General features: G+C 32.6%; 4 protein-coding genes, 3 long non-coding RNA genes and 1 pseudogene across 7 annotated transcripts; 3 read left to right on the top strand and 5 right to left on the bottom strand.

Moving 5' to 3' along the window:
• Positions 1 to 16,921: 16,921 nt before the first annotated feature.
• LOC107926128 (uncharacterized) lies at positions 16,922 to 18,065 on the top strand. Its single transcript, XM_016856929.2, has 2 exons — positions 16,922 to 17,428; positions 17,726 to 18,065. Exons 1-2 carry the CDS (start codon positions 17,262 to 17,264, stop codon positions 17,874 to 17,876), a joined length of 318 nt encoding a protein of 105 aa, XP_016712418.1. The 5' UTR covers positions 16,922 to 17,261; the 3' UTR covers positions 17,877 to 18,065.
• Positions 18,066 to 22,215: 4,150 nt separating this feature from the next.
• Positions 22,216 to 25,323, bottom strand: LOC107926139 (malate dehydrogenase, mitochondrial-like; annotated as a pseudogene).
• A 1,953-nt stretch (positions 25,324 to 27,276) lies between these two features.
• On the bottom strand, positions 27,277 to 28,919 carry LOC107926325 (zinc finger protein CONSTANS-LIKE 5). The gene is made up of 2 exons (XM_016857159.2): positions 27,952 to 28,919; positions 27,277 to 27,863 (listed from the first exon to the last, which is right to left on the bottom strand). The coding sequence occupies exons 1-2, from the start codon at positions 28,573 to 28,575 to the stop codon at positions 27,543 to 27,545; spliced, it is 945 nt and encodes a 314-aa protein (XP_016712648.2). The 5' UTR covers positions 28,576 to 28,919; the 3' UTR covers positions 27,277 to 27,542.
• Positions 28,920 to 36,355: 7,436 nt separating this feature from the next.
• Positions 36,356 to 39,670, bottom strand: LOC107926261 (probable 1-deoxy-D-xylulose-5-phosphate synthase 2, chloroplastic). Its single transcript, XM_041075609.1, has 10 exons — positions 39,445 to 39,670; positions 39,179 to 39,370; positions 38,929 to 39,093; positions 38,682 to 38,832; positions 38,289 to 38,560; positions 37,926 to 38,199; positions 37,530 to 37,837; positions 37,169 to 37,450; positions 36,802 to 37,089; positions 36,356 to 36,683 (listed from the first exon to the last, which is right to left on the bottom strand). Exons 1-10 carry the CDS (start codon positions 39,520 to 39,522, stop codon positions 36,546 to 36,548), a joined length of 2,148 nt encoding a protein of 715 aa, XP_040931543.1. The 5' UTR covers positions 39,523 to 39,670; the 3' UTR covers positions 36,356 to 36,545.
• A 2,826-nt stretch (positions 39,671 to 42,496) lies between these two features.
• Positions 42,497 to 45,478, bottom strand: LOC107926263 (xyloglucan endotransglucosylase/hydrolase protein 22). The gene is made up of 3 exons (XM_016857062.2): positions 43,382 to 45,478; positions 43,115 to 43,308; positions 42,497 to 43,018 (listed from the first exon to the last, which is right to left on the bottom strand). Exons 1-3 carry the CDS (start codon positions 43,637 to 43,639, stop codon positions 42,628 to 42,630), a joined length of 843 nt encoding a protein of 280 aa, XP_016712551.2. The 5' UTR covers positions 43,640 to 45,478; the 3' UTR covers positions 42,497 to 42,627.
• A 1,594-nt stretch (positions 45,479 to 47,072) lies between these two features.
• Positions 47,073 to 47,975, top strand: LOC107926264 (uncharacterized). Its single transcript, XR_001692180.2, has 2 exons — positions 47,073 to 47,270; positions 47,636 to 47,975. It is a non-coding gene; the product is annotated as an uncharacterized lncRNA (long non-coding RNA).
• Positions 47,976 to 53,209: 5,234 nt separating this feature from the next.
• Positions 53,210 to 54,094, bottom strand: LOC121204880 (uncharacterized). The gene is made up of 2 exons (XR_005900030.1): positions 54,044 to 54,094; positions 53,210 to 53,657 (listed from the first exon to the last, which is right to left on the bottom strand). It is a non-coding gene; the product is annotated as an uncharacterized lncRNA (long non-coding RNA).
• A 5,750-nt stretch (positions 54,095 to 59,844) lies between these two features.
• LOC107926265 (uncharacterized) lies at positions 59,845 to 60,735 on the top strand. The gene is made up of 2 exons (XR_001692181.2): positions 59,845 to 60,143; positions 60,432 to 60,735. It is a non-coding gene; the product is annotated as an uncharacterized lncRNA (long non-coding RNA).
• Positions 60,736 to 60,948: the final 213 nt, after the last annotated feature.

Raw genomic sequence — 60,948 nt, forward strand, 5'->3', positions numbered from 1 at the left:
ACGAGGGTGTTTGTGGGACGCATGCTAATAGTTTCACGATGGCTAGACAAATCATGAGGTTTGGATATTATTGGTCTACTTTGGAAGGGGATTGTATCAACTACGCCAAAAAATGCCATAAATGTCAGATTTATGGAAACAAGATTCATATACCACCTTCACCTCTACACGTTATGACTTCTCCATGACCTTTTTCTATGTGGGGCATGGATGTCATTGGGCCAATATCACCAAAAGCTTCAAATGGGAATCGCTTTATTTTTGTGGTCATTGATTACTTCACGAAGTGGGTAGAGGCTGCTTCTTATGCGAATGTTACTAAGTCGGTTGTAAGTCATTTCTTGAAGAAAGAGATTATTTGTCGATATGGGATGCCTGAAAAGATCATATTAGACAATGCACTGAACTTGAACAACAAACGATAGCAAAAGTTTGCAGTCAATTCAGGATTAAGCATCATAACTCTTCGCCGTATCGCCCAAAGATGAATGGGGCAGTGGAAGCTACTAACAAAAACATCAAGAAGATAGTGGGAAAAATGACTAAAACCTACAGAGACTAGCATATGAAGTTACCATTTGCACTCTTAGCTTACCGAATGTCTGTCAGAACCTCTACCAGGGTAACTCCTTTCTCGTTGGTTTATGGGATGGAAGCAGTGTTACCCATTGAAGTGGAAATACCGTCTCTTCGAGTCTTGTCAGAGATAAAGTTGAATGAAGCTGAATGGATACAATCGCGATATGATCAGTTGAACTTGATTGAGGAAAAGAGGCTAAAGGCCATTCGTCATGGTCAGATGTATCAGAAGCGAATGATGCGAGCTTACGACAAGAAAGTGTGACCAAGAGAATTCCATGATGGGGATCTTGTGCTGAAAAAGATCCTCCCTATTCAGAAGGACTTTAGAGGAAAATGGATGCCAAATTGGGAAGGGCCGTATGTCGTGAAGAAGGCCTTCTCTGGGGGTGCATTGATCTTAACGGAAATGGTTGGGAAGAGTTTGCCCAATCCAGTGAATTCAGGCTCAGTCAAAAAGTACTTTGTCTAAAGGAGAGAAGAATTCAGGGTGAAAACCCGCAAATGGCGCCTTGTGACCAAAGGGGTTTTGAGTTGAAAACCCGAAAGGGCAGCTCAAATTTTGAAGAGCACACGGTAATCTTGCTATATCTAATTCAACGAAGAGTGAAACGCGTTGCATATCGGGGCATCAACAAAGTACTTTAGATCTCTTAAACACATGTTGAATTCAAGAAAGTCTTCATGGAGCTGGCATATAAACACTCAAGCGGTGATATCTAGGGCATCTAACTTTTGTCCTGTTTGCTATCTTTAGATTTTTTTTCTTCGCAAATATTGGCTTTCAGATTAATTTCCTTTATATTTTTGACAATTTATTCAAATCTAATTATTCTCAAGATTAAATTCATCTTCCATTATTCTTAAAGTATGTTGCATTAAAATAATGATAGATAAACTAAATAATTTTCACAAATGAAGTTTTGCTCATTACTCTGGAAATTTCTAGATAATACAAGAAACTAAAACAGAACAATTGTTCGAAGAATTCACGTAAGTGAGGTTTGAAAGAACTCGAGGAAATTCTTTTTTTAGTCCAAAATGATGATTGGACAAATCAAACAATTTGATCCTAAGAGAGGATCATCTTATAGACATTTTTGGTGGGTCATAGCATTTGAAGAATGGTACAAACCCACAGGCTGAGTAGGAATGATACTTCGAGAGAAATAAGGATAAACTTCGACGAAAGAATGAGTGGTGACGTCTGGAATATGGGTCATATTCATAAACATTTTGCATTATAACAAGTTTAATTAGGAGCATTTGACTCGCTTTGATCATAGCATCCTAATCATTAGGCATGAACTCATACACATTATATAGGTTATGTCCTTCAAGGGACAATGAAAATTGATGCGCCTTAACCCCCTAAGCAGTAGGGTAACAGGCTAAAGCATAACAGATTTGACCTTAAACTATATATAGTCTAGAGTCCAACAATAATTGAAAAAAAAATTAGGAAAAATATTATGCTGATAAAAAATGAGTGACAAAAAAAGACAGAAAAGTTATCATTACGTTTATCATTATGTTATAAGAAAGAAATCCACTTGTTTAGTTCTTTAGTTCTTTAGTTCTTAAGGAGCACAAAAGAAAGGATAAAAGGGGAGGGGCCGATTGAGAAAAGAAAAGTAGAGAAAATTTACAAGATATGATCTATCTGTATCTAATGTATCAACTCCAAATATTGCAAATCAAAAGCGAAAGTCTTTATTTCGATTTGATATATGAGATGAATCCAGTATTTCGATTAGTTTAAGCCCCATTCGTGGTTTTATCAGATCCGAAAGCAGAATAGGAACGAAAAAGAAACAATAAAGAATAAAAAAGAAATCTTTTTTTATTCTTTCTTTCATAGATATAGAGAGATCTAATCCGTGTCATGATTTATGAGCTAATGGAATGTTTCATTTTTTTCGTAATAGAAAACAATGGGTTGAAATATCTATTGATATTCTACAAGAAGTATTTTATTGAAGGTTTAAGTTATTACTCAACAAATAAAAATTGAAATTATGAATGGGCGAGATCAATTCAGAAGCACTTTTTTTTTATTCTTCAGAATATAGCAGACAGAATTCCATTGGTATAATTTTGGACCTTCCAATCTATTTTTTCTCTATCTATTCTACAACCATACGAAGATAAATAATACTGATTCGGTCCTAAAATTTATTTGTGACCCACGAGGAGCCGTAGGTGTTTACGCTGAAGCAGATCCAAGATGATTTAATATATCTGTATTGTCAGAGAATAAATTGAAAAAATAGATTTGGCATCTCTATGTTCGACGGAGAGCAGATCAAAGACATAGCAGATCTAACCTTCGGATGTTTTCACATCGAAGTAGATCAAATATGATTTGGCATCCTTGTGTTTACAAGGAGCAAATCGAAGACATAGCAGATTTGGCTTTCACGTCTTTACGCTGAAGCAGATCTTAGATGATTTGGTATCTATGTACTGTCAGAGAACAAATCGAAGAAACAGATTTGGCATCTCCATATTCGACGGAGAGCAGATCGAAGACATAGCAGATCTGACCTTCATTGAAGCAGATCCAAGATGATTTGGCATCTCTGTATTAGACGGGGAGCAGATCGAAGATAAAGCAGATTGGACCTTCATTGAAGCAGATCCAAGATGATTTGGCATCTCCATATTCGACGGAGAGAAGATCAAAGACATAGCAGATTTGACCTTCATTGAAGCAGATCCAAGATGATTTGGCATCTCTGTATTAGACGGGGAGCAGATCGAAGACACAGCAGATCTGACCTTCATTAAAGCAGATCCAAGATGATTTGGCATCTCTGTATTAGACAGGGAGCAGATCAAAGACATAACAGATTGGACCTTCATTGAAGCAGATCCAAGATGATTTGGCATCTCTGTATTAGACGGGGAGCAGATCGAAGACATAGCAGATCCGACCTTCATGTGTTTACATCGAAGCAGATCTAAGATGACAGATTTGGCATCTCTGTATTAGACGGGGAGCAAATCAGAGATAACAGATTTGGCATCTCTGTATTAGACGGAGAGCAGATTGAAGAAGCAGATTTGGCGTCTCTGTATTAGACGGGGAGCAGATCGAAGATAACAGATTTGGCGTCTCTGTATTAGACGAGGAGCAGATCAAAGATAGCAGATATCGCCTTCCTGAGTTGCAGTGAAGCAGATTGAAGTCGTCAAGAGGCCATTTAAAGAAGATCAAGGATCAAGAACTCAAGACTCGGCGAGCCCGGACAAAATTGGTCCTTTTATAGTCTTTACTCTATTCCTGTTACACAGTAATGAGCAAAGAGGGGCAGCTGTAGACACTCAATTTTGCCTGGGCCCAGAAATAAGTCAAAAAACAAAAATAATAAACCCAAAAAAAAACGAAGTCCAAGTTCAGTCCAGAATTACAAATATAATTTGGCCCGATCGGAATGGCCCATTACTTGAAAAGATTTAAGGTCCATCTACAAGCTTGACTCATATGGAAATATAATCTTTAATGATATGTAATTTTAGATATGATATGCAATCTTAGATATGATACAATCTTAGATATGATACAATCTTAGATATGATTGCAATCTTAGATGATATGCAATCTTAGAAGATATGATTTTATAAATTTTTTTTTTAGATTTCAGAGCGCCCTTTGCGGGTTTTCACTCTGATCGCCCTTTCTTCAGGTAAAATACTTCTTGACCGAATCCGAGTTTACAGGATTGGGCAAGTTTCTATCGTCCATCTCGGCTAGAATCAATGCTCCTCCAGAGAAACCTTTCTTCACCACGTAAGGCCCTTCCCAATTAGGCATCCATTTCCCTCGAAAGTCCTTTTGTATGGGAAGGATCTTTTTCAAAACAAAGTTTCCTTCGTGGAATTCTCTAGGGTGAACCTTTTTGTCATAAACCCGCATCATTCGCTTTTGGTACGTCTGACCATGACGGATAGCTCTTAACCTCTTTTCCTCAATTAGATTCAATTGATCATATCGAGACTGGATCCACTCGACTTCTTCTAACTTTAACTCTGACAACACTCGAAGAGACGGGATCTCGACTTCGATTGGCAACACTGCTTCCATTCCGTAGACCAGGGAGAAAGGGATTGCCCCGGTTGAAGTTCTGACTGACGTTCGATAAGCAAAGAGGGCAAATGGTAACTTCTCATGCCAGTCTCTGTAGGTTTCGGTCATCTTCCCCACAATCTTCTTAATATTTTTATTGGCCACTTCCACTGCCCCATTCATCTTCGGGCGATACGGCGACGAGTTGTGATTTCTGATCTTGAATTGACTGTAGACTTCTGCTATCGTACTATTGTTCAAGTTTAATGCATTGTCAGATATAATCCTCTCCGGTATTCCATATCGACATATAATCTCCTTTTTCAGAAATTTGCTCACTGCCGACTTGGTTACACTAGCATACGAGGCGGCTTCTACCCACTTGGTGAAGCAGTCGATAACCACGAAGATGAACCGATGCCCATTGGAAGCTTTCGGTGATATCAGTCCAATCACATCCATGCCCCATATAGAGAATGGCCAAGGAGAAGCCATGACATGCAGCGGTGAAGGAGGCACATGAATTTTGTCTCCGTAGATTTGGCACTTATGACATCTCTTAGCGTAATTGATACAGTCTCCTTCCATGGTGGACCAATAGTACCCGAATCTCATAATTTGCCTGGCCATTGTAAAGCCGTTAGCATGTGTCCCACAGTCGCCTTCATGGACTTCTTCCCAGATTTTCTTAGCCTCTACAGCATCTACACATCTTAGTAGCACTTGATCCTTTCTTCTTTTGTATAATATATCTCCATCTAAGACATAGTCGATGGCTAGTCTTCTTAGCGTTCTTTTGTCATTCTCACTTGCCTGGTCCGGGTATGCACAATTCTTCACGTATTGCAATATATCATGATACCAATGGTGATTATCTCTTTCTTCAACTTCTTCAATATTATAACAGTGGGCCGAAATTTCATAAATGCTCATCCGGATGGGTTTGACATTTTCTTGTTTGTTTACCTTGATCATGGAGGCTAAAGTAGCCAAAGCATCAGCCATCCGATTTTTGTCTCGTAGAAGGTAGTGGAAGGTGATGTCATCAAACTCTTTAACCAATTCAAGGACCAGTTTTCGATAGTCGATCAACTTGGGGTCTCTGGTTTCCCATTCTCCCTTGAGTTGATAAATCACTAGCACGGAATCCCCATACACCTCTAGCACTCTAATCTTGCGTTCTATGGCTGCACGGATACCCATGATGCACGCTTCATATTCCGCCATATTGTTTGTACAATCAAAATCCAATTTACTAGTTAACGAATAATGATCTCTGTTTGGGGATACCAAGACGGCCCCGATTCCATTGCCCACAACATTTGATGCCCCATCGAAGTTCAATTTCCAAGTAAGTTCTTCCAGAGCACCTTCTTCAGCCGTAGCAATACACATTAGGTCTTCATTCGAAAAGTCGAAGTTCAGCGGCTCGTAGTCTTCGAAAGCTCTACTGGCCAGAAAATCTGCTATTGCACTTCCTTTTACTGCTTTCTGGTTCACATAGACTATGTCGAATTCAGAAAGCAGAATCTGCCATCAGGCCATCCTTCCATTCAAGGTTGTTGACTCCATTATGTACTTTAAAGGGTCCAATTCTGATATGAGCCAAGTGGTGTGATACAACATATACTGCCTCAGCCTTCGGGTTATCCAAATTAGGGCACAACACAACTTCTCTATCGGCGGGTACCTTGTCTTACATTCTGTGAACTTTTTACTAAGATAGTAAATGGCTTTTTCTTTCCTTCCCGACTCGTCATGCTGACCCAATACGCACCTCATAGAATTCTCAAATACTGCCAAGTACAGTATCAACGGCTTATCGGGATTAGGTGGCATCAGCACCGGGGCGTTGGATAAGTACTGTTTGACCTTGTCGAAATCCCTTTGGCATTCTTCATCCCATTCACCTGGGTTACGTTTCTTGAGGAGGCTAAAGACAGGGTCACATTTCTCGGTCAGTTGTGAAATGAACCGAGCAATGTAATTTAATCTTCCTAAAAAGCCTCTAACTTCTTTCTGAGTGCGCGGCGGGGATAGCTCTTGTATGACTTTAACTTTGTCTGGATCGAATCCGAGCAACTTTCCAGACTTAGCTCCAAAGGTACATTTGGCTGGGTTGAGTTTTAGCTGGAACTTCCTCAACCTCAAGAATAGTTTTCTCAGGACTTGTATGTGCTCCTTCTCTGTTCGGGACTTAGCTATCATGTCATCAACATAGACCTCGATTTTTTTATGCATCATGTCGTGAAAAAGGGTTACCATGGCTCTTTGATAAGTTGCCCCCGCATTCTTCAGTCCAAACGGCATCACCTTATAACAGAACGTGCCCCACATGGTTACAAACGTGGTTTTTTCCATATCTTCAGAATGCATCTTGATCTGGTTGTATCCCGAGAAACCATCCATGAACGAAAACAGTGAATGCTCCGTCGTATTGTCCACTAGGGTGTCCATATGAGGTAGTGCGAAATTGTCTTTTGGGCTGGCTTTATTCAAATCTCTGTAGTCCATACACATTCGCACTTTTCCATCTTTCTTAGGGACAGGGATGATGTTGGCTACCCAATCTGAGTATTTTACCACCTTCAGAAATCCAACGTCAAACTGCTTTCGGACCTCTTCCTTTATTTTTAGTAAGACATCGGGCCTCATTCTTCGGAGTTTTTGCTGAACTGGCTTATACTCTTCTTTTATGAGGAGTCGATGCACCACGATGTTAGTGTCCAACCCGGGCATATCTTGGTATGACCATGCGAAGACATCTTTGAATTCTTGAAGTAATTCAATGAGGTCTCGCTTCATCTCCGTAGTGATACATGTTCCGATCTTCACCTCTTGTCCTTCTCCTAAGCTCACAATTTCAACTAATTCATTGTGAGGTAAGATTTGTTTCTCGTCTTGTTCTACCACTCTCAGCAAATCAGGAGATAGGTTACAGCCCTGATCATCTTCAAAATCCTGAGAAGCATCCATACACACATCTTACTCGAAAGGAAATTCTGAGTCACTAGCAGTGTCACTCGTATCATTAATATCTGGGGACCTGTTATGAGGACGAAGGCAGATACAAAGAATCAAAAGAATTCGAAACGTTTATTTGCATGATATGATTATGAATGACGAATGAAAGAGTATTTAAAAGAATGTTTCAAGAATAAAAGGATTTGAAAGTAATCATTTGTATGGTTATGAATGAAATTGAAAGGACGAGATAACATCTGCTCAGAAATGATAATAACCGTGCATTTTATTGAAATATCGTTTTTAAACATCAGCCTATTTCACAAAGGATTCTTATTACTCCTAGGCTTAGAGCAATAAGTGTGTTTTGGACATTACTCTGTATTCGTTCTAAAAACTACAGGGATCTCTTCCGCAGTCCAGTTGTCCAGAACACTTCCAGGTGTGTAAGGGCCAATGTCCGATAAACTTTCTCTTCCGGTCTTCTCTTCGTACATGACGTTGATGTCCAAACTTTCTAGACTTTTTTCTATAGCTCCCATCATTGATGTGTCTCTTTCGGGATGGATGATTCCCCCGGACACAAATGTTTTCGATATATGGGGGAATATCATTGGTTCCCACTTGATTTCCTTCCCCGTTAATATAGCTCTCTTTCTTTCCTGCTTCTTTTCCAGCTCCCTTCTCCTTTGTTTCGCATCCGACTTAAATCCTAAGCCGAAGCGGTCTCTCTTGTCTTTCAGCATTAGTGTTTCAGTTCTTCCTTGTAGATGTCTCCCAAGTCCTTTTTCGGGTAGGGCCCTTTTTTCAAATGTCAGTTGGAGGCTCATCCTCGTGGTTTTGGACAATTTCGGCACCAGAATTTTACTTCCCTCGACGACGAACGTCGCGTTAACAAATTCCAAAGATCGAAATGAGCATTCGATTGCTTCGTCATCTGTCTCTAAATAGGGTGCATTATTGCTCAGAGTTGCAATAATATCTTCTTCAGCCTTAATCGTTATTAACCTTCCCTCCGACACCAGCTTCAATTTTTGATGCAACGAGGAAGGCACTGCCCCATCTGAATGTATCCAGGGCCTCCCCAATTAGCAATTATATGAGGTTTTGATGTCCATTACAAGGAAATCCACCTCATATGTGTTTGGCCCAAACTGAAGGGGTACCTCGATTCTGCCCATCACCTTTCTCTCCGTGCCATCGAATGCCTTCACGATGTTTTGGCACTCCTTCATGTGAGAGCTGTCTATAGGTAATCTGTTCAGCGTGGTCAATGACAAGACGGTCAGGGCAGATCCATTGTCAATTAGTACGCCTGGCAGCGTATACCCTTTACAGCGTGTGGTGATATGCAGAGCTTTAGTCGACCCCATGCCCCCGGGTGGTATCTCATCGTTATTAAAGAAGATATAGTTATCGGCACTGATGTTGTTAACCAAGCAGTCCAACTTGTTAACGGAGATATCATTGGGAACATACGTTTCATTCAAGACCTTCATTAGCGCGCTACAATGGGCTTCCGAGCTCAGAAGCAAGGCCAACACTGAAATGCGGGTTGGTTGTTTGTGTAGCTATTCCACCACACTGTATTCGCTATGCTTTAGGAATTTTAAAAACTCCTTGGCCTCCTCTTCGTTAACTGGCTCGTTAATAGGTTTGGTTGATTTTCCTTTCATTTCCTCGACCATCTAGGCTTTTCCTTTTGTGGGTTGTGCCTCCTCATTCGTCGTATCGTAACGTCTCCCGCTACGTGTATAGGATCCCTTGTCCTGATCCCCTCTTGAAGTGTCAATCGGGCTCTCCTTTCCCAGCGTCATCACACTGCAATCATAATTTCATGGGACCTTTTTGCTGTCTTTGTAAGGGAAGACTGCAGGTCTTTGGATTATGACCCTCGATGGCATTTGTACTCCAGCTTTATTATTTTTGGGTCTCGAAATGATCACCACGGGATAGTTAGGTGTTCGGTTTTGTGCCGTCGATTCTCCCTCTGATGCGCATATATCTCCCACTACGGAGTTTTTGGCTTCTTCATAAAATTCCATTTCTTTATTGTTCATCATGTTTTGTATTAGGGCCTTGAACTCCACGCAACCTTAGATTTCATGCCCCACTTCGTCGTGAAACTCACAGTAATTTCTCTCTTCTTCAGGTTCTTCCCTCGAATCCAACGCGATCAATCCTCTCTTGACCATCTCCATCCATACTCGCATCAACGGAGTCCTGACTTCTGTAACCTCATACTTGGTCTTCTTATTCAAGCCTTCACATATCCCATTCACTCCTTGGTCGGTATGATTGGGGAGCGGGTTTCCCGCTATATTGTATGTGGCTGGGTCGTCAAATCTCACGATCCCCATCTTAATGAGTCTTTCAACTAATTTTTTAAACGCTGCGCAGTTTTCGATAGAGTGTCCAGCGATTCCCACGTGGTACTCACATTGGGCGTTTACGTCATACCATTTGGGATACGGGGACTGCAGTGGCTTCAGGTAGAAAGGGGAGACCACATGAGCGTTGAACAGGTTCTGGTACAACTCCCTATACGTCATGGGTATAGGGGTGAATTATGGTCTTTCTGTATTCTCCCTTGCGTTGGATTCTTATTTTTCAGAGCTTTGCTGATTGGTGGTCACCGCCTTGGGTTGATTTACGGTGAATGACTTAGGCTGACCTTTGCTAGATGTGCTCGTGTTGTTCACTTCATTGTCTCTTTTCCTCGGGACCGACTTTTTGGTACTTTCTCCGGCTTCTATCTTGCCGCTCCTTACAGCATTTTCGATCATTTCTCCCGTCATTACTATATCAGAGAAGCTCTTGGTGGCGCTTCCCAATATATAAGTGATAAAATGAGCCTTCAAGGTATTAATAAAGAGTATCGTTGTCTCCTTTTCTAGAAGTGGTGGCTGAACTTGTATGGCCACCTCCCTCCATCTTTGTGCGTACTGCCTGAAGCTTTCATTTGATTTTTTTTCATATTCTGGAGAGTGATTCTGTCAGGGGTCATGTCTGTCACGTGATTGTATTGCTTCATAAAGGCCTAGGCCAGGTCCTTCCACTAGTTGATCTTAGAGCGACTTAATTGGTTGTACCACTTAGACGCCGCCCCGACCAGATCGTTGTTAACATATCCCGTCATTCACCTGCAGAACATAGTGATGTGGGCTTCAGGGTAGCTCGTTCCATTGTATTTCTCAAATTTGGGCATTTTGAATTTGGGGGGGAGGACTAAATCTGGGACCAAACTCAGGTCCTTAGCATCAATCCCTTGATGATGATCCGCGCTTTCCATGGCTTTGAATTTTTCCTCGAGCCATCTGCATCGTTCTTCCAATTATTTTTGCAAATCCATCCTCGCCTTTTCCTCTTCGACAATTTCATCCAAGTCGGGAACCGGCAGATAGTTCGGGTTGTTGACAAAGTTAGAGCCTGAGCCAGTTTGGAAATTTATCGATACCGAAGCTCCAGCCTAAACCTGCTGGGGCATGATCGTGACAGATGGTTTCGGTAAATTAATCTCGGGCTTATCGGTACATGCGTCGGAGTGAAGCCAGGGGGTATTGAGGATCCTCGTTAGTTTCTTTAACTTTGTCCATAGGGCCCTTTCCCTTATCCGTTCCTCCCAACAGTAGCTGGGATAACTGACTCATCATTTCCCTCTGGGACTCCATCATTTGCTCTTTCATCTCTCGCTGAATCTTAGCTAGTTGCTCTTGCATCTGAGACTGCATTTGTTCTTGTATTTCTTTTTGCATCTGCTCTAATTTCTCGAGTCTCTTATCCATTAATTTTTTCTTGTACCGTAGGGGTGTGTGGTTGGTTGGTTTTCGTTAGTTTCCAGGTTACTGAAATAATTTTTAATTAATTAATTAGAAAACTCTTATGGCCTTTTATGCATAATGATATGATGCAAATGCAAATGCATGAATGCAAAGAAGGCATCAATTTTTTGATTCAATTGCCCTTAGAAAGTTTTACTTGAAAATAAAATCTTTTACATAAAGTCGAGTTACAATTAAAATTTCGCTCTAACACATAAAGTCCTAATTTTTTTAAGCAACGAGGCCAGCTCTTGTCCGTGATCCGACTCCAACTCATATTTCACGCTCAGTGTGTCCGCCTGAACCGCTAAAGTTTGCAAGTAGTCGGCTACCTCCCGAATCTGGGTTATGGCTTCCCCTATAAGATAATCTCTATTTCTGACTTGGTCTTGCACATGGTGAAGCTGCTCTTTCCAACGATCCTCGTTTGCCTCGAAAAACTAAATCTGCATCTCACAATTCTACAGTGATGCCTCTAACTCTCCTATTCTTCCTTTCATTTCTTCTATCTTGCTCAAACATGCCCTCAGCTCTATTACGGTGTTACGATTTCGGTACTGATGCAGAGACTTCTCGAGTTCTGTTACTCTAGCCCTTAATTCACCTCGCTCGATTCTACTTTCCGATTGACTCTTCTCCAAATCTTCGTTTCGTGCCTGAGCTTCTCAGAATTTCCTTTCCCACCAGTCGGTATTGGCCTTTTCTTCCCGAATTTCATGGCGCCGTTGTTCGGAAGTCTTACTTAAGCCCGCAGTCCTCATAGATAGGCGTAGCTTCTTGTAGTCCGTCTTCAGGCTGTCTAGGTCTTCTTCGGCCTTGGTTTTTCCTTTTCTCCACTTCTCAGCCTCTGACCTCTGAACATCAGCGTCTAACCTTAAGTGCATCTTTTCTTTTTCCAATTGCTCGATCTTCTTCCCAAGCTCCAAACTCTTTTTCTCGAAATCTTGCTTTATAATTTCCAATTCTGATGGGGCGACTTGTAATTGTTCCCCGATAGGTTGAGCACTCTCTAAGTTTGGCCTAGGAATATTGTCATTAATCCTCTTCTTAAACCACTCGCTGTACTCGAGCGTTACCATGGAACCAACGGCTAACCTTTTCATCCAACAAGTTTACTTCCAAGCATCCGATAACTCCCGAACTCTCTTTTTATAATGAGCACCCTTAAAAGAGAATTCACTTTGAGCAAGTCCGTAGGTCATGGGTACAAACTGCCTCGACTTATATTGCCTCAAGACTATCAACGGAGTATACCCGGTAGCTCCCCAGATTCCTAACAGTGGCACCCAATCGAAGTTACCACTTCGGTGCATGATCTCGTGAGGGACCATCCAATAAGCTCTCCATTCAATATCCCCCTCCTTGAGGTTTTGAAGAATATTCATCCATTTTTCCTCCGAGATATCCTATCTCCTCTGTATAGCTGCTTCTTCCTTCAAAGGGGAATAACCTTCGGAAAAGACTCGGTAGGAAACCTTTTCTACCTTCCAAAAGTGCCCATGAAACCATACCATCAATAGTTGAGCACATCCAATAAATCGCCCCTCGCCCGTCTTCCGACATGAGCTCAAAGATCTGAAAGTTTCTGCCAATATCGTCGGTACTGGAGTGATTCCCTTCTCAAGGCAATCGAACAAGTCGATGACCGCCTCGTCCACGTGTCTCAAAGCCTTAGGAAAGATCACTAATCCGTAGATGCTTAAGGCAAATATATCAACCCTCTTTCTTTCGTCTGGATGAGTCAAGATCAAATCTCGCAAATTCTCCCAAGGGACACATTTGCTATCTCCTTTTTGCTGAATCTGAGCGGTGACCCAAGGCTCGCTCGTCCCAGAAATGCTCATCAGTTTCTTCACGAAAGCCTGACTACTAAAAACCCAGGCATAAATCTTCCGGACCTGAATCTTTGGACACCTAAGCAGCATAGTGTATTCCTCTATAGTAGGTACCAAATCCACTTCTCTAAAGGAGAAACACTTATACACGAAATTCCAAAACTGCACCAAGGCTCGGAACAAATGCTTATCCACTCTAATGTCTAGCAGGTAGGATATATCACCATAACTTTGGTAAAACAACTGCTTGATCCTTTCATCCCAACTAGCCCAAATGTCTCTCAACTCTTGCAGATTATTCTGTACTACATTGAGGCGAGTGAAATCTCGTAGCTCCGGTACATGCCCTTCTGCTAAGCTATCCCCTCTCTGAGATTGTAGCCTTTTCGACCAAGCTCAAACGGCCGTATTATCCTCGACTTTACTAAGAAATTCATTCTTCATGTCAAATTTTCTAACTTAGTAATTGAATGTAGATTAACGCCTCCTTTAGTATGCAATGTCATGCAAAAAAGACAATCAAAACAAAACATCGGTTAGTATCAAATAATAGTGATAGAATGCAAGCACATAAACGGTGATTATAACGCATATACAGGTAAGTACTAAGGCTCGACGCGGCTCCACCCAATGATAGCTCCTAAGGTTCACTATATGTGGTTTAGTTCTAGGAAAAGGGGCACCCGAACCAGCAGATTCCTCAATCCTCACCCATTATAGGCTCATATAGATCGAGTTCGGTTCGGGGGGATACATTTCCCTATGACCATGCGGAGATGAAAATCTTACGAAATCATAGGTACGGATGTACCCCGGAAGCAATCCACTAGCCCATGCGGAGGTGAAAACCTCACGAAAGCGTAGTTTCTTACTCCCACTTAGAAGGTGTGACCACGTGGCCATGCAATGAAATGCAGTGCCATTCTACAAGACCCGCACCAAAACAATCATACAATCAAATGCAATCGAAAGATAGATGATTTTTAAAATAAATTTTCGGTCTTTTAACAAAAGGACAGTAGATAATCGATTTTTATGGCTCGACTCTCAAGTTCAATCCCCAGTAGAGTTGCCAAGCTGTCGAAACCATCCCTTGAATTAAAATTTTTGAATTTCAAAATTTTTATTTTAATAAAAAAATAGGGGAATCGACTATTTGGGAAATAGAAATATGGAGTCGCCACCGATCTTTTGTTTTGGTGTAATCGGGTCACCTAAGGATTTGGTTATTTTAATAAAATGTTTTGGTTTACTAGAATAACGATTTTGGTCTACGAAAATATGAGAAAATGGGCTCGGGAGTCGGTTACGTATGAGGAAGGATTAGCACCCTCACTACGCCCAAAATTGGTACCAAATCGATTAAAAATTGTCCTTAGGTCTAAGATAAAAAATGTTTTTGAAATGTGGTTCTTATCAATAACGTTTAAACAACCGAGTGGGTTACCAAAATCTTCTTGTTTCGACGTCCGAAAGCCTACAATTTTGAAATTAATAAAAGGATGCCCAACTGTTTGGTCCAACGAAAAATCGAAACCCAACACAGTAGGGTACGATTCCTCGAATTTTCGAATATTGACCATTGCCTTACTTCATAAAATACGCGTGAAATTCCGAGGAGATATTCGATTATTTCGGGCAAATGAAAAAGCGCAACCCAGCACGATAGGGCTCGATTCTCAAAACGCCAAATATCAAATATCATCTTCGTTTTTAAGTATTTATATTTTTTTAAAACATGAGTAAGAATACACAAGAATATTCAATCGTTTTGAACAAACGAGAAATCACAACCCAGCACGATAGGGTATGATTCTCGAATTGTCAAACGCCGAATATTACTTTCGTTTTAAATAATTTTTTAAAATATATGAATGAATTTTTGAAGGGATACTCGATCATTTTAAGCAAACGTGAAATTGCAACGCAACACGTTAAGGCACTATTCCGCGAATTGCAAAATATCGAATTTCGCCTTCATTTTAAAGAATTATTTTAAAAGGCATGAGGGAAATCTTGAAGGGACATTCGATTATTTTGAGCAAACGCGAAATTGCCACCCAACACGTTAGGGCACTATTCCGCGGATTGCCAAATATCGGATTTCACCTTCGTTTTAAAGAAAATTGTTTTAAATGGATACTTATAAAACTAGCTTAAAACATATTAATGCATTTTGAAATGAGACGAAATTGATTATAAAGATTTGAATTTTATAAAACCACATTTCGAAAACCAAACGGAAGACAATGAGTGAGGTAATATGCATGTACGAGATGTGATCAACTAACGTACTAATAGTTAAAAAATAGCTAACTTAAAAACATAATCCGATCGCAATAATACATGGAGAATAGCTACTATGAAACAATGAATAAATGGATAATGCCACGATAACATACATGGGAAATAAAATGATTAACATTAGATATACGAAACAAAATGCAAATTAAAGAAGCAATATGGCATAAAACCATTCTAAAGTAACGACGAATAAAATGGTACTTAAAACGTGGGTTGACAAGTTTGCGCATATACAAGAACTAAGGCTAGATATATATATATAATATATATAATATATATATGTATATTTGAAATGGATGTTAAGGAATGAAAATTCGAATCAAGTTGCATGTAAAAACATTTTAATCACAAATGCGTTTAAAAGTTGACAAAGTACATGGTTGTCCAAATAATACATATAACATAGAAAATAATAGTGAAGACACATAATCAAGACATAACACACAAAATAAATTAATAAAACATATGTGCATGTAAGTTTATTGTAAAAAAAAAGACATGGAATTAATAATAAGATATACGAATTTTTTAAATAGCCCAAAAATTATACACACCCCTACATTAAAACATTTGAATGATAGGATACATAAAGAACCAAAGCGATGTAATATAAAGAAACATAAAAAAATAATAATAATAATTTTAATTGAAAGAGTTTTTAAAATTATTTCATATGTATGAAGATAAGGTTTGGTAAATCATAAGGAAAAGGTATTTTAACATAAAAGAAAATCTATTACAATGAGTATTAATACGTATGTATATATATGTAAATCTAAGAGTAAATATGTACAAATCTTCACTAAAATAATAACATGTTTAGATTTATTAATGTATATATCAGATATAAATGTCTATAAACATATACGTACATAAAGATAATTTAGGAGATGTGTTATATAGGATCGTATAATAAAATACAATAATAAGTTTAAGAAACATATGAGTAAAATAGCATAAGGCAAACAATGTATATATATATGAAGTAAAATTAACTCAAATATAAGGTAAAATATACGTACATAATGGCATGAAAGAAATGAACATTTGAAGTATATTAAATGTAATATTAACATTACGCAAAGAAAAAAAAGAAAATCACAATGAAAAGGGGTAACAATTACCAAAGACATTTAAAGAATGCAAATAACTGATTAGAAATAAAATGGATTATAAAACAATTAAGACTTAATTAAAAATGAACTAAAATAGAGGGGATAATTCGAAAATAAACAAAAATGATAATAGGGACCAGTATGCCAAGCGCGTAAATGCATAGGGGCTCAAACTGGAAATAATCCAGGCCCTACAGCACTGCGTTTAAGCGCAGATTCGATTGCAAGTGAACACAAATGATAGGGCGAATTTAAAAAAAACAAAAGAAATACAAAAGTAGTTGATTGAAATACAGCTCAAAAGAGGAGGGACTTATGTTGAAAATATTCCCTCACCGCAAAGACGCGCGGATCCCAGGGGCCGGGCATCGGGTCGGGTCAAATGGGCTTATACGGCGCCGTTTTGAGGCTGTGTGGACAAATCCTTAAACGACGTCGTTCTCACGCGCGTATAAAACCCCCCATTTCATCAGACTTTCAATGCTCCAAACCCTAACCCTTTTTTCATTAGCCGCTTACATGAGGAAAATAAAAAAGAAGGTCTAAACTTCTCCCTTCAATATTAGGCCGACCGATGGTTACTCGCGATTGTTCATCTGCCTCTCACTTCGACTCCCTAGAACGGTCGATCGAGGTTTTATTGAACCAAGGAGATTCATGGGTCTCGTTTACCAGCCCCAAATCGCCACTGTGTTTCGATGGTGGCGAAACAAGCGGAAACTCGAAGGCTTCGGAACGCAGGTAAGCTTCGTCACTTTTCTTTTTCTTGTTGATGATGAAGTAACAGAGGACTCGAGTAGATCAAAAAAAGAAAGGAAAAGCAGAGAGTTAAAAAGAGAGAAGGGAAAATCACCTTCTTTTCGTCTATTGCCTTTTTTCTTTGCTATTGCATATGTTTTCTCTATGTTTTCAAAAAGGGAACCCCTTTACAATCAGAATCAGTAGGCTTTATAGCCAAATGCTAATAAAAAATACAATGTTTTTTCTTTCTTTCTATTTGCTGTTGTGTCTGTTGTCATTTTGTCCATTTCTTCGCAGGCACAGGTGCGTGGAGCTCGGGTACGGGATAGTGTTGGCGTACGGAGGATGTGCTGGACGGTACGGAGGCCAGGGTTGGCGTGGACGGAGGCGCAAGCAGACAGCTAGGGCTCTGTCTAATTTTAGTGTTTTTGGGCCTATCGGGCCTTGAAGCTTTGGACTGTTTTGTAAATGGGCTAGGGTATTAATTTTAGTGGGCTGTTTGGGCTTGTAATAGGTCACTAACTAAATGGACTTTATTTTATTTTATTTATTTATTTTTGGGTTTCAAGGGGCCGGGCAAATTGGCCTATTTACAGTGATGTAATTGATCTGTACCGTTGGATTTGAGGAGGTTCAACTATAAATAAAGGCCTCTCCCTTCATTGTAAACACACAGGAGTTTTGGGAAACAATAAAAATTTTTGAGAGCTTTCACTCAAATTTCTCTCCCTCTTACGTTCTTATTTTCTACGGTTTGTTCTTATTTTATTCTTTATTCATCTTTGTTTTTCAACCCTTTTTATTTTGATTTAATCCATGTTTCCCTGATTTTTTTTATATATTTTAATTTTTTTAAATAATTTTAGTACCATATCAAATTCTTTCATTTTTTAATAATTTTTTTAGTATTACTCTTAGTAAATTATTTTTTTAAAATTTTATTCAAATCATTATTTTAAAAAAATATATTTTATTTAATTGTCATATTTTATCCAAAAGTTTTTCTAAAATGAGGCAATGTTTTTCGTATTTAGGAATTTGGGAAATAGTGCCCTAACATGCTGGGTTGCGATTTCCCGTTTGTCTAAATGCCTAAAGTATCCTTCTAAATACATTTTGTAAATCACGAGATGATTTCAGTTACGAGAGTTTAAGAATATCGTGTCCTATCATGCTGGATGTGATGTTTGTATTCTTTCGGAGCTAAGGAATCTCCATTTTTCAACTTAAATAATTCTGGTTTTAAAAAAAGGATCCTATTTTTAAATATTTTCAAATTTTTGACATTAAGACAGAAAACTATTCAATTTGGTACCAATTTTGGGCGTTGCGAGGGTGCTAATCCTTCCTCGTATGTAACCGACTCCCGAACCTGTTTTCTTAATTTTCGTAGACCAAAACGTTTTATAAGGTGATCCAATCACACCTAAAAAGGTTGGTGGCGACTCCCGTTTTCATTTTTCAAAAGTCGATCCCCATTTTTCAAACGCCCCTTTAAAAAATGGTTTCGACAAGTAAGATTTTCCATTTTAAGAGGCGGGTGCCTCTGCTAGCCTCCATTGGTACCACCTCTACCAATAGTGTAAGTTGAATAGTAAAATATTTAAGGCTTTATCGTGTTTCAATCGCAGCTCAAATGTTGTTAAGTCGGTGCAATTGCCTAATACAGCCCCAGCCTTGATGCTGGAAATCATTAGTTCTTTCTCAAATTTGATTCCTCTTGATGTATGGTACATCTCCTAGATCTCTCGACTGGCAAACATGGAGGCAAACAAATTAGCAAAAACTAGAATCAACAAACCTCAACCACTTTAATCTGCATTTTAATTATCGTATCATTTTAAGCTATCATTGATGTATGGTGGCTGATTGTCGTTGTGGTGTGGGATTGGTTCTATGTTCGACTTTTGCTGCTATGTGTTCTACTAATTTTGTTGGGGTTGGTGCGAATCAAGATACGGGTTGGAAGTGGCCTTTGCTGCTATAAGCTTGATTGGGTTCAGTTTTTGTGAAATGGTGTTTTCATGGCTATCATGAGCTTATCTTATGAAGATCCTATTGTTGCCATGAGGTTCCTATTGTTGTTGCTGCTGCTAGTTTTTTTGGGTATGTTACGTTGTCATATTCGATTTATTTGACTGAAATATAAGATTTATTTGATGGGATGTAAGGTTATTTAGAAGTATATAAATATTTTTCCTAAATTATCTTTGTTATAGAAATTTTAAAACAACTTTAGTTTCTTTAATATTTTTTTAATCTCATTCCATTAAATTATAATATTTTTATTTTTATTACAATTTATATATTAATAAGTAAATATATAATGTTGAAATAAAGTTATAAATCATAATTATAATAATTTATAAAAATTAATTACATCACCAACTAGTTCACTCTTAAAATAGCTTAGAAACACAAAATAATCATTTTAAGTAATATAATAATTAGTAATAAATAGATTGGTAAAACAATGTATAAAAGTAGAACCCCATTAAAAATTATTATTCTAATTAGACTTATATTTTATTTACATAAAAAGGGACAAAATTGATTGAAATAATAAAAGTAAAAGATAAAATCTGGCTAGAATGTAAGATTATTTAAAGAAGAGATGGTATTGAGATTATCCTCTATATTTCGAAATGTTGACATTATATAAGATTAACCGCATGTTTGAAATCCAAACATAATAATCACATTTTCGAAATATTGCATTACCACTTGAATGGCTTGGCTCACAAAAATGATAAATTGTACTGTTTTTTTAAATCATGAAATTGCAATGCAATACAATGGTTAATTTGGCTTTTGACCTTTCAAAATCTTTTAATTTAATTCTGACCTCTAGAAAATTCAAGGGGAAGTAAGGGTTTTGACTCAAAAGTGATAAAATTGTACTTAAACCCTTTCAATAATTATGAAATTATAACGTAATACAATGGTGAAAGTATAGTTTAGTCCTCCAAAAACTTTAAATTTAATTCTAACCTCCTTGGAAGAAAAAAATTCATTTTCCCCCTTAATATAATTACAACATAAAAACATCACACATTACACAAAATTGGAAATTAAAAATGGCTGATTCAGTTGTTTGGTTTAATTGAATAATGTTTTTTTAAAAAATCATAAAATATTAAAAAATATGAAAATAGAGATAATTGATTTATTCAGTTCATACTAGTTCATGAGTCAATAGGTCCAATTCATTATTCTGGACCGATATCCTAATGATTCTAGACCCAAGTCTAATTGGTAGGTTCGATTCTGAAATAGTAAGTTAATCTATACTATTATTTAAACTCATAACTAAGTTGGTGTCATGAGGCAATCGAGTACTAACTCGATTAGAAAAATTACAAAAAATATCATTTTGTATTTAAAATAAGTTATATTATTTCAAGGCACTATAATATTTTACTTAAAATATATATATTACGAGATTTGAACCAACATCAATTATATTAATAAAACCTTTGATTTACCACTCAACTAAATATTTATTTTAATCTTTTTATACATTTTAATTTTATTATGCACACGTTATTATCTCAATCAATTATATATATTAATTAACAGTTAATTGAGTTTATGTCAGTAATTAACTCGACACTAGCTCAAGATTGATGTATTCATTTAGTCTTCTTAATCTGATGTATTCATGTGTTTAAATTTCGTTTTAGAAATATATCATACATATTTCATATATTATTAATTAATTTCAAATCATATATTTTATTATTAAATTTATATTATTTATAAACACATATATTTTAAATATGTAATTGTTACACGTGTAATTTAATACGCATATTATGTGAATCTTAGTATGTAAATGGATTCCTTTTACACACAGTGTATTCTATTGGAAGAATTAGATACCGAAATTGGAATCCCAAAACAAAGGATTCGAATCCAAAATTAGTTAAACTGAAAACTTTTAAAGGTATCAACCGACTATTGGATTTATGAGTGTAATAAAAAATCAAAAGCTGAACTCCTGTATATTCTAATGGTTAAGATGTTTATTGTTTTAGGTGTGATTTAGGATAAGTTACACTCGGTTGCTTTGATGTTAAAACTTTGTCTTCCTCTTATAATTTACCAAAAAAAAATTAGAAATTTTATTCAGACATGACACGTAGAAAAAGAAGGTTGATTATATGACTAAATTAAGATGATAATAATATTTTATTATTATTATTATTTTAAATATTAATTTTTTAATTAAAATTAGAATAGTTAATTTCACCATACATCCCTAAATTATAATCTTCATTCTAAATTAGTCTCTAAACTTTAAAACATTCTAATTACACCATCAAACTATTCCCATCATGTCAGTAAGGTTATTCCATTGCTAAAATTATTAACTTAACCGTTAAATAAAATGTTAAATCTTATGTGACATAATTTAAAATGAATATTGTAAAAATCTTGGTTTTGAAAGTTTTCAGAGTTTTTACAAAAATTTTATCGCTCAGATTCTCTCTTTTTCGATTTTACTTATTTTTAGTTTTTTACTTGTAAAAGTTATGTAGATTATGTAATATAAGATTTGACATGTTATCTAATAGTTGAATTATCGGTTTTAATAATTGAAGGAGTTAATTTATATAACAACGATAGTTTTTTATATTAAAAACTACCCAAGCATGAGCATGAGCATGAGCATGAGCATGAGCCACCTTTGACGAATCCAATGAAAGAATAAGGATCCAAAGAAAGATTTCAACAGCAAACAATCATGCAGGATCAAACCAAATTCAGAAACATAGTCACGCGAGTTATGAAGAGCATCTATTAAATAAATCTTTATTTTTAGTTACATATTACAAAATTATTTTAATTAAATAAATCGGTTTAATTGACTGAACTAAATCTAATGATTAAAAAACGATCACACAACTCCGATTGCCAAAGCACTCTTATGAAGAAGAGCAACAACGCCAATGCAGTCTTGCAAAAATTTGGGAAGAAATTTGTAAATAATTTTTAAACTAACTCTGGTCGGCAAAGTTGATTCCCTTGTGGATCGATGCTTTGAGTTCCGGTTTAAGGCTTTCCAGTCCGTTCTTCTCATACTCTGAGAGAGAACTTAATCCCAAAACTTCGTCCACGCCGTTCTTTCTGAGCCTTACCTGCAACAATCATATATAAATGAGATTTCGGAGTGATGTGACAAAAAATGACCATTGCTCAATTCCCAGACGAAGAGGAATGCAAGTACCATTGCTCAATTCCGGGATGAAGAAGAACTTAAAAAGGTTATGCCTTTGGAAAGTTTACCTTAGATGCAAAGAAAGGAAGTTCAGTGACCGTTGACTGCACGAATGAACATTCGACGACATGAGGAACACCATTCAGTCCCTTAAGGCAAGCATCAGCAAAAATGGCTCCAGCATATCTGCATAAAGAAAACAAGACTACCTAGTCGAGCTAAAATGAAGTGACTAAAATCTTAGTTCTTCCATTTTATGACCATACAATTGAAAGGAAAACCTAATACCTACGCCATTGACAATGTTGCTGAACCCTTTCCAGCCTTAGCTTCCACAACTTCAGTGTCTCCATCTTGCATTCGTTTTGTGAGAACCTTGATATCCCCCTCAGACAAGTTGGCTTTTGGTGTGGCCTAAAAAGTAATAATAATAAAATGCAACTAGAAATTAGAAGACTACGATAAGTAAAAAATGGAAGGAGAACAATAGTGTTATGCACTAGATACATTTTGATGTTAAACAAAATCAATGATAAGAAGGGTAATGAGAAGAAGGAAGTACTTGAGAAAATAGTGGGAGAATGGTTATTCCAGCATGACCACCAACAACTGGGACATTGACATCTGCACGCAAATGAAAAAACTTAACAGAAAGTTCCTCCTATAATCCAAAGTTTCTTATGCTATGATGCACTTTGGACAAAAAGGATTTTCATAAAGGAGAAAAGAAATCTACTTAAAACACTTGATCTCTGGGCCACCTCAACTAAGAATTTCGCTTATTCATCAGAAACAACAGTTCTAAAAAAAAGTGTGATGGAAGAGAGGTGAACTAGTTATTTCCTTTGTTCTCCCCCTTTATAGCAGTATATTCCAGGCAATGAGGTTGTTATAAGAGGCCTTCGATAAGCATAGAATTGAACAAACCTCCAACGTTTGTTTTTGCCTTCTCAGTGTAGAAATTCTTAGCCCTAACTACATCAAGGGTAGTTACGCCAAACAGCTTTTTTCATCATATGTCCCTGCCTTCTTGAAAACCTCAGCTGCAATTGGAACGGTTGAATTGACTGGGTTGCTAATCATATTGACAAGTGCCTGTGCCATAAATTCAGTTCATCAAAGAAAAACTTGGCGAAAAGAAAACATTATACTTAGAAAAAGGTCACATCAGAATAAAAACAATTCTTTGAAGTTAAACAACATCTTTCGATTGTTGGAATTGTATGATAACCAGTTTAACTTATTAAACTTCTCCCATCACTTCCAAAGTGATCACATTTTGGTAAGGTAAATTTTAATAGTTGTATAAAAGAAATAGAGCAAAACTTATTAAACACTTAGAAGCATCAAGGATCCATAATAAAATGTTTTTTTCTTTCTCTGATTAACAGAAAAAGGATAGACACTCACAGTGGGGCAATACTTAGCAATAGCAGAACATAGACCCTTGACAATTCCTGCATTGATGTTGAAAAGATCATCACGACTCATACCAGGCTTTCTTGGCACCCCGGCAGGAATGATGACCAGATCACATCCCTCCAAAGCTTTCTCCAATTGCTCTTCACCAACATATCCGGCAACCTGAAGTAAAGCCAAGAAAAATATAAATAGGAATCACAGTATGAATGCAAATGAAAATCCAGAAGAAAGAGTGACCAGCAGGAAAACAGAGCAGATAAATTAAATCAAATTAATTGGTGAATGAGCTGAGATTAAAGACAAATTAGTAAAAAGATGGAAGCCATTACCAATTTGAGAAAGGAGTAAAAAGTAATCAGTACTCCATATATATATATAAAACATTTGAATATATGTATAGACTAATTAAATGAAACTAAGCCATACCAAGCTGAAATTCTTAGCACAGTCAAATAAATTTCTGAAGAGATTAAAACAAACATATAATCACATTGCAGTCAAATTTCTGATAAACAGGGAATTCAATCCAGAACTGTGAAATTGAAACTCTAACTCCTTAAATCCTATTAAGAAAAAAAGCAAAATCTAGTAACCGAGCCAAACCAAAAGACATACAAATACACATTATGCAAAAAATAAAGAAAAGTTACTTTTCAAAATAGAAAATCACTCAATTTCAATCAGGTGATTAATGCATTACATATAACATGTATAAAAGCATAATAGCAAAGCCAAATTTCAATAGAAAAAAAAATTAAATCACTGAATATAAACCGCCATCTCCGAAATATTAGATCATTTCAAAACTTTTCTTGAAAAAAATTACAAAAATGATCGCATTTATCAACAATTATTTTCTGTACCAAAACAATTACATCATAAGAATCAGATTAAAAAAAAAAGTAATGAAGAAAAACTATCTCGGAACAAACTTAAAACAGTGATTTCAAATTTTGAAATTCAATCTAAAAAATCACATTTTCATATAAGAAATGAGTTTTTGTTTTGGACCTCAGCTCGGGAATTGACGTGGCTGACATCGGCGGCAACGCCAGGGGTGTTTGCGATATCAGAGAGAGCAAGTTGAGAAACAAGGGGGTTAAGCTTCATGAGGAGAGCTAAGGGCTGACCGATCCCTCCGGCAGCGCCTAAGACGGCGAATTTCCGGGCGGGAACGGATTCATCATCGGCGTATGAGGTGCTTTCCGGCGGCCGATCGAGCTACGGATCGAAACATTTTTGCGGAGAGTGGGAGGAAAAACCACTTTTTACTGTTTCACGAGTTAAAAAATGAAAAAGGAAACTTCTTAGTCAAATAATTATTAATGTTTTGAACTAAAATTTAAAAAAAAAAATTATTTTTAACAGTGATTGTCCGCTTAACTCGGGTTTAAGTTATATTATTTTCGTTATTGATAGGTACTAATTTATTATATCTATCATTAAACTAGCTAAGTTTTTTAAGAAAATTTAAAATAAAATATTATGAATAATGCAGTAATTTAAATAAAAATATTTGAATAATTCAACAATATTTTTATAAATTTTTGAGATTGAGTGACCAAAACATAAATTCACTAATACTTTGTAAAATTAGGTGTAATTACTTTTTTTAATTTTTTTAATTTTTATTGGATTATGTTTTATTAGATAAAATTAATTTCTTTTTATTTGGGTTTAGTCTTTTTTTTTAAGTTTATAGTGTAAATTATCATCGTAAAGTTTATTTGGGTTTAGTTTGGAATTAGCCATTAAACTTTAAATTTCAATTAAATTTTCCATCAAATTTTTTTAAATAAAAATTTCTCATTAGATATGGATTTTAATTATTTGAAAACAAAATTCTTTAGTACAAAGCCCATTCTGAAATTTTCAAAAAAAAAGAATATTTGAAAACAAAATATAATGGAAAAAATTATTTCAAATATTTTATTTTAATAGTAAACATTAAGTTAATTTATAAAATTATTAAAAATTACAAATTAACTTCAAATTTTTATTTAATGGAAGGAAGACTTGATTTTTTAAAAATATAAAATATTACTTCATTTTATTTTTTATAAGTACAGTTTTTATTAATATTTGATATTATGTTAATTAATTATTAAATAAAATATTTTAACTTTTTATTAAATTTAACTTAAATTAATTTAAATTATATTTGAATAGTAAAATTTAATTAAAAAAAGCAAACTTTAATGTCAAAATTCAATTAAATAAAATTGAAGTGGTGAAATTCAATATAGAGTTGAAGCATAGTGGTAAATTTACCTTTAATTTAAAATTATAATGACAAATATCAACAAAATTAACATATTAACCCCAAAACAATTGGGTTATATTTTTTCAATTTTATTGGGTTTGGGTTTGTATAATTGGACTTGGTTAATTTAATATAAATTATATCATATATTTTTTTTAATAAAATTTAAAATTAATTATATTTAAAATAGTTTTAAAGTATCAATAGTAAGTCCTATAATGAGATTCAATAATCACTAATCGACAAATGAAATTGCAAAAATTGATTATACAACTAAGTCAACAACTTAAATCATTTTAGCCAAAATCGAGGTTGATCAAGTAAATTAAACCAGCTATAAAAAAAAATACTCTCTTTACTCAATCATGATTAAATGATAATTTATTTTGAAGATTGAATTTAAATATTTTAAAGTTTACGAACTTAATTACAGAAATTTTACGTGCTTAACTCTAAAAAAATTAAAAGATTTACTTGTAAATTTCACTCCAATCAAAAAATATTATTAAATTTTATCGTAAAATTGTTAAATTAACATGTTTACGAACAATTAAATTATCTTTTCAAAATTAAGGGCATAGTCAAAAGAGGCAGGCAAGAGCCTTGGTCACGATGAGAAAATTATTTTATAGTCCCTTTCCAAATATATAATATTTAATTTAGTGTTTTATAACCTTTGATTTAACGGAAATTTATAATTTTAATTCTTTTGAAATATTAATAATTTAATTTTAAAAAATTTAATAAAAAGTTTACCTTTTGACCCGGTCTCTAAACAAAATTTCTAGTTTGATCTACACTTCTGAAATAACGATTTACCAATATTTCTAAGGATTTACCAATATTTCTAAGGATTTATTGAAATTTTCGAAATCAAATTGAGATAAATTATTGAACTAAATTGAAGCATTTACTTACCATATATCTGGTTTTATTTAGAGATTGAAATAAACATTTTTATGATAACTAATATATCTCCCTTGCAGGAATCCTGCAAATCAACCATGGCAAACAAACGAAGAACTCCACCGATACACTGTTTTTTTTTGTTTTTTTTGTTTACATCAGAAACTTTAATGATTAATCAAAGAACTAAGCATCTATCTTCCTTGATTTTCAATGGCCATAAGGTTATTTCTACTTTGCTGGAAATTGGATTAAATAATTTAATACATTACAGAATTAAACCAAACATAAAACATCAACATTCAAAACGATGGAACGACACCATAGTCTGTTTCCGCCATGAAACCAGCAGGACCAACAGCAAAAGAAGACGAGTTATTGAACATGTGATCGACATCATCGTTGTGGGTTTCTGTTCTTTTAGCGAATCGACCTTTGATTCTTGGTCTTGATTCAGCGTAAGCCTTTCTTGAAGCGTATCGTATTGTCTTCTCGAATTTCCTGTTCTTTCTCTTCTCTTTGTACCTTAAAACCCTAGCTTCTCGATCGATTGAACCACCCACTTGTGTTGCGTGGTAATTCCCATCTGGAACTGTTCCTACTTCAAGCGACGATGATGAAACCTGAAATTTTTTATTTTTTAATTTCCGTTTAATTTATGAAAATTTTGCAGTAATTGAAGAAAATGGATTTCAATTTTAAAGTACTTACGCTATGACTGAGAGATGATTGAGTTTGATAGCTGAAAGTATCGAAACAATTTCCATCGTTGATCAGTGGAATGATTGGTTTTGGAGTTTGAACTGGAACAACGCTATCCATGGCGGCATCATGAAGATGTTGAGATGAATTCGGGTACCCGAAATCGATAAACGAATCCATTTCTGTGAAAAACGAATCCCCTTTGTTAGCTTCAATTTCTTGTTTACAATTAGTACCATTATGATCTGTCGTCGGCACAAGGAAGCTAAAAGGGGAAGATTTGACTATGGAATCAGCGGAGTCGTAGAAAGGTTCGATGGGTACACGTTCGTGACGGCGAGCCAGTGGGTTCGCTGAATGGATATCGGCGTCGCAAGTGACACAAAGAGCCGCCGCGTCGGCTTTACAAGTGACAGCCGCCGGAGCTTGTTCGCAAACTTCACACATAGACACCCTCCCGTGACCGGAATGGAAATTGGAATCACAATTCAAGCATAAAAAGACCCAATCAGTACGACAAAAGATAGCTGCCGCCGATGATTTACATCCGTCGCATGTCTTAGCCGCGACAGCCATGGCGGCGGCGCCCCAACCTCCTGGAATGATCGTGCCGCCGCTTATTTCGATTCCCATAATCGCGAATCAAATCAAAGCAATGGAAATAAAAAATATTATGCTTGGATCAAACGTGGAGGGTTTGAAGTGTTTGTTTTTGATTTTGGGTTTGGAGATGGGATTTTTGGGTATCTATTCTACTGAATGAGGGACACGTGGAATTATATAGGCCATGAAATAAAGTTAGGACGAAAATATTTGGGGGATTTTAATAATTTTGGGTCAAGTTGCTGTCGTTTGTCTGTGCCGACATGGGCCCAACCGGAAAGATGATAACGACCGCCAGTTTTCATCCTTTCTCAACCGGACCACCCATTTTTGTTCTCATCGATTTCAATTAAATTTTTAAAAATAAAACTAGGTGTTCATTGGCTGGGTCAAACCGAATTCAAGTCGGATCTAAGCATGATATTAACATACTTCATATTTGTCCAACCTCGACTCTACTCGAAATCTAGACTTAAAAATTTGCCTAAACTCTCCTATATTCACAAAAGACTAACCCAAACTCATTTTTAGGCTCGCCCATATTATTTTTTTTTTAATATTTATATTATATTATTTTAATATTTAATAATTTTATATTTTTTTATTTATTGAAAATTTTTTATATAGTGATCTTAATATTATTTTAATGTTTACATTAGAGTAGTATTATATATTTAGTATATATTTATTTTTGTAATGTGTTCTAAATTACATAATATATAAATATAATATAAAGTAATATAAACTTAAAATGGGTTAGGCCAGGCTCGAGCCTTGAATGTTTAAGCTCGAGCCCAACCCATATTTTAAACAGGCCTAATTTTTTTGTCCAAACCTATTTTTTGAGTATAATATTTTTGCCCAAACCGTCTCAAATTTCGGGCGAACCTTCGGGCCTAGATAGGTAATCCAATCTATGAACAAATCTATTCGAAATTGATATACTATTGGTTTTCAATTTAATCGATCAATTCAATTTGGTTTTAATAATATTGATTTTCATGAGATGATTTGGAGCCAAGAATTTAAAAGATTATAAAACTAATACAAGTCTCAAATTATTTGGTAAACTAATTTATATAAAAATATTATTAATTGAATCACTAATAAAATATTGAATACATAATTCAGTATCTAAGTTTGATATTTTTTCTAATATGGTACCCGTGTTATTTTCATGTTCAATCTGGTACTTGTATTTGACAAAAGTTATATATTTTGGTACCTAAAGATAACGACATTAATTTTTTAGTGTTTAATTCAGATTTGAAAACATGAATTAAAATCACATATTGTATTAGCAATTAATTTTCATCAAATCAACCCTAAAACTAGAATTAAACACTAAATAGTTAACATTGTTATTTTTGAGTACCAAAATATATAATTTTTGTCAAATTGGACCAAGAAAATAACACGGATACCATATTAGAGAAAACAAAAATCAAATTCGAGTACCTAATTATAGAATAACTTCGATATTTGATAAAGTAAAATAATTTTTTTAGATTGCATGTTCAAATTTATGCTTTTAACAATTACAATTAGATACTTTATTATAACTTTTTTTTGGGGGGGGGGGCATCGCATTATAACTTTCTTCGGTTTAAGCACATCTCAATTATCTTCCAAAATTTTGTTTGCCTTTTTCTTTTTCAACCTCAAATTTTTTCCTACTTTGATTTTTTTTTCAACTTTTATTTTTAATTTTTTTTCCAACTTTCTTTTTAAGGTGATTCTTGTGGCAATAGAAATTTATTGGACATCACCAACTGAAAGCATGTGTATAAATAAAAGTTTGCCTTGCTTTATCTCAAAATTGTGATAGTGTTCATAGTTCCCTTTGCTAATTTATGGAGATTTTGTCCAATTTCTTTTACTTTCACTTTGTTTTTAGTGTCGTTTTCGTTAGTTTTTCAATTTTTTTTAGTTGTGTTATGGTGCATATATGGGAACTATTGAGGTAAGTGTGTCGCTAGATCTATTGAGAATTATTGTTGAAGGACTTTGTCAATATAGAGTAGTGTAATATTGAATACAAGATTAGACTTCAAGATAATGGAGAAAAAGATAAGCTATTTGAGATTTGGTTTTCGTGCATTGCTGATGTGGTGAGAGTCCTTTGTGAATCTTGGGTAGTGTCCAATTGGTTGATTGTAATTGGTCATCAAAATAATCTGACAATAGCAATACTAAGTTGTCAGTATTGATGATTGATCTAGGTGATGCATCTTTGGTAATGTCTAATTAGTTGATCGGAATTTGTCGTTAAAATAATTTGACAATAGCAATGCTAAGATGCCACTATTGATGATTCACCTAAGTGATGCATCTTTAATATAATATTTTTATTTGTTATATAAATTCATTTAATAAAAGTTTTCTAATAGAATCATAACTCTAATTTATAAGTATGATAATCTTTTATCAAGTAAATTTATTTAAACAAATATTTTAGTAAAATTAATATTTGTATTTATAAATGTGATAAATGTTGTAAAAAATAAAAAAATATTTAAAATGACAAAGTCAAGTCGATTGAATATTAACTCGATTGGCATGTGTATTGTTGTCAATGCATAAAGACGTGGGTTCAAGTATGTTGAAGTGCATTATCCTTCCATTTATAGATTTGGATAGGCGATAAGATGCAATACAATGTATTTAACTTATTTTTTATCTCGCACTACAATATCCACTTTATAATAAAATTGCCAAGCAAAACTAAGCAGATTGTATAAAGGACTACCATAACCTATTTAGGCATAAAGAACGTGCATTCTTGTGATCAATGGAAAGTTTCTATTAAAGAAAATATAAAAGTTGCCACACGAATGAAGGAAGCATTTCATTAATGCTAACAGGTGCCATCCACTACAATAGTAATTACTATTGTGTTAGATCTTCTTTAGACAAAATGTTAGCACCAAAATGTTAGCACCGTAAAACAAAATTTGATATAAAACTTAACAAAAGCATAACATGAATAAAATAGGAAACAATGAAAATGTAGAAAGTTGCCACACGAATGAAGGAAGCATTTCATTAATGCTAACAGGTGCCATCCACTACAATAGTAATTACTATTGTGTTAGATCTTCTTTAGACAAAATGTTAGCACCAAAATGTTAGCACCGTAAAACAAAATTTGATATAAAACTTAACAAATTAAATCTGTCATGTCCGATCATAAATAATAAATAAAAAATAAGACTAAATGCGAAAGTGTACTTAAATCTATTAAAATTTTAAGATCTTGAAAATTGTGATTTTAATCTTCCCAATAAACTTACAAGTATTTTTTTGTTTTCTTTTTTGATATTCATTTAATCACTTAAATTCTTTTTTTTTTTTGCTTATTTGTCTATATCTTGGATTTTCGCATCATAATATGTCAAAAGTAAAATGATGAAAGATAAGAATAAAGAATTTCTCAACAAAAATAACAAAACAAGAATAGATGTAGAGAGGGGAAAAAAGAAAAAATAAGGATCCTGAAATCCCAAAAGAGTCTTGTTTATAGGTATCTAGATAAGAAACTAAAGTAGCACCTAGGAGGAACAACGCTAAAAAGCCTCAATTGAAGATAAACACACATTCAGAAGCATTTAATACAAGGGTACAATGATTAGGGAAATAATCATGACACTTTAAAATCTCTTTGGGCCTTACCAAAACTTCCAAGAGCATCTCTAGAAATCTAACTCAACTCAAGTCACTTATAATCCGTCTTTCATCTAAAGGGCAATTGTTATACTCTTATCATATCACCTTTCGCCAAATCAATCAACGCCTACTCTTAAAAATAAAACGTAACAAAGCTAGATCTTATAAACTCACCAAGAACATATTCTTACCTTTGCTTTTCCAAAGCCCACGTCACATAAGGGGGGATAAGAAAGAATCCATTTTTGGTATTTGCCAATCTATCACCTCTTCAAGCCTAACGAGACTTCGTCCAATCATATTACATAATCCCTTCGCTTCAACTCCAATGGTGCTTCTACTTGGCATTGGTCACTCTACCCTGTATTCTTATAAAGTAAAACGTTTGATGGTTGGGATACACACCAAGTTGTCATTTCTCTATAAATACTTCATCTCAACACCAAGGCAAGAAAGCAACAAGATCAATTTTACAACCCACACTCACCTCAAATACCACCTCTAACCCTTTAAAATTATCATTCTTAGTGTCTCTCTACACTAGCTACATTGTGAAATACCGCCATCCCCTGCCCAACACTTTGTATAACTTAATTTCTTTTACCCAGGTTAAAAGTTCTATTTTCTTTTTCAATTAAATCATAGATTGAATTATCTCTCATCAATTTACTTCGTTTTAATTAAATATACTTTATAAAATTGGAAATTCCTCGTACACATAAGAGTTAGTTGCAATAGGCATCCCTAAACTATGTCTCTCATTCTAAATCGGTCCCTAAACTTTAAAGCTTTCTAATTATATCTTTAAATTATCAATGTTACAACAAGTCCTTCCATTATTAAAATCGTTAATTTAATTGTCGAATGAAAAATTTTATGACATAATTTAAAATAAAAAATTTAAAGAAAAGTAAAATGTTGTCACACAACTTTTAGAAGTTAAAACTAAAAATGAAGTAAAACCGAAAAAAAGAGAGAGTGAACAATAAAACTGCTATAAAAGCTACGAAAATCTTAAAACCAAAATTTTTACATCATCCATTCTCACAATATTCAGTTTTCTTTAAAATTTTCATTTTAAATTATTTCACATGAGGTATGACGTCTAATTTAACGATTAAATTAACAATTTTACTAACGAAAGAACCTTATTGATATAATTTCAATAGTTTAAAGATGTCATTAGAATTTTAAAATTTGAAAGCTAATTTAAAATGAAGATCATCGTTTGAGTATACCCAATGTAATTAACTCTAAAAAACGGTTGTGAAACATTTTAAAAATTTTAATTTATTATACGTAATCACATCAACTACTTTCATAGAATATACCAATTTAATTGATCAAATTAGTTTTTTTTTTAACAATCTCATTTTATTTTCTGATCATATTTGATCTTTTTGACGCCTGAAACTATTTATAGCTGCTCCCCAACCCATAAATAGGAGAATAATACGTTTTAACACATTCGAATCTCTATCCTAAACTCAATCTAGAATTGATTAAATTATTTAAATCCATCACCAAATATTATTGAGGTTTAGGATTAGATATTTTAGACATCCCTAAAAAAAGGTAGCATTACCATACCACAATGTCCCATAATAAATTAATGTTTTGTTTAAAGTTGGAAAATGACAATTTCTGGTATCTTTCCTTGGGACCATCTTTTAATTTGTTGCCTCTTCAGTTAAGGAAAAGGTTATAATTGTCTTTTTATTATTAATATTATTTTTCTTTTGAAGAATTAAAAATTATAAAAATACCTTCGTATCCAAACTTTAAAATGCAAAAAAAAACAAATTAAATAAAAACAAATAATTAAAAAGAATATGAAAAAAAACTGGTAATTTTATTATTATTATTTATTTAAATTTTATAATTAATTTTTAATTCAAGGTATTGATTAATATATTTTTACTTTAATTATTTAGTCGATTAAGTCTTAACTCAATTAACATTGACATGTTGCCAATATAGGAGGACGTGAATTCAAATGCACAGAAGTACATTATCCTCCTATATATGGATTGAGGGTAGTTCTAAATATTATGTTAAAAAAAGATATAATTAGAACCTATAATGAGATTGTTAAAAAAACCCGACATTATTTATAATTAAGTATACTTTTTATAAAAATTATTAAAAACAAGAGAAACAATATTGAGGAAAATTTTTTTCCCTATTTAAGAGTTTGATATTACTGGATTTCTTATTTATTTGGGGCTAATTGTAATTATTGAATATTGGATGTCTCAAACAAAAAAAAGCATTTATTTGTTTTAAAATTAAAGTTATTTTTAATAATTAAATATTAGAAAAATTAAATAAGTACGAAATATATGTTAATGTTCTATAAAATTATTTACTTTGTTGAATATGATAGAAGTAAAAATATTTATTTAATTAAAATAAAAAAATCTAGATATATATATATTAGCTAACACAGCATAGATTCATAGGTAAATAATATTGGTTTGATTTGGACAAGTTTACCCTCGGAACCATAAGAGAGATTTTGGCACAAAAATCTACAAAAGTCACTGTCAGAAATTTAGAGTGCCTGACAGGGCGGGCAAATGGGTCGGCCAACCGTGTCGTTGTTTTTGTCTTTAAGGTCAAGGACAATTTTGGAAATGACATTATTTTTGCTTCCTTTTTTTTTCATTTTATTTGAGAAAATAATTTAAAATGTGACTTAAGATTGTATCTATACTATATAAGTTAAATTCTGCAATAAGTCCCTGAACTTTGTAAAACTTATGGATTTAATCTTTATATTTTAATTTGATCACTTTTAGTCCTTGTAAGTTTCATATTTTAAGTCTTGACCCAAACAATAGTAATTAAGTTGATTCAGTTAAATTAATCTCTAGCCATGTACAATGTATGTAGTTGTAGATTTAGTTTGTATTTTCCAATTGGACCGTTCAAAGTCCCTATACTTTTTTGAATTTTGAAATTTCAATTCTGACAAAAACACCAACCGTTAATACATTAACTAGATTTTTATTAAATAATAGGTGGATATAACAAACTGACATGATATATTATACATATGATACTATGTTTGTCGTATCAAAATTTAAAAGTAGCAGAACTTAACTTAATAAATTTAATAGTTTGAAAAGTACAGAAACTAAAAACTGACTACATTAAAATATATGATTAAATTCACAACTTTTGTAAAGTATAGGGACAAATAGCAAAATTTAACCTACCATATATTAAAGCTTAACGTAGTTAGAAAATTACCAAATACCCCTTCATTTTATAAAATAACAAATATTATTTTAAGGATATTTATATCTTTTTATATTTTGATAAATCTAAATATATATATACATATAAATGTCAACTATGAGATTTTATCCCCAAGGTATCATAATTTTAATTGTCTCGACCTTATCATTTCGACTAAATTCATATTTAATTTTTGTACCAAGTTTTAATAGATTTGTTACATAATTATTTTGACTCACAAACGGGATATGTCATTATCTAATATTTATAAACCTAATATAAGAAAGGCTGATAAGCAAAAAATTGAATAAATAATTATTTAAAAATAAAATTTGAAAATTCAAATCTTTTTTTTCGTATAATTAAGGTATCTTTTATGTTAGTTGTAAGGTTTATGAAAACTACTTTTTTGAGGGTTTGTGACTACAGGGGCGTTCCTAGGGAGACTAGCAGAGCCCCTGGTCTCCCCTAAAATAAAAAAATTTTCATTTATACCCTTTAAAATTTTTTAAATTTTGAATTAGTAAATGTGAAATTACACTTTGGCCCCCTAAAAATATAAAATTTTGATTTAATCCTTTAAAAATATAAAGATATAGGCTATTAAAATAGTAAAATTATATTTTTAATATTGTAAAAATTAAAATTTAATTTCGTTCCCTAAAAAAATTTTTTGGCTTTACCCCTGCATGACTGACCCCTCCTAATGATGTTGTCTATAGGATTCAAACCTGAATTCTCTTCCTAAGAGTGCAATACCATTGCACCGAACACTTGTTGATAAATATATTATAATTTCGCAAAGTTTTAAAAGCAAATTTATTAATTTCATAAACTTACGTATATCTAAATTTTTTGTATTTAATTTGAGATAAATCTCTGTTAGATCGAGAGTGTGAAGAACACTTATAAGAATTATCAATTATAAGAATTATCAAAAACATTTTAGCCACGTGTATATATTAATGCAATACAATCATCTCAAACATTCACTTACACGCACAGGTAAACCTACCACACACATACACTAAACTATCATACAAGTGTACCTATGAATCGAACTCTAATTGCCTTATATTATACATTTTCTTTTACATATCTCCCCTGGTTTGTCCTAGTAGTGATAAAACCGTGGCGCCGATATGCTTTGAGCTCAGCCCTGCCTCTTTAATTTGATCACTTTGAGATCCATGGTCAATGTATCTATCTGGTAGCACCATTGGCCTCCACTGCACCATTTAACATTGATGTTAGAGCCATAATCATACAAAATCTTCAATTTTCATTACTAGCTTAGATATTAACCTATGTTATCACTAACTGTACATTAATGGATGATAGTGTTACCTTAAGCTTGCCATCTAGTAGTCCGTTCAAGCACAAGAAATGAGAGACGTGGGTGCTAAACCCTCCGATTGATCCTTCTTCCGCCGTGATCAATATCTCATGTTCTCGAGATAGTTGTCTTAATAAATCTCCGTCAATTGGCTTACAAAAACGAGCATCCGCCACCGTTGTGGAGATGCCGAGCATTTGTAGTTGCTCTGCTGCTTTCATACAACTTTGTACGATTGTTCCATACCCTAAAATCGCCACCCTGCCACTTCCTTCTCTTAGTACTCTTCCCTTCCCAATCTGAACATTTTTGAATTTCTAGTTAACAACGTATGACTGTTTTCAACTAAAGAGATGTAGTAGGATAAAATTGATGTACCTGTAATGGTGTTCCTTTGTTGTTTGGTGGGAGAACGGAGCCAATGCCATTGCCCCTAGGGTACCTAAAGCAGCTAGGACGATCATCGATGGCGGCTGCCGTGGCCACCATGTGCATGAGCTCAGTTTCGTTCGAAGGTGCCATTACCACCATATTAGGCAAACATGCCAAAAAAGTAGTGTCGAACGCGCCGCAATGTGTTGGTCCATCTGCACCAACCAAGCCAGCCCTGTCTATTGCAAATCTTACTGGTAGCTTTTGAAGATCAACATCATGGGCAACCTGCAATCAATGAACTCTTTGTTATTATCAGATTCTGATCACATCATTACTTTGAAGTTAGCTTATAACTTGGAATTACCTGATCAAATCCTCTTTGTAGGAATGAAGAGTAAATGGCACAAAATGGTTTGAGCCCTTCAGAAGCTAGACCAGCAGCAAAAGTAACAGCATGTTGTTCGGCTATACCGACATCGAAACACCGGTCTGGGAATTGTTTTTGGAATAAATTAAGTCCAGTTCCTCCACTCATGGCGGCATGGATTCCCACTATTTTATCATCTTCATCTGCTTCAGCTATTAAGGACTCTGCAAAGTACTGAGTATACGATCGTGTTGCTAACTTGTTCTTCATTTGTTTTCCGGACTGGGGATCGAATTTCACAACCCCTACACGAAGAAGTAAAACACCCGTGTTAAACTCTACTAGGACGAAATTTACTTCGAGCCCGCTTAGGTAGTGCCGAATTGTAATTACCATGCATTTTATCAGGTGCAATCTCAGCAGGGGCATAACCTTTTCCCTTCTCGGTAATGACATGAATGAGAACAGGCCCTGGGGCTGGCATTGATCTAACTTCATTTAACACATAAACAAGGTCTTCTACATTATGGCCATCCACTGGTCCCATGTAGTATAGTCCTAGCTCTTCAAATAGGCTAGCCCCTGAACCACCAACAACTCCTCTCATGTGGGAATCGAATATGGCAGCGATTTCATGTGTCTGTCCACCTATTTGCTTTGTGATACCCTGTCAATATGTCAAAACAACTTAAATAAACCCAGTTTGCCTAGTTATCATAGTGAAGTATTTAGGTTCGCATAGCCAAATTTAGACACCTTTGCAGCTTCGCGTAGTTGACGAAACTCCCTGCTTGATTGCAGCTTTGTTAAAGCTTTGCTAAGAGCTCCAACTGGTGGAGCTGGACCGTCGATTGTGGCAGTCGGCAACGAAACTTGCTTGTTGTCATTCAAGATGATGATGAGATTAGTGTCAAGATAACCAGCGTTGTTGAGTGCTTCATAAGCCATTCCAGCAGTCATTGCTCCATCACCTATTACTGCAATTACATGATTGTTCTGCCCTAACAAATCTCTCCCAACTGCCATCCCTACAAAAATGGCAATAAAGCATCCCACCATTATCAGCTTACGTTAATTTGCATTTACTGTGGTTGCAGATGTAATAACGAATACTATTCTGAACAATGACGAAGAGCTTCGAACAAGTACCTAATCCAGCAGAAATGCTAGTGGAACTATGTCCAGTTCCAAAGGCATCATGAATGCTCTCTTCCCTTTTCGGAAACCCTGCTAAACCGCATGTCTGTCGAATCGAATGCATTCTGGATCTTCTACCAGTTAAAATCTTATGCGGATAGGACTGCAAACACCGAAATTCAGTATGTCAATAATGAATAACCCATCATACATCAATGGAGCTAACTGTATATGACAATAGACAACATAACATTATTACCTGATGCCCAACATCCCAAATAATCTTATCCTTAGGAGTATCGAAAACATGGTGAAGTGCCACTGTTAGTTCAGCCACCCCAAGGCTTGCACTGAGATGCCCACCAGTGTTTGACACTGTATAAACCACCTCTTCTCGTAGTTCATCAGCTAATTTCCCAAGCTCCTATAGTGTTAAATGAGTAAATACATTGTTTTCTGCTTCGTACATCACAGAATTATAGCTAATAGTATAGTAATTAATTATTTACCTGGATGGAAAGATTCTTCGTATCAATGGGATGGTTTATGGTATCAAGAAGTGGAGTAGATGGTTTTTCTCCTGAGAAGTTAAGTAACCTTTTGATTTGTGTTGCTTCTTGGCCTCGTTTAGCCATGGTGTTCCTTTCATTATTAGCATTCCCCGTTTCCAGCTGTGCTACTGCAACTCCATTGGATCGAAACTGCAATAATATCAGTACACACTGTGAGTGTTCATCAATGTAAAACTAATGAAAACTTGGCCAACAAGACACACCTTGCGATAAATGGGATTATATCCATCTTGGTATTGCTGCAAAGGAAGATAATTTGTTCTGAAAATGGAAGAAACCATTGCTTCGTTGTGATTAAATAACTTAAGAAGCTGTAAATTGTGTTTGTTTGGGTGGAAAGTAGTATCAAATGTAATAATGGGTTTGACGATGAAATTGTGAAGGAAATGGGTGCAATGTTAGAGGGGGACTTATAGGCTAAAGTTAACTAAGCTTCCATAATTAGAAATTACTTTCCCCGTCAAAACACTGTCAAAACACTATGCATGATGATGCCCCTAAAGATAACTCTAATCACAGTCAAAGTCATAACCATCTTCAATCTGAACCTCGTAATTTACCTCATCATATATAATTACACCAAATAAAAATTTCCCAATAAATTTATACAACTTTATGTTACTTTCAAACAGATTTTTCTTGTAAGAAAATTTGTATGAAAGTGAACCTATCTTTAATAGATACACATGATAATATTATTAAAAGATGGCATTAAGCTCATTTATAACGTAAGTTTATAGTATATATTATATACAAAGATAGACTAGAGATGTGCAAATCTCAATCATGCAGCTTTACCTACTACTACTACAATCTAAATTAATAGACAAGGACACATGTTTTCCCACTTTAATTTTTAAAACCATACATTTACATTATGCATCACGTTTGAATTTTGTGTTTCCCACTAGCTACAATGTTCATAATATAACAATAATTTATAATATACTACTCACTTAATTGTGTAAAAAGTTTTCAAATTTTTTCAAAAAAAAGTAATTAAATATTTTTTGTGTGCGCTCAATTGAATACTTAAACTTTCAAAATAAATAAAAAAGGCCCTCAAACTTCTTTAAAAAAAGTAATTAAGCCCCTGCTTTTTTTTCAATCAATTGGGTACTTGAACTTTCAAAATACATCAAAACGACCCTTAAAGTTTTTCAAAAAGCAATTAAGCCACTGCTCTTATTAAAAATTAGAATTTTTTTTAAAAAATATTAACTTTTAATAAAATCGTAAAAAATAAAAAAATTGTAAAATTTTATAGTAATCATAAAAAAATTTATAAAATACATCAAAAAATCCCTTTAACAATAAACTTTAACTGTTGATCGTTAAAGTTAACGACCTCTAGTTTTTTCAATTAAAGTCATCACGTGTCACAACACAATGTGACATGTGATGAAAAATAATAATAAATAAAAATCCATAAAAGTTATAGAAAAATTATAAAATGTTTCTTTGGGTACGATAATTTTTATAAATTTTTTTTACGAAATTTATATTTCTTTACTTTTTTTATAATTTTCTTACGACTTTATAAAATTTTATAATTTTTTTCTAATTTTAAATATTTAATATTTTTCTAATTTTTAATAAAAGCATGGGTTTAATTGTTTTTTTTTAAGTTTGAGGGTATTTTTGATGTATTTTAAAAATTCAAGTACCCAATCGAGTGTAAAAAAAGGTATGGGCTTAATTACTTTTTTTTGAAAAAGTTTGAGGATTTTTTGTATCTTTAAGCCTATACTATTTAAGGGTTGAGTTAATAGTCTAACGCTATTTGAAACCAAATTTTTTTATGGTTATCCATTTCAACAATATCTTAAATATTTTACAACTACATCAATATTTTTTTTCATTTTTTCATACTTCAAATACTTTTTATTATTGTCATGTCGGGTCACTTTCTAAAATAGTTAATTTAAATAATTTTGAGCTTCTAAATGTACAGGTGATCATGAATCGTGTCTGGTCAGTCTCAATAGAATTTTAGGTGTGTTTTCTAGGCCTGAGTTCGGTTCGGCCCAAAAAATGGGCTTAATATTTTGTCCAAGCTTGGTCCAGATAAAAATGTTAAAACTTGAGCCCGACTCGTCCATGTTAATTTTTTATATTATTAAATTCATATAAAAATAAATTTAAAAAATATAATATACTAAAAACATTAAAATAAATATTTTCCAACAAATTAAAAATAAATTAAAAAATTATTTATACTTAAATAACACTAATATAGGTGCAACTTAGCAAGCAAATACATTTAGAAATAGTAGCAAAAGTAACTATAAAATAAGAGTTATATAATATCTAAATAATAACAAAATAGTAATATTATAATAGTGAGATGACACCAAAACAATAACAAAATAGCAGCAAAAGTAGTGAAACAACAACAAAAAGCAAAATTTTTTTTTTTTACAAATTCGAACTAAGCTCGAGTTAAGAAAAACTTACCCAAAATTTAACCCGTTTAAAAAACAAACATCATTTTTTTTTCTTACTTAAACCTTTTCAATTTTTGAACGGTGGGATGAGATCTACCTAAATCCCTATAAAATAATGCTGTGGAATGTCCTACCGAGGACTTGTTTGGAATGGATGTATGTATATTCCACCAACATCAAGTCGGCTGGCACACAATACATGAACAAATCATTGGCAAAATATCACACTATAGTAATATAATATAATTGGTCCACTTTAAAAGTTTCCATTATCATACACAGTCCAATTCGAATATATATATATATATTTTGCCCACTTAAATTTGCATTTAAAATGCAATTTTCTTTGTATAAAATAATTAAATTTTGAGCTTATATTATTGCAGTATAGAGATCTCCGTATTCTATGCAAGTCAGATGTGTTGACTTTTAATAAAAAATTAATAAATTATGTCAAAAAGTTCTAATATAATATTTAAAAATATAACATTTACGGAAAATTTTATATAAAATAAAAACGTCACATCATTTTATAGTAAGTATCAATTATTTAATGTCATTTTAATATTATTTTTTATTATTGAAATATCATTTTGATAATTTTTTTAAATTAAAATTTAAACTCTAAACTCTTAATCTTCAATCTTGAATTTTGAATCTAGGGTCTAAGGTTTGAAAATAAAAAATTTAGAATTTAAAGTTTATGGTTTTAGTGTTTAGAGTTCAATATTTAATGTCCAAGATTTAAGTTTTAAGATCCAAAGTTTAAGATTTAGGTAAAATATATTATTAAAATAATATGTCGAAATGATATTAAATAATTATTATTGAGCTTATATTATACATTACAAATGGAGAAAAATTTTCTCCAAATAACTGTCTTTAATCACAATTTAATCAATAAAATCTCTGGTATAACAAATTAAATTAAAATCCCTGTTAAGGAGCAGTGCATTCTTTAGGAAGTCCCTGAGGGAATCGCTTGGTGTCAGTGCAGTAATTGTAAATCATGTAATTTTTCTGAACCCATTTCAGCCTTTCTTGGCTCGTTATATCCAGTTCTTGCGATTGCCATGAATTTTGAAAGGGCGAGGTGGAGGAACATGATGATTTCCCGGAGGACCAGACACATGCATCAGCCTTGTAATTCCTGTAAGCAGCAGTGAAAGGAGCTTTCCTCCAATCTGTCTTAACAAGACCACCTCGAGTGGCCCAATTATCGGCGTTCCAAAGACTCGAATACACACTCATCGGCTGGCTCTTTGGGAACGCAACGCCCGTCGTTTCCAAGTCCTTGAACTCTCTGATCGGAGTCCCATCAACAGAGAAGCTGTGAACATTCAAAAGAATCACAATTAAACATAATGAAAATAATCGAAACTGTAAAATTAAAAAGGAAGGGGGGTGGCTGTAAAAGAAGACATACATAATACGTTGAGGGTTCCAAAGAAGGGAGTAGGTGTGGAAGTCTTTGGTGGGATCGAACCAAAGGTAGAACTGTTGCTCTTTGTCACCTTTGCCTTGTGTATATACATTGGTGTGGACTATGTATGGGTCTCCGCTTAGGTTCCCCAAGAACTCGAAGTCGATTTCATCCCATGTTGACCCTTCCGAACGAAGCTGCAATTGTCACCCCACATATCAGCACGGAGTTGTAATATAAATAAGAGACAAGTATGATGATAAAACTTACATAGTAAGTGGTAACAGTGCCGGCAGAGTTGCCTGGGACCAGCTTAATGTTCATATCAATTTTCCCAAACAGATATTGGTTCTTGGATTGAAAACCAGAGCCGGAGAATTTGTCGAGGGTGAGAGTGAGAAGGTTGCCGTTTTCGAGAATCTTGCCCCTGCCATCACCCCAAGTAACATCGATGTCTTGGTTAAAGTTGGCTGCTGAAGCAAGTATTACAAAGCTGAATAAAAGAGATAGAAGCAACGAAGTGGTCATTATTTTGGTGGGTTTGTATTGTAATTTAGATTACTGATGTTTGAAATGGGGGAGTGATAGAGGGTGGTTATACAGGGGGGAAGGATTTGGTGAAACAGAGTAGAGAGGGGTTGTTTGGAAGCTTCGTGCAATGTGTTTCCCTCGGGACATTGAGTGAATCGAAGTTGTAAACAGCTGGAACCATAAAAGAGAAAGAAAGAAGGGGTCCAAATGTGATAATACATAACTAATGGCTGTTCCTTCCTTCCAAAATGCATGTTTAATTAATGGGTTTGGTGCCTTCTTCCTATGTCTGGTTGGTGCAAGCAGATAGATATCAAAGTCAGGAACTTAATCGGATTTTAAAATTTGAGCTTTTAAATAAAAAATAAATTATTTAAGATAATATCAATGAGTGTTAAAATAAACTTTAAAAATATAGGTATTTTATATCCAATAGTAAATTACATTATATTTTTAAAAAGAAATCGTGTATTTGAATTTTGAAAATATCGAAATGAATCTTAAAATAAACATGATTGATTTGTTGTGCAATTTGAGTGAACTGAAAGATTTCATTAGCTTAAAATCAGTAGTGTTAATTAATGTGAGTCATTGTCAATAGCGAAACAAGGGGAGAATAGCAAATTTTTTTCATATGATTTTTTAAATTTTTTTTAAATTTTAAATTAGTAAAGATAAAATTACACTTTGATTAAACTTAAAAATATAAAAATTTAATTTAATCTTTTAAAAATTATAAAAATATAGTCTATTCAAATGATAAAATTATATTTTTCTACCGTAAAAATTACAATTTAATTTCGACTCTTAAGGGATTTTTTAATTTCACCCCTTGTTATTGTTGATTGACTAATTTTTGGGACCAACAAAACCTCATCCACTTATCTCATCATCTCAAACAAAATTAATAATTAAATTAATTATAAAAATGTCTAACCAAATTCACATTTTTAACATTCTTTCAATGAAAATTAAAATGATTTTCATGCTTCGCGTTAGGTTGATTATTCGTTTATCTCAAATTATGGAGTATAAATTTGAAGGCTAAAATATACTTTAATCCTCCTATTTTTTTCAGAAATTTAAACCCTCTACTTTTGAGGATAAATAGACATAAATGAATTATTTAATCATTAAGTAGAAATTAATCACAAATAATTAAAATAGAAAAATAAAATTTAAATTTGTTAAAAAAATATATTTGAACATTAAGTAGCAAAATAAAAAAAAACACAAGTAACTTAAATGCAAAAATAGAATTTAAAAATTATAAAAATTAATTATTTTTCAAAATACTAAATTGTCTTTATTAAATTTTAATACCTAAATTACTTCTACTAATTTTTTATAATACCTAAACTACCCCTATTTACTCCTAATGGCTATCAAAGGAGATGGTTTTATTATTTATAGATAACTTTTTCTTTTCATTTATTATCTATACTCAAATATAAATTACTTTAAATAAAAGAATTACATCAATTAGCTTTTTACAGTATTGATAAGTATTAAAAGTAATATGTTTTAACCTCATTTTTAATGCGTTTTTAGGTGATAATTTGACGTTAATTGGGAATTTTATACTCCTAATACTTTAAATTTATGTTTTGATGCCTAATAGAGCATTTGGGAGAAAAATGAGCGAAAAACGAGTAAAAACTAAAAAATCAAAGCAAGCTATAGGACCTATACGAGCCGGCCCATTTCACACGACCATGTGACCCACATGAGCTATCATACGAGCGTATGGTAGGTCGTGTCGATTGCGCGGATTTGCACTCTGAATAGCAAAAAATCATGATTTTTAGGTTTTTTTAGGCATTCTAAGACATATATATGACAAAAAAATAAAAAGATAGAAGGGAGCCATTATAGAATTTTCAAGAAAATAACTCGAAAAACACCATTGAAGCCGATTCTAAATTAGATTTCCGTCAAGATTGAAGACTCCCATTGATTTCTTAGGAGACTATCATAAGTTTCTTTATTTCTTTCGGTTATACTGTGTAGCGACGTATAAATTTCGCTTTGGTCGCTAGTTGAGGCGATTATTTAAACATTTGAAAATGAAATTTCGGTTTTAAAAAGAAAAGGAGTCGCCACCGATCTTTTTCTAGGTGTGATCGGGCACCTAATAAATCCTCTCTTTTAAAAAAAAAATATTTTTGAACAAAAATGAAGGCCGAATTTGGGTGTACGCGAAAAATCCAAAGGAAAATAGGGTTCGGGAGTCGGTTACACGCGAGGAAGGTATTAGTCCCCTCGCGACGCCCAAAATTGGTATCTTGTTAAACACGCGTTGTCTTAATTCTCAAGAATACAAGTTTAATTTAATATTTAATCGCGATCCGTTTGAAATACGAGAATTAAAATTTTTTGGTTTTTTAGAAGGACGTCTTGTTTTTAACACGAGCCAATGATATCCACCCAACATAGCGATGAAATCAATGACTTAGTGTTGAAATCGGTATGTTGCCTTATTTATTAAAAACATAAAAAAAATCATATGCAATAGGAATTTGTAAATACTGCGAAGGATGATACAATTAATGACAAATATTAAAATGCAATATTAGAATAAAAATAACAATAATATTCACAATAAAGAAAATGATAATAAAAAATAATGTTCTAATAATATAATCACAGAAATAATATATTTGTAATAATAGTAGAAAAAACTAATATGTACATGAAAAATACACATGTATATCTATATGTTAATAATAATGATAATGATAGTAATACTAGCAATAATAATGAAATACAAAAAGCAAATATAATATAATAATATTAAAATAAAGTAAATAAAAATATTATATATAAATATATATGCATATATATACATATATAATAAAAACATACATTAATAATAATAATAATAATAATAATATTAATGACGACGATGAGAATAAAAATAACAATACTAATATATTAAGTTACAAAAGTAAAATAATAATAATGATAATGATGATATATCAGGTAACTATAGTAAAATAATAAGTAATAATAATAACGTGTAAATAATAATAGTAATGAAAGTAATAACAAGTAATAAAAGGGATTAAATTAAATTTGAAACAGAAAGTTCGGGGCGAATTTGAAAATAAATGAAGAAGGAAAGGACCAAATCGAATGTGCAAACAAAAAGGAGGGACCAAATCGGACAATAAACCCTCTCTCTAAAATGCGTTGTACCACCTAGGACTAAATTGAAATCCAAGCGTAAATTTAGGACAAAATTAAGAATCCATAAAAACTTAATTGCTAAGTAGCAGAAAAGCGGAAGGGCTAAGAGCGAATTAGCCCTTCCAATGAAAAAAGCGCGGATCCTGAGTGGAGCGGGTCGGATTGGGTCGGGTCGCCTCAAAACGACGTCGTTTTGGGGTGTTTTGCAGCTAAATGAAACGACGTCATTTTGGTAGTGTTAATAAAAGGCCAAATTTTTGCAAAAAAAAATTCATTTTCCTTCTCTTTTCTTCAAAAAAAAACTGAGAGCACCCTTTGGCCCTCTCTCCTTCCCCTCTGGTCCAGTCACCGGACCGTCCCCGTCTGCCACGCCGGCCACCGTCGGCCACCGTCGGCCACCGTAGCCGGCCCCGAAAGCGGTGGCCGGAGTTTAAAAAAGGTATTTTTTCTTTTTTCCTTTTTATATTTTTATATGTAATTGATTTTTTTTAAGGAAAATAGAGAAAACTTCAATATATGTATGTAAATGGGTTCGAAAATAAAAGGAAAATAAATAAAAAAGAAAAAAAAGGTAACCTTTTGCCTTCGTGAAACTTGTTTAATCTGTTTTTGGAGATCTGTTTGATATTAGGATCTCTAGTTTGATCTCTTTTTTTCTCCTTTTCTTGTGTTTGATGTATGTTTTCAAGTATTTTTTCGTATTGATTTTTTTTTTAAAAGTGTCAATACAAGTGGTTTTGTGGCTTTATATAGCCATTCTTACAACTTGTTGTTTTTTTAATCTTTCTATCACTTCTGTTGCAGGTGGATGAGGTCAATGGTGGCAGGTGGAGCGACGGTATGGTGGCTGATAGAGGCTAGGGCGGCTGACCTAGGGTTTTTTTTAGTTTCTTTTTTTTAATTGTTGTGGGCTAGGGTTAAAAGAATTTTGGGCTGCATTGTTTTGGGCTTAGTGGGTTTAGGTTCGTTTAGGGTTAGTGGGTTGGTTGATGGGTTTAGCTAATGTTGGGTTTGGGTCTTGTTTTGAGTTAGTGGGTTTAATTTAGGTGGGTTAGGTTTAAGCTAAAATGGGCCTGGGCAAAATTGGTGTGTACATACTGTATCTTGAATGTTTTTATTTTTAAGCATGAATTAATTTTCTAAATACCTAGGGAGATGAACCCTATGATGGATTCTTACGTTTGATTTTTATTTTAAGTAACAAATACTTATTTTTTATTCTTAATTATGTGTGCTTAATTTCTTAGTTTATTATTTCTAAATTATTTATCCATATTTGATGTACTTAAATCGGAGATTAAATAAACCATATTTAAGCGTAGATCTCGCTTAATTGAGTGGAATTGCATGCAATCCCAAAAATATGATAACATAAATCTATTGGATTAGAGTCAAATCTAATAGGGGAATCCATAGCCCGAGTTAATGCGATAATAAGAGTTTTAATTAGAAAGAAATTTTAATTAATCAACCTAGAGTTAGTTGCTCTTATTTTCGAAAGAGATATTAGCATAATTAGGAATTTCTATGGACCAAGTCACTAAGTAAAGAAATTGCGTAATTTAGATTGATAGTGACAGATGAAATCTAGGTGAATTATTTCTCGAGTATTGTTTCACTTATTGGTTGTTAATCGTTTATTTGCTTGTTTTGTTCTTTGCCATATTCATTAGTTAATTAAATTAGTTAATTTTTATTTTTAAATCAATCCCTCAAATTATTCGGTTAAATAATAAAAAAAGACAATAGTTACTAATATTTTTAATATTAATAAAAACGATACCTTTATTCATTATACTTATTTTAGTCAAAATTTTAACTAGTTCTGTGGACATAAAGTAATACCAATAATTTTGATAAGAAATTTGATTTTTTATTCAAATTTTATAAATAAAAAAATAATATTGAGAGGTGTTTAAAAATATAATTTAATTTAATGGAAATCCAACATAAGAATTCAACACTAATATCAAATTTGCATCAAATTGGAATTGATGGATTACATAAGAGAAAGACATATGATATGATAGGAAAGCAGGTTCATGAATGGCTGCCGAGTGGGTGGATAATTATGAAAAGGCAAATAAAAGACAGAATATGATTACAAATAAAGAGCTGGCTGCCAAATTCATTAGTGTGAATCATTATATTTATAATTAAAATATGTTATAACATTTTAAAAAATATTTATTTATCCAAATTTATATTATATTTATAATTAATATGATATGAATGTTAAGCCCTCAAATAATTTTGAGGTCCTAAATGCCTATAAAATAATGTTGTGGCATGGCCCCATGGAGGTCTTGTTTGGAATGGATGTATGTATATCCCACCAACAACAAGTCGGCTGGCACACAATACATGAACAAATCATTGGCAAAATATCACAATATAGTAATATAATATAATTGGTCCACTTTAAAAGTTTCCATTATCATACATACTCCTATTTGAATATATATATATATATATATTAAAACACAATTTCCTTAGTATAAAATAATTAATTTTGAGTTTTTAATTCATTAAATACTTCTTCTTTTAAATTAACTTTCATAAAATCATAAAATTGAAATTTATTAATATAGATCCCTATATTTTTTTTACTATTCAAGGTTTCGATATATTTTGAAATCGTAAAATTTCCACTGAGACAAATGTTATTCTAGAATAATTAATTGATTTAGATTTGTGAATTCTTATAGATTATTTAGTGGTAGAATGGAAATAATTAGGAGAAGAATTCCTCGTGAGTAATGAATGGGAATAACAAAAAATTGGAAGAAGAAAGGATTTTTTGGTTAGGTGCATGAAATTGGTTAAGCATTTTATTCAAACAAATATAGAACCAGAATGAATGGTTTTATGTTGTTTGGATGTTTAGATCTTACTTGTTATAGAGAGGTGGTTGTTATATACCTATAACAACATATTGTTATGGAGAGATAATTGTTGTAAGCTTACCATAAAATTTATGTTGTGAATTTTCATTAAATAAAGAAAGTGAGAATTAAGTTCAAAAAAGAAAGAAAATAAGAATTAAATAAATAAAATTAAAAGATATATAACAAGTGTTTGTATTATTGTTTTTATGCTTATTTTATTTTACATTATTAATTATAAAGTTCATAAATCTAATAAGTTAAATTAATCAATAAGTTATCAAATTAATTAATTAATCATTGTACTTAACTAATGAGATAAACAAAAGGAAGAAGAAGATGATTGAACGAGGAAGAATGAAGTGAAGGTTGGGGAGTGGTTTCAGTTTTGAAGACAGTTAGGGAATTGGGAAGGAGGAGTGTGTACATGAATATGTATGACCTGTATGCATGACCCTTTTATAGTGGGGAATAAACTTGGATACATGTCTTGAAGTTACTAACGTGGAAATTTGATTTGATACCCTTGGCAATAATAGTGATACTACGTCCTAGGATCACGTCCTAAGATGAGATGTTATAGGAAGACTAGCAATTAATTACTTTGGGCCTCTACATGCCCCCACATAGTCTTAGCGGAGTTGTTCCTTTCTAAAGTTCACTGAGTTGATGTTCGTGAACTAACCCTAGGTTCGTAGTATAGTTGGTTCCATTGAGAGATACACATTTAGCTCTCTATGGATGCACTTTGAGGTTCGCAAAGTGCATTGTAAAGTCTACAAGGTTTGCTAGACAATGTATAACAATCATGAATTATTAAATTTAAGTAATCAATTTATAACTTTATAATATTTCAAATTCATAGCAAAATATTTAATTAGGGAACTTAATAGTTCATGGAATTGATATATTTAATTTCACTCAGTGAAGATTATTTTTATTTAATAAAATATTATTAATAAATTTCTTCAAGTGAAAATTAATCATTTTGTTGAACTAATATTTTAATTAAGATAATTTTAATTTAATAAATAATAATTAATAGGTTTGCTTATATTAAAGAGTTATAATTTTACTTAAAATTAAGATCATATGTTGTTATAGAGAACTAATTTAATAAAGAACGTACTTCATAACTATAGATAGTATAAGTATAAGTGAAAAATTATTATAAAAAAGTTAACTATTATAATAGAATGTTATTATAACGAGTAATTGTTATAAAAAAAATTATTGTACTAGCTTAACAAAATAGATAAATTTGAACTCTAATAATTATGAATGAAGCATATAAATTTTAATTTCTCCTCTTCATATCTAATCTAGGGTTTTGGTTTCCATTGTGTCCACAACTTGCATATCTCAATGAATTAATGAGTTTCTTCTTTTCAATATTTATTGTTTAGTTTATTCTTCAACATCTATCTAGAAAGGAAAAGGTAGGGTGTTATTCATCATCAATTTGAATTTTATTCATTTATGTACGCGTGTGAAAATTATATATTTAGAATACATAATATTAGATTAAAAATAATGAAATATAAATATTAAAATTGATTAACAATAACACATAAAATATATACGATATTAAAATGGAAAATAACATATTAAATTATGAGTAAAACAAAATTTAAAGATATAAATACATCATATTAAAAGCACTAAATCCAATTGTTTATTATGGTGCTGTCATCAATCTTGAGTTAGTGTTGAGTTCACTTGTAATACCAACTCAATCAATCATATTATTAATGCTAGAAATTTTATCACACATATACGTATGGAAATCATATATTTAGAATACATAGTGTTTGAAAATAACATGTAATAAATAATAAAAGATATCGTTTGAAACTAATAATAAGACACATGCAATATGTACGAAATTAAAATGAAAAAAATATAGTTTAAATTGTAATTTAAAAAAAAGTCATTTTCCTATAACACGTCAAAAAGTTATTTTAGAAAAATTAAATATTAAAATTCAAATTATGGCATACCCACAATGTTTGTGAAAAACAAAATTATGTATCAAACATATTTGCAAATATTTTATATAAATAATAAATAAGGTTTTAGTTGAATGGTAAAGTATAAATGAGAAAAATTAAAGAGAAATGAGTTCAAATCTTATTTTATATACACATGCACGGGTGCGCACACACACATATATATATTTTTCTATTTTTATATAAAATAAATAAAATGATATAAATACCTTCAAAATAATATAATTTACTTCATATAGTGAGGGCATTTTAATTTCTTTTCCAACTGAGTTGGTATCTGGTTAACATGTGGCACTAACTCAGTAAGAAGCCTTAAGTATAGATATACAATTGATGGAGGTAATATAGTGTGCATAATAAAATTAAAATGTAAAAAGATAAAATAAATCTTTGGTTGAGTGATAATTTAAGATTTTATTAATACCATTAACTTGGGTTCAAGTCCCACTGATTGTATTTATTATTCTTTTTAAATAAAAAGATAAAAGTACACTCGAAAATTAAAATTTATTTTTAAGTATGAAAGAGCATTATGATAATTTTCCTAATTGAATCATACCTAATTTACTTATGACATCAACTTAATCAAGAGCTTATATATGTTGAAATGTGTATGTTCAGAAAAAACTTGTTCTTGAAGATGTATTTATAATTTTACTTGTAGACCTATTTATGTTTGCTAAGGAAAATTGAAAATAAGAAAAATATAAAGAGAAACAATTTTTTATCGTTATTTGTGTGCTTGATAAGAAATACGAAAAATTGAGAGTAAAAGTAATTTTTTTCTTATTAATTGTTTAGTAGAGTTAACAAATAAATTCATCAAAAATGGCTTCTATCACAATTTGCTTTCGAACTACAGTGATATTCTCTTTTAGTACCTAAATATTTTTTTGTTCCATTTTGATACCTTACTCATTATAGTTTTCGGTCCAAAATATTAATGGTATTAAAAAAAATTGTCAAACCAACCAACGAGCTACATGTTTGACTTTTTCAGGTATCATTAATTATGTGACCAATGATCGATAATGTGGTCGTTGACAATTGGCTAATCATTATTGATCGTATTACTAAGCATTGATTGGCAATGTGTAAAAGAAGGCCATATATACCATTAATTTTTTGGACTAAAACTTATAACAAAATAATAGTTTAAATATCAAAATAAGAAAAATTATTTATGCAATAAAATAAGAAAATGAGTATAGTGTAAGGGTTAACTCGTGACCTAAAATTAAAAAATACATAATTTTAATATAGCATACATTTCTCCTATTTCCTCTACTTTTATCATCCCAATTTATCATGATTTATTTTTATGCATTAAAATATAAAATTATTGTCACTTATTTTATTTTCTCTCGCTTTATTATTATTAATTTTCAATCAATCACGCCTACTTAACATTTGAAAACTAATTTTATCTTACTTTTTATTACACTAAAAAAAAACTAAAATTCATAAATCAATAATCTACTAACTATTAAATTAAGGTGTTATTTGATAAATTGAAAAATTAAGTGTTTAAAAATTAAGTGTTACAGGCCAATTTTGACCCAGATACAAAATAACCCAAACCAAACCCCTTAACCCATTTTACAAAACCCATCTACCCAAGACCCAATATACTAAAACCCACTTACATTTCCAAACCCAAACCCGGGAGCCCAATTAACCTACCCAAACTCATTTACAACTAGACCCAAGCCCGGTTGACCCATTAAACCCCTACCCTAAAATCTAACTCAACACCAGCCCAAATCCTACTAGCCCACTAACCAAAAACCCACCTAAACCCAAGTAGCCCCAAACAGACCTAACTAACCGATGTTTCTGAAACCCTAACCTGCAGCGCCGCAACTACCCCAACTTGCCTCTGCCACCGGTCACGTCTGCCATGCCCACCTGCTCCTCCAGCACTGGCCATACCTGCAGAGCAAATAAAGCACGCAACATCAACAAAAAATATAAAAAACAACATGTAAAGGCTATAAAAGCCGATTGAAAGTTCTGTAATGGGGGATTTTTTTTTCTTTTTGAAAATACAAAGAAAATTTTCGGCAAATGAAAAAATAAGAAAACAGTGACCATTAATATTCACAAGCAGCATAGATTGAGACTAAAACAATTCAAGAACACAGAAGCAATAGTGAGTATTCGAAGGAAAACCAAAGCAAACGGAAATAAAGGTTACCTTTCTATTTTTCTTCTATTTTTTCGATTTTCAGATATATATATATACATATTTCCTTATTTTTATCTATTAATATAAACATAAAATATATATTTTAAAAACTAAAAAAAAAAAACATTACCACGCGGTGGCATCCCCCTCTCTTTTTTTTTTCCTTTCTCCTCACCAAATGAATTTTTTTGTCAACTTTAGGCCTTATATAGCCCACCAAAACGACGTCGTTTTGGGGGATGCCATTTAACCTCAAAACGACGTCGTTTTACTTTGCCCGACCCGATTCGACCCGAACCCGCTTCAGGATCTGCGTGTTTTTAACTCAATGGTATATTTGTGCAATTGGTCCTTCTGAAATTTTATATTTGGCAATCAAGTTATCCTTGGATTACAGATTGGCCCTATAATTTAATCTGTTTTATAAATTGGTCCCTTTCAATGCGCAGCGTTTTAATAGTAGGGAATATTTACTGTCTTGGTCCCCCTAGGTTTCGCGCGAGTTACGTTTTGATCCCTCCTCTTTATTTTCTTTTAAATTAGCCTCAAAATTTAGTTTCCCAATTCAATTTAGTCTTTTTTTTACCTTTTTCTCGTTATTTTACTTTAATTTAATTATTATTATTATTATTATTATTAGTTTACGTTTTATTATATATATATCTATTATATGTATATGCATTTAATATACTTATGTATTTTGTACATATCATATATATTTCTAACGTTGAATTATTTTATTTTAATACTATATTATATCTATATTTCCATATGTATATTATGTACATATACTTTCTAATATTATTTTTTATGTATTATTATGTATGTGTTTTAATATTATTAGTCATATATCTTCTGTACTATTATATATATTTTCTAATATTACTATATATATTTCTAATATATATATTAAAAAATATATATATGTACGATTTTGTAGAGTGTGGATAGCTTTTTTATATATATCACAATTATTTCTAAATGTATGTATATATTGTGTATATTTTGTGTATATATATTATACTTTTTTTATGCCATTTGCTATATGTTTCTTTTGTTATTTCATATATATTTTTAAATACCATAATATTTATATTTTTATACCATCTCATGTATATATTTTTATGTTATTCTTATTATCATTAATATTAGTATATGTTTTAATATTTATGTATATATCTTTAATTCATATAGGTATATGTTTCCGTAATATTATGTGTTTTCAACATTATTATTATGCATTTTTATATATTACATATATATACCTTTTAGTATTGTATTTTTATATATCATGTATATATTTCTAATACTATATTATGTTTTCATACATATTATGTATACACTTTAGTATTATTGTTATATATTTTTATATGACCTTATGTACATATATTTCATTATTATTGTATACACATTTTACATATAGTATTATTTTCGTATACAATTATATTTATTATTATACCTATGATTTTCACTATTATCACTTATCATTTTATCTTAATATTATTATGTTTATGTTTCTCATATATGTCACGTATATACATTTTTCAATGATCATTTTATTCATGTATATATTATGTATATATTTTAACATTGCAAGTTATGTTTTTATTATAGCATATACTTCTAACACTATTTTATTCGTGTATATATATATTATTTTACGTACGTATTCTTAATAATATTATTATGTATATACATTCATTGTTTTCATTTCATGTTCAATTCTAGTATTACGTTATATCTTTATCGTTTCTAATATTATTGTCATGTTCGTTACTTGCTTCAATGCATTTCTGTCTTTTATTTATTTATATTTCATATCAACTTGCTTTGCATTATTTCGAAAATCTTATTCTTGTTTTCTAAATTAATTTCAATGCATGAGGCAACATATCGGTTTAACACCAAGTCGTCAATTTCATCGCTATGTTGGGTGAACATCAATCGACTCGTGTTAAAACGGTATATCCTTCTCAAAAATCAAATTTGAAAGTTCTCGTCTTTTCAATCGGATCACGATTAAATCTTATATTGAACTCGTATTTTTGAAAATCAAGACAACACATGTTTATAAGATACCAATTTTGGGCGTCGCGAGGGTGCTAATACCTTCCTCGCGCGTAACCGACTCACGAACCTTAATTTTTCTCCGGATTTTCACGTAGACCTAAATTTGGCCTTCATTTTTAAAAAAATAAATGTCTTTTCAAAAGATATGATTTATTAGGTGTCCGATCACACCTAGGAGAAAGGATCGGTGGCGACTCCCCTTTTTTTATAAAATCGAGATTTTATTTTCAAATTTTCAATAAATCGCCACAATTAGCGACCAAAGCTAAATTTTTACGTCGTTATATTAAGTATGCTCAGTGATGAGGCAGCAAGGTTTTTTGAGAATTTGTATGGTGAAATCCCTACTCTCATGAGTGCTCTTCCCATGAATTTATTTTCCCGCCTTACGGAGAAAGACATTGATTTCCTTAAAAAGCCGATTTTGAATGATGAGATCAAGAAGGCCCTCTTTGACATGGCTCTGTTAAAGGCTCCGAGAAGTGATGGTTTTCATGTGAATTTTTTCCAAAATTAGTTGGATTTTGTTGAAGGGGCAGTTTGTGAGTGGGTTTAGGAAATCTTTGCTGGTAATAAAATTGAGAAGGATATTAATAATACGTTAATTGTGCTTATTCCTAAGAAGGAACGTTCGAAGGATTTCAGTCAATTTCTGCCAATCAGTCTTTGCACAGTTATGTATAAGTTGGTGATGAAGGTGATCGCCAATAGATTTAAAGTCATGTTTCCAAATTATATATCACCTGAGCAAGCGGGGTTTAATATTGCAAGCGGGATTTAATGTTGGTCGTAATATTTTTGATAATAACATTAATACACAAGAAGTCATCCATTCGATGCGTAGTAGAAGAGTTGGCAGAAATTGGATGGCCATTAAGTTGATCTAAAGAAAGCTTATGGCATGATTAGCTGGGATTTTATTGATGTGACCCTTGTAGCTGTTGGGATTCCCGAGTTCCTCAGAAAGGTAATTATGGGTGCTATTTCTTCATCTACTATGCAGATTTTATAAAATAGAGTTCCGTCTCAGTCCTTTAAGCCTGTGAGGGGGATTAGACAGGAATGTCCATTATTGCCTTATCTTTTCATCCTTTGTATGGAATGGTTAGGCCATTTTATTCGTTTTGAAATCACAGCAGGTAGGTGGCATTCGATTCGGCTATCTAGGGCAGTATTTATCTCATCTCTTTTTTGCTGATAATCTTGTTATTTTTGGCAAAGAGGAGATGGACCAAGCTCTTTTGTTAAAGGAAATCCTTAAACGCTTCTGTGATTTCTCTGGACACAAGATCAGTGCAAGGAAAAGTAATATGTATTTCTCCAAAGGTGTTAATGATAGTTATGTGATCATATTAGTCAATTCTTTAGGTTTCAGAAGGTTCTAAATTTAGGGAGATATTTGGGGATGCCTCTCGTTCATGATCGTATTACTAAAAGTACTCTGAACTTTATAGTTGAAAAAGTGAGGTGTAAACTTCAAAATTGGGAAGCCAGAAAACTTTCTTTTGCGGAACGTGTCACGCTTGCCCAATCAGTTCTTCTCGCTATCCCAAACTATTTCATGCAGTCTTTGTTAGTTCCGAAAGGGGTGTGTGATGAGATTGAAAAGATTGCTAGGCATTTCATTTTGGAAAGCTCTATTAGACATCCTAAAATTGCTTTGGTTGGATGAGAGTCCATTTGTCAGCTTAGATCTCGTGGAGGCCTTGGGTTTCGGCATCTTCAAGATTAGAATAGTTCTTTCCTTATGAAAATTAGGTTTAATCTTATCTCTCGGAGGGATGCTTTATGGGTTCGTGTTCTTCATTCGAAATATAGATGGAAGAATCAGCTTCCTGATTCCATTTGTCGAAACTATTTTTTTATTTGAAAAAAATGGGGATCGAATTTTTAAAACTAAATGTGGAGTCACCACTAATCTTTTTGCTTAAGTGTGATTGGATCACCTAATAAAACATTTTAAAACAATTTTGGTCCACGTAAATTTAAAAAATGGGTTCGGGAGCCGGTTACTATGAGGAAGGGTTAACACCCTCACTACGCCCAAAAACTGGTACCAAACTGATTAAGTGTTGTCCTTATGTCTAGGGTCTTTTCAAAAAATTTGAAATATGGTTCCTTTTAAAACATTTAAGTGGTTTAAGTTGGTTGTCAAAACTTTCTCGTTTCAAAGGTATAAAGTATCACATCCAGCACGATAGGACATGATCGTTTATACTTTTGAGAACACGATTGAGTTTTGATTTCCAAAAGCTCTTAGGTCAAAAATTTCAGAAGGATGTCCAAATATTTAGTCCAACGAAAAATCGAAACCCAGCATAGTAAGGCACCATTTCTCGAATTTCTAAATACTGAACATTGCCTTATTTTAGGATTTTTAAAAAGATTTGTAAACTCAAAACATATTAATTTTACTTGAAATAAAATGGAATAATTGATTTTAAGGAGTTGGAAATTATAGAGTGATATCTGTAAACCAAAAGGAAAAAATAAAAACATGGGATAATATGCATGCATAAAATACAATAATTAGTGAATGAAGATAACATAACTTTATTTGACCAACCTTCAAAACAAACAATTAAATATAATTAATCCAAAATATAACCAAATTCACAAGCATGGGTGAACAACAATTAATTTAATAATACATAAAAACGAATAAATGTGGTGTAACAAATGTACATGAAATGATATAAAAACAATTAACACATGAAATACCAAGCAACATAAAACTAATATGATACAAAAACAATTTCTAAAAATAATGGATGAGCAAATAACATATGCTAGAACTTGAAATAATTTATAAGAAAAAATAAAGAATATATATAATAATTAATTTTTCTTTTAAAATTGATATTGCAAAAAGAAGATATTTAAATCAAATAATATGCCAAATATTGAAAAAAATATTATATATATATAAAAAAATTGACAATATACATACAATGAAGGAGAATTTAAATAATATATAAAATATGAAATGATAGTAATAATACATAATAATATTTTAGGAAATAAATTATACAAATAATAGATTTACAAAACATATATATGTATATAAATAGATTTATAAGCAATTTATATGCAAAAATAATCATGGAATTTAAAAATATGAATTATAAGATTAGATTAATTTTATTATAAGTTATATCTGTAATAGATTTTAAAAACATAATTATGTATACAAAGAAAAAAATATATATGTATAGAATATATGGATCTAGTAATGCATATAGATCAAAGATATGTATCAATGTATATGTATATGTATAATAATAATTTAAATAATGTATAAAACATGTGGGATTTTCTTTTAAATAACAAAATATATATTAAAATATGTGAATAGATTCAAAAGCAGTTGTATGTATGAAATAACATGATATTAATAATATACGTAGACTAAAATTACCTTTATTACAAATTATATATATAACAATGTGTAAAAAAACATTAACATAAAATAGTATACAAAATGTGAAAATGATATGATAAAAAACAAATTTACAATATAAAAAAATACAATTACCAAGGTAATTCAAAATATACAAATAAGTAAACAAGAATAAAAAATGACTTGTGAAATGAATCAAAAAAACTTAATTAAAATCAAATTAAAGCAAAAGGGATAATTTACAAATAAAATAATCAAAAAGAGGACCAACGCGCCACGTGTGCAAATGCACAAAGACCAAATCTGGAAATATTCCAGATCTCAAAACGCTGCGCTAAGGCGTGGTCTAAATCGCAACAGCACACAAATTTTAGGGAAAATTTTAAAAACTAGTAAAGTGAAAATAAAAGCCAATTGAAAATCGGCGCGAATGGGAGGGACTAGCGACATAATTTTCCCATTTGAAGCGCAAAGGCGCGGATTTGGGTTCTAGAGCAGGTCGGCACGTGGATCTACTCCCCTTAAACGGCGCCGTTTTATTTTGTTTTAAAATTAAAAGAAATTGAAAAGCCTTTTGCCATTCTCTATAGCAATTGAATCAAAACCCTAATGCCCCATATTTTCCCCTCATTTGGCCGATTCTTATCCCCCAAACAACAAGCTTCACATTCAAGCCTGGGGAATGATTTTTCAGCCTTGAAATCTCCTCTTGGCTTCGATTTTGACAAAGCAAAAAGGAAATCTATGGCGTATTTGCCAGGTAAGAACCTCTTTCTTCTCTTTTTATTTGCTTTCAAATATAAAAACGATAAACCCAAAAGAACGAAAACCCAAAAAAAAATAGAGTATCCAGAGATTTAAATCGAAAATCACCTTTGAATTTTGGTGGCCTTTTGGTGTATTTCAGTATGCATAAAAATACATGGTACCGGTAATGCCTTTTTATAGCCTGGCAAAAATACAGATTTTAAAAATAATAGATCTATTTCTTTTTCTTTTGCTATATATTTTTTTTCTATTTTGCTGCTTCTCGTGTGTTTTTTTGCAGGAGTGGTTGTACGGAGAAGATGACTCTAGTGACGTGGAGGCCGTGCGTGGGGATCTCACGTGGGAAGTCAACCCTCTGGTGCCATTCTAGTGTATGCCAGAAGCTTCTGGAGCTCTTAGTCTGCTGAACTTTGGGTTTTTTTGGGGGGGGTTCCGAATTTGGGCCATCTAAAGTTGGGAAATTGGGTTTAAAAAATGTATCTGGGCTGGTATAAACTTAGCTTTTAACTTGGTTTATTATTTGGGCCTGATAGTTTGTAAAGACTTGGACTTTAAGTAATTATTATTTATTTATTTTTAGTTTATTTTTCTGGTTTTATTGTGGGCCGGGCGAATTGAGCCTATTATAGCATTCACAGAAGCAATTGTTCTCATCTTTGGCGTTCCTTTTCTAAGGTGTGGCCCCTTTTTTGTGAGAATCTCATGTGGTCTGTTGGTGATGGCTTAACAATCCGTGGCTGGAAAGATTCTTGGGTTCCTAATGTTGGTTCTCTTTTTCCCTATGTTTCGGCTCATTC

This window comes from Gossypium hirsutum, chromosome A08 (assembly GCF_007990345.1).
Source record: "Gossypium hirsutum isolate 1008001.06 chromosome A08, Gossypium_hirsutum_v2.1, whole genome shotgun sequence".
Lineage (NCBI taxonomy): Eukaryota > Viridiplantae > Streptophyta > Magnoliopsida > Malvales > Malvaceae > Gossypium > Gossypium hirsutum.

What these genes read in the sequence shown, in the direction of transcription:
- LOC107926325 (XM_016857159.2), bottom strand. Translation starts at nt 28,575, where the DNA reads ATGGGAATCGAAATAAGCGGCGGCACGATCATTCCAGGAGGTTGGGGC. An exon ending in AATCATCTCTCAGTCATAGC is followed by an intron (nt 27,864 to 27,951) that starts GTAAGTACTTTA and finishes AAAAAATTTCAG; the next exon opens with GTTTCATCATCGTCGCTTGA.
- LOC107926128 (XM_016856929.2), top strand. Translation starts at nt 17,262, where the DNA reads ATGGTTACTCGCGATTGTTCATCTGCCTCTCACTTCGACTCCCTAGAA. An exon ending in TCGAAGGCTTCGGAACGCAG is followed by an intron (nt 17,429 to 17,725) that starts GTAAGCTTCGTC and finishes ATTTCTTCGCAG; the next exon opens with GCACAGGTGCGTGGAGCTCG.
- LOC107926261 (XM_041075609.1), bottom strand. Translation starts at nt 39,522, where the DNA reads ATGGTTTCTTCCATTTTCAGAACAAATTATCTTCCTTTGCAGCAATAC. An exon ending in TAGCATTTCTGCTGGATTAG is followed by an intron (nt 38,561 to 38,681) that starts GTACTTGTTCGA and finishes CCATTTTTGTAG; the next exon opens with GGATGGCAGTTGGGAGAGAT. An exon ending in TGCACCTGATAAAATGCATG is followed by an intron (nt 37,838 to 37,925) that starts GTAATTACAATT and finishes TTCTTCGTGTAG; the next exon opens with GGGTTGTGAAATTCGATCCC.
- LOC107926263 (XM_016857062.2), bottom strand. Translation starts at nt 43,639, where the DNA reads ATGACCACTTCGTTGCTTCTATCTCTTTTATTCAGCTTTGTAATACTT. An exon ending in GCACTGTTACCACTTACTAT is followed by an intron (nt 43,309 to 43,381) that starts GTAAGTTTTATC and finishes TGACAATTGCAG; the next exon opens with CTTCGTTCGGAAGGGTCAAC. An exon ending in TGGAACCCTCAACGTATTAT is followed by an intron (nt 43,019 to 43,114) that starts GTATGTCTTCTT and finishes GAATGTTCACAG; the next exon opens with CTTCTCTGTTGATGGGACTC.